A 72089-nucleotide genomic window follows, 5' to 3' on the forward strand; every position below is an offset into this window, starting at 1 on the left:
GCTGGTCTCTGGGTAACTGCACAATTAACCAGTTCATTGCACAAATCCCATAACATGTGGAGAGGGGCTAGGACCTCTCTGTTAATGAACATTCACTGAATATATGTAAGATTTGCTCCTTTAGATAGAACATATACAGGAAGTTGTATCCATGGTAATTATCTGTGGTCTCAGTGAAGTTGCCAAGAGCATGAGGTGTGACTGCCTATTTTTATATCTCTGTATTACAGCAGGGTCTTGGGTGAAACTGAATTCAGGGTTGCTGCATGCACCTTACTAGTGAGTGCATAGTGAAAACCAGCACCAGCGTGCAGGAGTTCACAACCAAAGGCAGGCAGAACTTGAGGGGAAAGACTACAGACTCTCAAGCAGAGGGATCAGGATGATGGCCATAAATCTTTTAGTGCCTTGATCTTTTTGTTAGGATTAAGGTTTAGTAAGGCAGTAGTTGGGTGAGTACTAAATGAGTGAAGAGAGACTCAGGATCCCTTATAGCTGAGCCAGTAGGGAGCCGCGCTCCCGAGCCACGCAGTGTGAACAGAGTGTGCAAACAGGGTGGGCTAGGGGCGGACTGTCCCCCCAGGCCAAGGAGCACCCCTGGGGCTAACCCTCAGGGAGCAGGCTCTGGCGGCACCGGATCCCCCCAGCAGGGGAGCGTAGGGGGTGGGACTGCCGGCAGGCACTTCCGGGTAGACCGGGAGCCTGATTGGCTGTTGGGGCAGGGGTGGGAAATTCAAACCGTAGGCTTTAAAAGCCACGGTGTGACGTAGTTCCCAGCACTCAGGAACCAGCAGCGGGAAGGAGAGGATCCAGGCACACGTGTGTCCCTCATGCATGTGTAGCCCCTTTACTTACTTACTGACCGGGGGCAGAAGCAACAGCAGCAGCAGCAGAGGAATCGGCAGCGGGGGCAGCAGCAGCTGATCCCCCGAAGGTAAGTGGGGCAGAGGGACCTGGCACAGCTGAGCTGGATCCGGAGGGGAAGCCCCCCAGGTCCCTTATAGCTGAGCCGGTAGGGAGCCACGCTCCCGAGCCGCGCAGCGCAAACAGAGCGTGCAAACAGGCATTTGCGCCAGCGTTTGCACCAGCGGGCAAGCAGGAAGGGCCAGGAGGGAGACTCCTATATGGGTAGAGTGTAGACACCACACAGATCTAACAAACAGCAGCTTATACAATGGTGTCGACGAGGAGTGCTGCTAGGGCCTCTGCCTGGGGGGCCATGCCTACCCAGGGCTGGTCTGAGGCCTTCAACCAGACTGAGCCCATGGGGGAGCTGGTGTCCTCCTGCCTCCTGGCCTGCAGGGGATCCCCAGCAGGGCCGGGGTGGGAAGAGATTGGGGGCCCCCACACCTGTCCGGCAGGTGCCTGTCTTAGGGCTCTGGAGGTGCAGGTGAGGGAGCTCCGGGAGGAGGTTAGCAGGCTGAGGGGTATCAGGGAGGCGGAGGATGAAATTAACAGTTATTTCCTTTCCCTGGAGGACCAGACACCTAAGGAAGAAGCACCCCGGGGAGTTCCCTCTACAGAAGAATGGCAGACAGTCACATCCAGGACTGGAACTGCTTGCAGTAAACCGTTACCAGTTCCTCCAGTCCGATTTGTGAACAGGTACGAGGCCCTGGCAACCCTGCAGGAGATGGAAGGAGAGGAGGAAACCTCTGGGCAGGAACCAACGCCACATTCTCCACGCTCCGAACAGGTCAAGAGATCCAAGCGGACCCAGAGGAGGAGGTGTCAAGTGATCGTCATAGGTGACTCCAACCTGAGAGGTACGGAAGGACCCATCTGTCGCCAGGACCCCTCAACACGAGAGGTCTACTGCCTGCCCGGAGCAAAGATTCGGGATGTGACAGGAATAATCCAAGCCAGGATTAAGCCCACCGATTACTACCCCATGGTCCTAGTCCATGTGGGTACTAATGATGCAGCCAGGAGAAGCCCCGATCACCTGATGACGGACTACCATGCTCTGGGCGGCATGCTGAGGGAGTTCAGTGCACAGGTGGTATTCTCTTCTGTCCTACCAGTTTGCAGACGCGGAAGATGGCACGAGAACTGCATTAGAGAGATCAATTGGCAGCTTCGGCAATGGTGTCTCGAAGCAGGCTTCGGCTTCCTGGACAATGACCTACACATCATGACGAGGGACATGCTCAGTTGGGATGGGCTTCACCTGTCCCCCAAAGGTAAGCGTGTGTTTTCTTCTAGGTTGGCGGATCTTCTCCGGCGGGCTTTAAACTAGGCTTGTTGGGGGGAGGGGAAGATGAGGGCGGGGGAAGCCGTGGACCACCAAACCATGTGGCACCCACAAGGACAGCCCAGCCTGAAGAAGGAGAACATCGGGAACCTGCAATCCATGGGGCGGCCAGCAATACAGCGCAGGTAAGCAGTAAGCAGGTAAGCAATAAGGGGCCCTTTGCGAATCAGAGCTGGGGGGCAAAAAAGGCACCAGTCACAGGGCTCAAGTGCCTATATACTAATGCTAGGAGCATGGGGGACAAGCAGGATGAACTAGCACTCCTGCTTGCAGAAAACACCTACGACTTAGTAGGGCTATCTGAAACCTGGTGGGATTCTTCCCACAACTGGGTGGTACATATTGAGGGTTATAGGCTGTACGGAAAGGACAGGGTGGGGAAGAAAGGGGGAGGGGTTGCGCTCTATGTCAATGAGCAATATACTTCTACCCTCAACAAGACTGAATCGAAGGATTAGAAAGTAGAAGGATTGTGGGTTAGGTTACATGGGGGGCAAGGAGAAAGGGATTTAGTGGTAGGGGTCTGCTACAGACCCCCACACCAAGGGGAAGAACTAGATTCAGGGCTCCTGAGGCAGCTCTCAGAGACCATAAAAACTAAGGAAGCAGTAGTCATGGGGGACCTAAACTACCCAGCCATCTGGTGGGAGAAAGACAGCAAAGTCCCACCATTCACGCAGGTTCCTATCCTGCGTATAGGACCTCCACCTGATGCAGGAGGTACACGGTCCCACTAGGGGGAATGCCTTACTGGACCTGGTATTGGCAATGGGAGATGATATGGTAGGGGACCCACAGATCGGTAGCCATGTGGGGGACAGTGATCACTAAATAATAGAATTCACCATAAGACATTGAGTGGGTAAGGTAACTAGTAGGGTGAAAGTGCTAGACTTTAGGAAAGCTGATTTCAATGAACTCAGGCAATTAGTCAAGGACGCACTGCAGAGTAGGAGTTTTGAAGAGATCGGAGCCCAGGAAGGGTGGCTGTGCCTTAAGGAAATGATCCTTTGGGCACAGAGGGAGATGATCCTGATGTGAGGAAAAAGAGGGAAAGGGGCCAGGAGGCTTCCTTGGCTGACCAGAGAAATCCAGGGCAGCCTGTGGACTAAAAGGGGGGCACATAAAAAGTGGAAACGGGGAGAGATTACCAAAGAAGAGTATACCTCCTCTGCTCACGCTTGTAGGGAGGCATTTAGACAGGCCAAAGCTACCATGGAGCTGAGGATGGCATCCCAAGTAAAGGACAACAAGAAATTGTTCTTTAGATATATAGGGAGTAAAAGGAAGGCCCAGGGTGGAATAGGACCCCTGCTAAATGGGCAGAAACAATTGGTGACGGACAGGGGGGACAAGGCTGAACTCCTCAATGAGTTCTTTGCCTCAGTGTTTCTAAGTGAGGGGCAAGACAAGTCTCTCACTGGGATTGTAGAGAGGCAGCAGCAAGGCACCAGACTGCCATGTGTAGACCCTGAGATGGTGCAGAGTCACTTGGAGGAACTGGATGCCTTTAAGTTGGCAGCCCCAGATGAGCTCCATCTGAGGGTACTGAAGGCACTGGCTGACGTCATTGCACAACCACTGGCGGTAATATTTGAACGCTTGTAGCTCACGGGCCAGGTCCCGGGGGACTGGAAAAGGGCTAACGTGGTCCCCATTTTCAAGAAGGGGAGGAAGGAGGACCCAGGCAACTATAGGCCAGTCAGTCTCACCTCCATCCTTGGCAAAGTCTTCGAAAAAATTATCAAGGCTCACATTTGCGAGAGCCCGGCAGGACAAATTATGGTGAGGGGAAACCAGCACGGGTTTGTAGCAGGTAGATCATGCCTGACTAATCTAGTGTCTTTTTATGACCAGGTTACAAAATGCCTGGACGCAGGAGTAGGGGTTGATGTCGTATACTTAGACTTCAGGAAGGCCTTCAATACGGTATCCCACCCCATACTGGTAAACAAGTTAAGAGGTTGTGACTTGGATGACTACACGGTCCGGTGGGTGGCGAATTGGCTAGAAGGTCGCACCCAGAGTCATAGTGGATGAGTCGGTATTGACCTGGAAGGGTGTGGGCAGTGGGGTCCCGCAGGGCTTGGTCCTTGGACCGATACTCTTCAATATCTTCATCAGCGACTTGGATGAGGGAGTGAAGTGTACTCTGTCCAAGTTTGTGGATGACACAAAACTGTGGGGAGAAGTGGACATGCCGGAGGGCAGGGAACAACTACAAGCAGACCTGGACAGGTTGGACATGTGGGCGGAAAACAACAGAATGCAATTCAACAAGGACAAATGCAAAGTGCTGCACCTAGAAAGGAAAAATGTTCAGCATACCTACTGCCTAGGGAATGACCTGCTTGGTGGAACGGAAGCAGAAAGGGATCTTGGAGTCCTAGTGGACTCCAAGATGAACATGAGTCGGCAGTGTGACGAAGTCATCAGAAAAGCTAATGGCACTTTACCGTGCATCAGCAGATGCATGACAAACAGATCCAAGGAGGTGATACTTCCCCTCTATCGGGCGCTGGTCAGACCGCAGTTGGAATACTGTGTGCAGTTTTGGGCACCACACTTCAAGAGGGATGTGGATAACCTGGAGAGGGTCCAGAGAAGGGCCACTCATATGGTTAAGGGCTTGCAGGCCAAGCCCTATGAGGAGAGACTGGGGCACCTGGACCTCTTCAGCCTCCGCAAGAGAAGGTTGAGAGGCGACCTTGTGGCTGCCTATAAGTTCATCACGGGGGCACAGAAGGGAATTGGTGAGGTTTTATTCACCAAGGCACTCCCGGGGGTTACAAAAAACAATGGCCACAAACTAGCAGAGAGCAGATTTAGATTGGACATTAGGAAGAACTTCTTCACAGTTCGAGTGGCCAAGGTCTGGAATGGGCTCCCAAGGGAGGTGGTACTCTCCCCTACCCTGGGGGTCTTCAAGAGGAGGTTAGATAAGCATCTAGCTGGAGTCATCTGAACCCAGCACTCTTTCCTGCCTATGCAGGGGGTCGGACTCGATTTATCTATTGAGGTCCCTTCCGACCCTAACGTCTATGAATCTATGAATCTATGAATGAATCTGGTGTGGAAGACAGTTTAAAGGACCCCTCAAGCCCCCCCTGGTCTCCTAAGTCAGCAGAGGATGTTTTACCAGACGTACATATGGTACGGGCGAGAAGGCAAGAGTGGTCTGTAGCCAGGTTTGGAGGCACGAGGTGCACTGAGGAGTTCCGTTTTGTAAATCTGGAGCGTGTGCCATTACATGCGGCATACAAAGCCATAAGCCGAGGAGTGGAAGAAATTGTAGCAGAACTCCGCCAGAGATTCATAGGCAATGACTATGCCCAGTTACGTATTCAGGCAGATAGCATGGCAAACTGTTTATACTCTCGAGCTATTAATTTAAACAAGATGACCCCAGAGCTGTTTTTAGAGTGGTTCAGTAATCAGTTACAAAGCCAGAGAGAAATATTGCTCGATTTGACATTTCGTCTGGTTGTGGCCATTGTGAGAGGCCGGGGAGGTGGGAGCCGTAGAGTTATAAGCTCTATCCCCTATTCCCAGATCATTGCTAAAAAGATGAAGTATTTAATCGACTTGAATACCTATGATACTAGCTTGTGCTTTGCAGGCAGTCTATTGGCTGTTACAAAACGTAGAGGGGCCAGAGATGTCGAACTGCTAGATGGTGCCAAAGAACTGCATAGGAAATTAGGCATGTCTATATATCAAAAGGTTATGCTCCATCAAGTACCTTTGTTTGAAGACCTTGAACAGGTTAACATTCACATAGTGATGCATAAGGAAAAAAATGTGTCGAGTTTATTTAAAACACAGGTTGCACCTAGATACCCCAACACCTGTTTTCTTCCACTGCATGGTGAACATTATTATGGTATTTTGGATGTGAAAAAGGTGTTTGGCATGAGAAATTATTGCGATCTTTGTAAGACGTTGTACAGCCATAGCCACAGGTGCAGGTTCTGATGTTGCCTTTGCCTGAGCCCAAACTGCGCTGAAAACGTGGGCAGGACACAGAGGTGCCCTAATTGTAAGCTGTTCTGTTGTTCCAAAGGGTGCTTAGAAAGGCATGTGGCCTTGGCCTCTGAAAATCGGATTGAATATCTGACTAGAACTCTGTGCGATGAGTGTAAATCTTACGGGGACAAAAAGCACAAGTGCAAGGGGAGGCAGTGCAAACAGTGTTATGGGAAAATTGCGGAGGTAAACAAGCACTGGCGCTTTATGCGTCAGATTAAAGAACGTGAAGAAGGAGAGGGGCACATATTTTATGATTTTGAATGTGTGCAGGAGACAGAGATACATGTGCCCAACTACATTTTTGCAATGTAGCTAAAGACAGGGAAAAAAAACCTCAGAAAGCCGCAGGCAAAACCCCCCAAAAGGCTTGTAAAACTAAGCCCAAAAAGCCAGAAAGCACTTGGAAGTTTAAGGGCGAAGAGTGTCTGTCTGATTTTATTAAGGTCTTTATGGATAAAAAGTTCAAGGACTACACCTTCATAGCTCACAATGCCAAAGGCTACGATGGTTACTTCGTTGTCAGCCAGTTATTGAAGGAAAAAATGGGTGTGAAATTAATCACTCAGGGTGGTAAACTCATGTGCATTGAAGTGACCAGGCTAGGCACCCGTTTCATAGATATTTTAAACTGTTTGCCAGTGAAACTTAGCAGACTTCCACAGGCAACGGGGTTTGAAGGACGCAAAGGTTATTTCCCACATTTTTTTAACACGGCAGAAAACCAAAATTCTGTGGGGCCTCTCCCAAAGATGGAGTACTACAGCACTGAAAATATGATGTCCGGTGAGAAAGGACAGTTTTTAGAATGGTATCAGAATAACCGCAATAAGCCCTTTGACATGCAAAAAGAGCTGGCCTATTATTGCCAGCAGGACGTAAACATTTTGAAAGAGGCCTGCTGCCTCTAAAGGGATGAGATTATGAAAATGTCACGGCAGGTAGACCGAGTGAAAGTAGATGGTGAACTCCAAAATGTAGTACACTGCATAGATCCTTTCCAATACATCACGCTGGCCTCCGTCTGCATGGCCATGTACAGGTTTGTTTTTGGAACCGCAGACCATAGCACTTCTCCCCCCAGACAACTATCACAGACAGAAAAGAGGTTTTCAACCCCATCTATTCAGTGGCTAATGTACATTTTGGAGAAAGAAAATATTCAAATTCGACATGCCTTACAGGGTGGGGAATTTCAGGTAGGCCCCTATTTTTTAGACGTCTCTGCCAGCATTGATGGGAACCTAGGGCGTTTGAATTTAACGGATGCTTTTTCCACAATTGTCACTTGCTACAATGAAAAAGACCAGAACCCATAGACGGAGACCACCTTCAGGTTTCTGAATTACCAGGCATTGCACAAGACCGATTATCTCAAGAGAGAGGGGTTTACCGTTAGGACCATTTGGGAGCACAGGTGGAGGGCTCTGTTAGATATGGATGGGGAGCTGGCAAATTTTTTAAACAGAACCCCACTGCCTTCTCCACTGGTGCCTAGGGATGCTCTTTTTGGGGGGCAGAACTAATGCCATCTGTCTATGTTACCAAACTAAACCTGGCGAACAAATACACTATTACGATTTTACCAGTCTTTACCCCTTTATAAACAAAACGAAGGAATACCCAACCGGACACCCTGAAATCATTCATGACAATTTCCAACCCCTGTCAAGCTATTTTGGAATAGCCAGGGTGAAACTGTACCCACCGTGATACCTTTTTTTTCCTGTGCTACCCCCCAGGGTGAACGGGAAACTTATGTTCACGCTGTGCCACCTCTGCGCGGAAACAAGACAGCAAAAGTGCGACCACACTGATGAAGAGAGGGCCCTTCTGGGCACGTGGTGCACACCAGAATTGAATAAAACTATTGCCAAGGGGTACAGAGTAGCTCAAATCTACGAAGTCTGGCATTTTGCCAAGAAGTTTAGCACCCTTTTTTCATGGTACATAAAAATGCACCTCCGACAGAAGCAGGAAGCCTCGGGCTACCCCACCTGGTGTACCGACCAAGAAAAGCAAGAGAGAAAGAGAGCTACGTGGCCTATTTCTTGCAAAAAGAAGGCATGACCTTATGCTCAGAGCATATCAAACCCAACCTTGCAAAGCGCCAAATAGCAAAATTGTTTCTAAATGCTTTGTGTGGCAAATTCGATCAGAGAACCAACTTGCCTAACACAAGCATTGTTAAAGACCCGGAAGAACTCTTTGGCTACCTCTTTTCTCCCACCTATGAAATTTCATCTTGCGACTTTATTGATGATGAGGCAGCCTGTGTGTCTTGGAAACACGCCAAAGAGCGTTACACAGTCTCTGGTAACACAAACATCTTTATAGCCTGTTTCACCACCGCTTATGCCCGCTTAGAGTTGTACAAGCTGTTAGACAACTTGCAAGAACGGTGTCTGTACCACGACACAGATTCTGTGATACTTGTGAGCCGCGATGGAGATTGGAACTCCTCGCTAGGCGACTATTTAGGCGAGCTCACCAGCTAAATCCCACCAGATGAACACATCACAGAGTTTGTGTTGGCTGGTCCGAAAACCTACAGGTACAAGTTGTCCGGGGGAAAGGTTTGCTTGAAGGTCAAAGGGATTACCCTGAATGTGGCCAACAGTGAAAAAGTCAACTTTGAAACCTTGAGAGATGTTGTTCTAGATTATGGGGCAAACCCCGCTGGGGACATCCCTAAAATAATTGTGATACTACAGTGCTCTTTCGTCAGGAACAAAAGCAAGTGGACGATAGAAACCAAAACCTTGAGAAAAATGCAGAAAGTCATTTATGACAAAAGGGTCCTCACAGAAAACTTTAACAGCCTCCCCTATGGTTTTTAAAGAAGGGTATGCGTTGGAAGCACCCCTTTTCTGTGATTTTGGCAGGCCCTAGCAACTGTGGTAAAAGTTACTTTATAAAAAACCTTTTGGATCACACTGATCAAATGTTGTCTGTTATGCCTGAGAATATCACGTGGTGCTATATAGTTCAAAATGTTTTCTGTCAAGGGAAAAGGAGCCACACCATTGCCCTTAACAGAAAAAACATGGTTTTGTTTAAAAACCCCAGGAATAAGCTACAGATAGTGTCCCTGGCACGGCAGATGTACCCGTGTAAGGCCCAGTTCTTTCTAGAAGCTTTTGAGGATGCCACTAAAACACCTTACAGGTATCTGATGGTTGATTTAAATGCTTCTACCCCAGACACTTTTAGGTTAAGAACCGGGCTTTTTCCTCCCACCCAACTGGCTGCTTACACTTTAAAAAAAACAACAGGTGGGAATAAAAAGAGATGATGTGGTGGCAGCCTCTTCTTAGCTCTTGAGACAGTGGAAGGGGAACAGGTCTAACTACGTAAAAAGAAATTTGGCTCTCTTAAAACTGTTTCTTCAATCCTCCCCACAGCAGAGAAAAGCTATACTCTGCTCAGCCTCTGATGATTTAGTAGCGGGCATTTCAGAAATTGCTCTGAACACCTTAAAAGGAAACATCCTTTTGACACCACATCAAATTTGCATGCTGAAAAAGAGATGCGGGATCATAAAAAACCTAAGTAACAGAAGATTGTCTCTTAAAAAAAAGAAACAGCTGGTGAAACAGTCTGGGGGATTTATTGGACCTCTGTTAAGTTTTGCTCTTCCTCTGATTACGGGGCTTTTGGCTAGTCGGTGATGGAGTATGCAGAAAAAATGTACCTGGTGCCCAAACATGAACTGAAACAATTAAGGGCTCCCCCACCACCTCAGGAAAATATCAGAACTGAGGCAACCGGCTTATTGGATGCTGAAATGAGGGCTATTCTCCAAAGACTGGGGTTAGCAGGATATGATGAAGCTAAACTGTATGCATCCGTGCTTCAGAAATACCTGATCTACGTAAAGCAGGGTGATCTGGACAGAGGGAAATTAACTCTGTTTCTGCCAGAACAGACCCCCCTAGAAGCCAGATACCCCCTAGAAACCCCCGCAAACCCCAACACAGCCGTTCAGGAAGTATTTGATAACGTGCATGCCCGATACAGGAAAAATGCTAAAGTACTGCTCACTAAACTGAGCCAGCACAAGGATATTTCTGCTTGGGATGATCAAGGGGGTTTGTCTACAAAGGGATGCTCCTCAAGGGTTCTAACATGCTCGACTTGGTCCAGAGAACCCTTCAGACTCATGCCGGGACTACTAAACGTCCGCCTAAAGGCTGGGACATCTTTTTGAAAGCCATGGCCGAGCTGAACGTACCATCTTCTGTTATGGGCAACGTCATGAATCGTGATCATCTGGAACGCCTGAAAGTATCTGCCTCAGACCAAGAAACACCAACAAAGCTGCCTAAGAAGCGAAAAACTGTCTCTAAAAGCCATTGGCTCTCCATGTAAAGTTTTACGCTTTGAAATAAACTATTCTATACTGCTATAAAGTTTTTGTTTACAGAGGATTTTTTGAATGAAAACACACACACACGCATTTAAACAACAACAGCTTTATTTACACAGCATCAGCCGAGTGTTTTATTTAGACAAAGCATTTGTGAAAGTCATAGCAAGAAATCCATGTCTGGGCATGTTGAAACATGTTTTGAGCAGGCCCGGCCACACGGAAATTTTTTATTTACCTTTTACAAAATGCATCACCACCCTATCATTTTGTACTAAATCATCGGAATAATACGATTTTAAAATCTGTTCAAACGATGGCCCCTTGCTGCGGTGGTGTAGGAAAAACACACAGTGGTATCCGCAGGCGACAGACTGGGGGTCTTGTAACTGTTTCATCTGAAAAACAGTGTCGGTGGCGTTCTTGTTTAAAAACAACATAATGCTTTGAGGAAAGAGAGTGCTGTTTGGGGGGTGACCATACGAGTAAAAAATTCTTCGCTTTTCCGATCCTCCAGGAAAACAGCCAACCAGTGCTCTCCGGGTTGATTATACGGGTGCATGTTGACCACCAAGCTCAGGGGCCTTTTAGACAGTCGAGTCTTAGGAAGCCAGTCGCGGGGGAAAAGGTCTAAGAAAGTTTCTTTAGCATAAGGGTCTGAGGATAAAACCCTGACGAACTGTTTGGTGTCCATCTTCACATGTAGTCAAACAGGACATTTCTCCTCTGATTTATTTCTATGACGTTGTCAAAGACCCCGTACACAATCATGTTAACCATGGTGGGCAAAGCCTCAGCAAAGCGTATTTCTGCTCTCAGGTTCCCGGTTTTAATCAGCAAATAATGATCAGCACACTGCTGGTCAGGAGACAGGTCAAAGGCAAATAAGGTGTACCCCAGAGCAAACTCCTCACGGTTGATTATCAGGGCCCGATCTTTTTTATGTTTACCAGCTGTCTGTACCAGCTGCATGTATTCTCTCATGCAGTTACCATTCTCCAAATCTGGTTGTAGGGGCTTTGTCGGGGTTTGTTCTCCATCAATGTAGAGGCCACAACATTAATATTGTAATGTTTAAAGTTAAAGGGGTTCTTAGCATAATTCCCGCTAAAGGCATCGTTATTCACGAACTCAATAACGATGAGTTTGGACAGCTGCCCCAGAAACAGATTCTCCTGGTTGCTGACTTGGCTGCCGGAAGGAATACTAAACACTTTCATACCCACGCAGTCTACAGGGTATTTAACATTGGCCGTAAGCAAGGCCTCTGCATGGCTCAGTCAGACGCCCGGGGCTACCTTCACTTTTTTCACAAAAAGTGAAGCAGATGTGATTTTTAGTTTACATGGGCCAGCTGCTGCTGTATCCATCAAGCAGAAGGCATCTTTTCTGCATGTCAGCTTAATTTTCACATCCACGCCATTCAGCAACAGTTTTTCTTGAAAAAACAAATTGCTATGGAGATGACCAAGCAGCTCTATCTTTTTGCTCTGGTCTGTCAGGTTTTTCTGTCTCTGAAACCACTGATTATTGCCATCCTGTGTGACCATTTCATGATGCCTGGGGGTATCTTTGTAAAACAGCCCAGCAGAAAATTGGGTGGTGAGGGTGTCATTGCTGTAGTTGAGAACCGATTCAATGAAGGCTCAATAGGGGTAACAGTTGTTGCTCTGGCTTATGAGACGGTCTCCCAGAGTGACATCCAGCTGACTGAAGACAGAGGCTAGCGGGTAATTCACCAAACCCACTGCTGCCCCAGCATCAAGATCAGTTGCATCGCCTTTTACAATCTTGTAGCAAAGGTACAGTAGCACAGTGTTCAAATCCATATAATCTTCACCATTCCCAGCTATGAAAAAAGTCAAGGGGGCTGGACTCGGTAATAGCCGAGAGTGGGGGATCTCAACATACAGGCTTTTCTCAATGCAGGTCTGCATAGGGGCTATTTGAAATGCATCCAGTTTAAATTTGGCACATTCTGCAGATCCGCAGTGAACAAATGCCATGGTGGTTAAAATATATTTCTGTTTCCTCCAGGAAAGCACCCCTTCTTTCTCCCAGGCTGCTTCTTGGTTTTTCGTGTCTGGCTGCCCCATCGACTTACCCTCTTCTTTTTAAGGGGTTGAGGAGGTCCTGCACATCTGGAGTCTGGTGCATCTCTTTTTCTTTTAAGGCTCTTCCTTCGAATATACATGAGGCCAGACCCCTCCTGCTTTGCCAGATTGACCACCTTATCTAGGACAGGTCGGGAGACGTGACCGATCACATCTTTGGCTATGTTTTGTTCCGCATTTTTAGCGTGGGGCTTAACAATCTCCAGACCCCTTCTCAAAAGCGGAACGGCTTTTCTAAAGAGGCTGAGAAATATGCCTCCCACACCAGCCCCGTACATCACGGCCATCCCCTGCTATCTGGGAAGACCATACCCACTGCAGCTGCCTGGATTCTGGTTTGGTGGAGCAGCTGGTGCTCCTGAAGTTAATTAATCCTTGCTAATTAACTCATTCACACCTAATTAACACCTACAAAACCACAGACTAAAGAGAGGAAATAATCAATAGACAATCAACTGACCCAAGACAGAGACAGTCAGTTGCACAAGCACCCACGTCACGAGTTTTGTCTGTCAGCAGCTAGATGTGCAGGGCCCCAGAACCCAGAAGCCCTGCACCAATCTCCTTGAAAGCTGGCAGGTGTCATGGCCATAGTAGGAGCTACCATCCCTACAGCTTTCATCCTGCTGCACCTTAACCCACACAGTGTCACCCATGTCACGAGTCTTACTTGTCCACAGCTTGAGGTGCAGTTTCCCCCAGGCCCCTGCACCTATCTTCTTGAAACTTTGCAGTCTTTGTAGCCTCAGCAGGGGACACCACCCCTGCAGTCTTCACCCCTCTGTGGTGTAACATATACACATGACATGAATTTTGCTTTTAGGCATTTGGGGTGCAGTTCCCCCCCAAACCTCTACACTGATCTTCTTGAAACTTGGCAGGCTTCATGCTCTCAGCAGTGGTTACCATCCCTGTAAGTTTCATCAAAAGGTCCCAGCTCCCTTAGACAGAACGGGGGTGAAAGAAGGCTGGGAGGAGGTTCTGGTCCTGCCATTGGGCAGGGGCTGTGTTTCAGAAGTAGATGCACCATCCTTTGGTGTAGCTGCAGTTGCCAGTGTTTTGGCCTCTCTCCCCAGTGGGCACTGGGTAGGTAAATGGGAGGGGTTGCCACACTGGAAGCACGTGGTCCCTCCCAGGGAAAGATAAAACACATACCTCCGCCTGTCGAGTCTGAAGCTCAAGGAGGGAAGCAGGGGCCGGGGGCCCACCTTGATATCATGAATACCTGCCTCTGAAAGGACAGGACATGCTGTAGTTTTGGATCTTTGCGTCCAATTGTCAACTGGCAACAGGGACTTGTAGAAACCCCATAGGGTTTGAGCCCCTTGACCAATTCTGAGTTGGACAGGTATGGAGGGCATTGCAAAAATCACCACCCTCACTGCCTGGGTGTCTAGGGATGTGTTGAGGTAGTGTACACCCACAATGTCCAGGCCCTCTGCACACACCCTGTTAACCAAGGTGGGAGCACCCAGATAGATCACTGGGACCACGTTAACATGAGCTGTGTAACATATGCTACGCCATCCCAGGAGATCAGCCAGGGCACCTGGGCAGACCTCAAACCCCAATATGGGGTGCGGTATGGACTCTCAAGTCATGGTTAAGGAGGAGGTCCTGAGAGGCATCCCCATACCAGACACCAGGTGTAGGAGTGGCCATCCTTGCTAAAACAGGGTTAATCCCAAAAGCTAAAGCTATCTCAAAAAAAAAAAAGAAAAAAAAAAGGGAGTGCTCAGATAGGAGGAGGGAGGAGGTAATTAAAGAGGCCATTCTCAACAGACCGACCGACAGCAACACCCTGAAGGATAGCCAGCACTGATTTGTTGTGGTTAGGTCTTACTTGACCAATCTTATCTCCTTTTACGACCAGGTGACCTATCATCTGGACAAGGGAGAGGAGATTGGTGTCATATATCTTGACTTCAAAAAAGGCTTTGTTTTGGTATCCCATAATCATCTCTTGGCAAAACTGGCCAACTGCGGCCTCGGGTCCACCATGATCCACTGGCTGGGGAATTGGCTCTTTGGTCGGACCCAGAGGGTGCTGGTTGACGGAAGTCAATCGTTATGATGCCCTGTGACCAGTGGGGTCCTCCAAGGCTCTGTCCTTGGACCTATGTTGTTCAACATCTTCTTTAATGATGTGGACATTGGAGTCAGAAGTGGACTGGCCAAGTTCGCCGATGACACCAAACTCTGGGGTAAAGCATCCACACCTGAGGACAGGAGGGCGATCCAGATTGACCTTGACAGGCTCAAGAAATGGGCAGATGAGAACCTGATGGTTTTTAACGCCTAAAAATTCAGGGTTCTCCACCTTGGGAGGAAAAACCTGCAGCATGGTTATAGGCTCAGCAAGGCCCCCAAGGTCTGGAATAGCCTGCTGCCGGAGGTGGTTCAAGGACCTACATTGAATGCCTTCAAGAGAAATTTGGATGCTTATCTTGCTGGGATCCTATGATCCCAACTGACTTCTTTCCCCTTGGGCAAGGGGCTGGACTCAATGATCTTCCGAGGTCCCTTCCAGCCCTAATGTCTATGAAATCTATGAAAACCCTCAGGTGCATCCTATCCAGCCCCATGGCCTTTTATATGTCCAGCTTTTCTATATAGTCCATAACCTGTTCTCCCACCACAGTGGGCTGGTCACCTCCCAAACTGTGCTGCCAGGTGCCATAGTCTGGGAGCTGACCTTATTTGTGAAGACGGAGGTGAAAAATGTATTTGGTACTTCAGCCTTTTCTGTATCCTCTGTCACTAGGTTGCCTTTCCTATTCAGTAAGGGACCTACACTTTCCCTGATCTGCCTCTAGTTGCTGGTATACTAGTAGAAACCCTTCACGTCCCTTGCTAGCTGCAACTCCAATTGTGCTTAGTTGTTTGTCCAAGTTTCCACTACTTATAAGCTTCCTTTCTGTGATTTAACTTACTGAAGAGTTGTCTCCTAAGCCAAGTCCTGCTGTTATACAGGTATTGAAACAATTCTGTGTACCTTAGACATTTACTCAGCAAATATCAGAACCTCTACAAAATTGCCCTTGTCCTAGTCTCTCCTGTCAGTAACATGTGTTCTAGACTCCGTGGCACCAGCTTTAACAATCAACTTTCTCAATCAGCTTTGTAAAGTCTAACCTCACAGGAACCTTGCCATCCCCACAGAGTCCCCTTTGTCGGAGCACACACCATTACATGCCTCTGACCCTTCAGCTTCTTGAAGGAGGAAGGACATCACTGATTCCCTTAGAACTGACAGCCTTTTATGACTCCATTCTAGAAGGATCCTGTTTGTTGATCTCTCCCATGCAGTAGTTGGAAAATTCTGGCTTTCTTGAGCTCTGCCTGACTATTAAGTAGCAGCAAACACACTGTAGTTTCTGAACATATATTATTTCATTGTATTTAACTGTCCACCCATCCTATAATTAAATTCCTTCTTAATTAGGTGGTGAAATTTTGCCATGTAATGTCATAGAACCTTAATTCCGCTTATTGTCTAATGTCATGACATGCAAATGTTAATGGGTAGCGTCAAAAACAATGATGTTGCAGCATTATTTTGAGATATTCATTGAGTGTCTTGGCATTCTCAGAAATAATATTTTATGCCATGATCAGGTCTAATTTGAAATCATAGCATCTTTAGTCACAAATTTCATGTGTGGAGCTTCATTCTCTTTACTTCAATTGTACTTTGGGAACTGAAATTTCTCATGCACACATAGACGTCATGCACTTGAACCCACAAACAACCCCCCCCCCCCCCACTGCAGAGTAAACAATAGTAGTTATAACCTAAAACACAACCTCGATTTGTTAAGAGCTAATGGGAAGGTGCTTTTGTGAAATTCAGTTTTTCAGGCTTCCAGGGCCTCTGAGGAGGTACTGAAAAGTGCACTTCAGACCAGATATATCTCTAAGCCATTATCAGCCACCTGATAAGAAGTTTGCAAGAACTGAGAGGGTTTGTGTTTAGAAGGCGAGGGAAAGAATAAGAATAATGGTAAATATGTTTGTTATGCCCTGGAACAGACGTCCTTCAACCTAGTGTGGGAGCAGGGTGAGCAACCAGCAGGGTGGGCCATACAGTAGATCCCACCTCTCTTGCTCTTGCCCTTTCCTCTCTCACTGAGCTGGTTATACAAGTAGTTGATGTGGTGCTGAGCAACATACCTTGGCTCTGCACTCACAGGATAAAGCTCTTGTGTTTCATACAAATGAATTCAGTTCCCAGGATCCCTTCACTACTTGTCTTCCAGTAAGTCAGGTAAACAGCACCATTTCTAGTAAAGAGAATGTGATGTTAATATCTGAACCTTGGGAACTGAACTGAGGTACCATCCCTAGGAGTTATGGATGTTTTCAGCCCTGGTTAACCCAGACAACAAATGGTCTTAGCAGTGCTAAGCAGATGGACTTTCAGACCTAGTACCCTGGCAGAAGGAAGAGATGAAAAGGCAGGAGAGAAGCCAGGAAGAGGTTCTTTGGACAATCAAAACTAGCCTATGTCTAGTAGTTTGTATCCTGTCCATGTTCCTACCTCTTTCTTCCAAAAAGAACAGTGTAGTTTCCACACTGAAATCTTAGTGCTTGCCCCTGGGGAGTTTGTCAGTTCTCATTTCATCACTGTCAGTGCTTCTCTTTGGAGGCCTATAAGCCCTGTATCAGAAGAATCTGTTTGTGACAGGAAGTGCTTGCCTGCTACATTTGCTCAGGATTGCTGAAAATTCCATTGTGTTTTTAATTTAGTCAGAATGATTTGACTATCTCTGATTTGGATTGAGGAATTGATGAGTAACATCAGATTTTAAAATGCAGCAATGGGAGTCTGAATTCATATCATGTCTCTGTGGCTACTCCAGCTCAAATTATAGCCCAGTTCTTCCCTTCTTTCAGTCTAGGCCTCAAATATGGTATCAGCACTTCAGTTGCATCACGTGTACTGTACAAATCCACTTACAGCTACTGCTCTTTGAATGCAATACAAGCAGTGGGTCCAGAAGTGGGGTTGCCACAGAAAGAGACCCATAGTGTAGCATGTAGGGTTCTCTAAGGAATAGTTTTGGTTTAGAAATGCAACAATGTTTTTGCTGTCTTTTCCGGGAGGAAATTGCACACTGTGCCCTACAAACTGGCAGTGGAGGGGAGTTGATGACACCTGTTACTACGTCCCCACATAAGAGGCTACATGGGAGCAGAGTCAGAGGTTTCGTACCTCACAGGATTCTGACCTTCTCCTGGTGAAAGATGAAGAAAAGCTGGTTACAACCCCTACAACTGCCTGACTTCTGTATAAACCATAGTGTAATTTCCAGAGCTGCCTACAAGGCAGCAAAAGAAATTGGGTTCTTCTCTCTCCACTGTTCTGATATCCCCAGAAGCTGGTACCAAAGACAGCTCCTTATAAACCTGCATAATCCTCTAACTTCAGTGAACGCCTGGCGCAAAATTCTGTTTCTGTATTGTGAGTGCACCTAAATGGCAGTTTTCTAGCCAGGTTCTTGGGCATTTTTGGCCCTGCGTCTTCCCTGTGGATTAGTAAGCATGTACATGTGGACTGAGCCAGCACAATAAGGAAATGCACTGGGCAAGTACATGCTCAATTACACATTCATGTAGCTGAGAGTAAGCATGGAAAAAAGAAAGAAACTTCTGTGTTCAAATGCCAAAAGTGGAGAGCTGAGGATACTTACCATGGTAGCTCTAAATCCCTCAGCCAGAGGTTTTGACCTTATAGCTCTATAACTTGATATAATCATGCTCTAACCACCATGCCATAGGCCAGGCAACAGTTAGGCTCTTCTGCAGCACTCCTCCTATAGCTGTGTCACTGCCCTTGTGCTGTTAAGAGTCACTGGATTTAACTGACTGGAGAGCAGAGCAGTTTAACATGGTCTACTCCCTTTGGAAGCTAGGTATCTCCCGCTCATGGCTGCCAGGGGAACCAACTTAAGGTAGAGAGCTAGAGAGAGCTCCAGGCAATACCACATGTGTGGTATAGTGTAAAGCTGTGCAAAGCTTCGGACTCTGCTTTGGATTTGGAGATGCTTCAAATGCTTCAGCATCTGAAGCAGCATGTCCGGATCCAAGTACTGGCTTCTTTAGGCTTTCTGACACGGTTCGGAGTTTCCAAACTGTTTCGGCGCTGCCTTGGAGATCCGGCCATAGGGTATAATGGGAAATCAATAAAATATCTATAACTTTGTTGTCTATAACTTTGTTGGGCCCCTGCCCACCCTGACTGCTGTGCCCAAGGTATCCGGGGTGGTCAGTCTCTGGTGTCAGGGCCCTGTCGGATGATGGAGCTCAGGCCTCCTCCCAGCCACCCTCCATTGCCACCCTGTCTGAGGTGGCAGTCCGGGAGCCATCCAATCCGTTCCCTATGAACAGGGAGCTGCCCACCACTTCTCAAAAGAACAAGAAGAACGAAGAGAGGAAATTAAAGGGGGTCTCTCAGAACACCCCACCCTTGCCGTGGCCCACCTTGGTCGGTGCTGGGGGGTTGCCGCTGGGGAGACTGACCCCACTCCAGCTCTCCTGCTGGTGACCCCAAGTGGTGCCGTGGAGGCAGTGCACGGGGGTGCACATGCACCCCCTGAGAGCTCTGTTCACCCTCTGACCAGCTGCACTCCCAGCTTAGGTGATGGCGGGGGGGAGCAGCAGGCGTGCCAGTGCCCTGCCCCCCCCCCCCCCATGAGCACTGGCTGGGGAGCAGAAGTGCCGTGGCCACTCCCAGAAGCCAGCGAGTGAGATCAGCTGTGGGGGGACCCTCTCCCCAGTCAATGCGATCAGCCACAGGGGGACTCCTCCTGGGCACTGACCACTCACTGGTGGGGCACGTGTCTTCCCTGAGTAAGGTGGCACCAGTCACCTATCATGACCCCACTGCATGTGGCTGCAGCTGGGGATGACTCGGTGGCATGGGAGGTGATGGTGGGGTTCACCAATGCCTTGCCCACCTCCTGGCTTCCAGAGCCAGGTGGCAGCGCAGATGATTTAGAATGCCTCTCTTCTGGGAGCCTGACCCAGGAGGTGGTGGAGGGATTTGTTGACCCCTTGGTCACCCCCCAGCCCAGCACATCAGATAGGGAGGATAGCGAGATGGAAATTCAGCTTTCCGAGTGTCGCAAGCAACCTCAAGAGCAGAATGACCCCTCTCCTCCCCAAGAAGGTGGGGATTGCTCTCTTGGAGCCAGTTCTCACCCCAGATGATGAGAGGAGGCTACTGTGCCTTGATATTGAGGGCATAGATGCCACACTCTCGAGCGAGCTCCCATCTGGAGTGTGGCCCCACAGCTCTTCTGTTGAGAACATCGAGCCCATGTTGGTGGCCCGACTCAGGGTAGCCCCCAACTATGGGGGTCTCCTGACATTCCTGAAGCAGACCAGAGGGCAGAAGAATGTAACGGGGCACATCACCCAGTGGTGTGTGGACCCTGAGCTTTCTGTCAAAGCTGTCAGGGCTGCGGCCAAACTTATGCAACAAGATTTAGGTACCCAGAAGATGGCTTAGTCTGGAGAAGCTGGCACAGTGGGTGAGAGACGTGTGGGGCCTGGGAGGGTCCCTGGAGTAGAGTAGGACATGATAGGCCTTCCCCAACCTGCCTGTGCTGTTTTGCTCTACCCTTGGGTGCTTTCTGTCTTACCCACACCTTCCCTCGCTCTTCCTTTTCTATACCCACACACATGGCAGTCATGACTATTGGCACTTTCAACACCAACAGGTGTTGAGATCCAGCGAAGCACTGCCCAAAGAGGTCAGTGTGAGCCAGCTGGACAGTATCCCTCTGTTAGGAGTTCTGGCCTCCTCTAGGACTTCCTTGCCCTGGGCCTTATCAGCTCTAATCATGATGCCTAGGTCTTATCAGCTTTAATTATGGCCTCCTACTGCCACATAGCCATATCCATGCCTTACAGATTTTTCTTTATGCCCTTCACTGGGCCTATGACCCCCTCTGAATCGCAGCACCCTGAGCCCCCCAATCTTTCTGGGCTGCTGCCCCAGTGCTGAACTCTTTGGCCTTGATCTATGCTCTGCACAAGCTCTTCCCTCTCTGAAGATCAGGGCCTGACTGCCCCTCTAGCTCTGGAGCTAGGCTTTGAGTATCCTGGCTGTACCCCTTTCTGGTCACTTAAATTCTGTCTGACTCAGGGCATTCTGCTCAGCCCATCACTTACTACGCTGTGCTCTACTGCAGTCTGCCCAGCTGTCTTTCATCTGCTCCTTACTTAGCTGTCTGCTTGTAGGCCAGCCCTTGAGCGTTGCCTTGTAGGCTGGCATCTTGCCTCAGCTGCCTACAGCTCTTCTTAATATCTGTCCCACTGTTGTTTACTACACTGCAGCTAGACCCTGCTCAGCTGCCTGCACCACAACACAGCCCTGTAATGCCATCCTCCAAGTCTCTAAGTAGCAGGGGTTAGGGGACCCTGCTAGAGCAGGGATTTCATAGCAGTCTTCCAATAACTAAAGGCCTTGGTGGCATGTTTTGAGGAGGCATGTTGGGGCATGTGCCTCCCCAGATTTCTGTGATGACGGTGGTGTGCAGGGCATGAGGCTGCAGCCTGGCAGGAGCCAGGGCCTGGCAGCATTGAGGGTGGCAGCAGCAGCAGCAGCAGCGCGATTACTGTGCCAATGGTGGGGTGTAGGGCTGCAACCCAGCTAGACCCAACACTCAGGAGCAGAGGCAGCAGCACGCAGTTGTGTCCCCCTTAGTGGCAACACATATGCATCATCTATGCCTGAAGGATGATTATGGAAAGGATGGAGGTGTATTTTTTTTCTCTGTGGCTGTAAAGGACAGGACTAGAGACAATGGCCTCAAACTTCAGCTAGGGAAATTAAGGCTGGAGGTTAGAAGGAACTTTCTGACAATGAGAGTGGTCAAGCATTGGAACAGGTGACCTAGAGAAGTTGTGGAATTTCCATGCTTGGAAACTTTCAAAAGCAGGTTAGACAGACACTCAGAGGGGATGATTTAGTCAGAGTTGATCCTTCCTTGAGAAGGGGTGGACTAGATGACCTTGTGAGGTCCCTCCCGGTCCTTCTTTGCTATGCCTCTACGATCACCCACCCCTGGTTTCATTGCATTTCACAGTCAAACTCAAGGACTTCCTATTCCCCAGACAGGAGCTTTCATAGAAATAGTAAATAATATTTTTATTTGTAAAAGCCTGCACCGCTACAATTATACAGCATATAAAATACAAGAAATACAGATAAAACAACATATATCTATTTACAGGATTATAAAACGAATCCAATGCAAAATTATACACAAATATGCTAAGAAACTAAACTCTACATTTAATGCCTACCCCATTTCCGTCCATTCTGCCCTAGTGTCTACACAGCCATTTTGTTTTGTAGATGAGTCCCCAGGTAGATCATTGAGGTGGAAAATTCCAGAGATGAGGCCCCTTCACATTGAATGTTCAGTCCCCCCATGAAGAGATCAGAAATTGTCATCTCAGGTGTGCTAATCTATCCCTAACACTGGGGTCAAACAGGAGGAATCTATACAGCCCAAACCACCTAATCCTTGTTCAAGTAGCTCCAACACCCTAGGCCAGTGGTCACCAATCAGTGGATTTTGATCTACCGGTAGATCTCAGAGCCTCCTGGAGTTGATCTGAGGCTGGGGTGGGGGGCTGAGTGCCCGCATACATGCACGTGTGCACCCCACCCCCAGCCCAGCCTGGGGCAAGGGCCAGATTGAGCCCCCCATGGTGAGGGAGGAAGGGGGCTAGGGCTGGGGCCTCCATCTGCCCTGCCCCTTCCCCCACAGACTTGCCTGCTGCGGAGGCGTACCCCTAAATATTTTTTTTTCCTCAGCCTCTATCTGCCCCCCCCCCCTTCCCTCCCCAAAGACTTACCTGCTGGCTGGTGGGGGGGGGAGGAAGTGGGAAGGAGATGGGGTGGTGGAAGTGAACAGCAGATCTTTGGTTGCTTTTAAATGCCAAAGGTGATTTCCTATTTAAAAGGGTTGGAGACCACTGCCCTAGGCTGAGTCTGGAAATATGCAAGACCTGTGAAGCACAGAAGGAATAACCCTGGTACAGTCCAAAAACAAGTGTGAATGATCAGGTATCTTCTTCATCACCTGATAGCTGTGAGTGATTTCAAGAATAGTCCTAGGCACAGACCATTGCAGAAATCCTTTTATTCTTCTTGTTTTAATTTGCATAAATAAAACAGAATTTGGTCCTACGGTTCTCTAGTCCATTTAAAAATGCAGGTTCCCTGTCTGAGTGCCAAAGGTTTTCTATAGAACACATTCAGAATGTCTTCTGAATTGCCTTTACACTATAACAGGTAGTGGATATCTAATGAGAAATTAATATATATAATTTTCATGCTTTCCTTCCAACAAAATGATTAAAAAAGAGAAGTAACTTCAGGAAAGATTTAAACATCAAGCTTTGCATAATTTGACTCCATGAGGATGGATTCGTAAGTGATATTGGTGAGTGTAAGTAGTGAAGAGGTGGAGAGTTTGCTTAGGATTGTGTGAGGGTGTGCGCAGTATGTTAAATACCTGTGCAGAAGCAAAAAGGTTAGTTCAGTGACTGGGAAATGATTTGTAGCAGATCGTTTACCAGGACTATGGAGCAGACTTCAGAACTGGGGTGGCCAAAGTCTCCTCACTTGAGTTTCATAAAGTTGCCTTATATATTATCTCCAGGAAATAGGCCATAGGAAACAATTGTAGTGAGGTGTTTTTTTTTTGTGATGAGCAAGCTAAGACTTCATAGTTCTTTAAATATCCAAATTACATCAGTCCATGACTTCTCCATAGGGTCACCATATGTTCTGTTTTAACTGGGACAGTCTCAGGTTTCTGAAGCTGGTCTTGGCTGGCAGTTGGAAATTATAATGGGTGTCCTGGAAACACAGGGACATGGGGCACAGTCTGGTCATGAGTCAGAGTAGTGTGGAATGCCTTGCACTGCCGCCTGCCTGGCATGCATCCCTGCCCCTGCTTACTTTTGAGAGCACCCGGGGGATTGGGAGCAGAGGGAAGTGTCCCATTTTACCCAGATGATGTCCTGGATTCCTGGGATTTCCATATGGTCAGCCTACTTCTGTGGCATTTGCAATTTCAGTTTGACAGCTGTTAATCATTACAGATGTGGACTAACAAGTCTAGCACATTCTCTATGGGGTTATATATATTCCATGCTGTGTCGGCTCCTTCAGGAATGTGATTATCAGATAGAATCCAACAATGACAACAGATATACCAAGAGTGACTCATTCAACACAGATTTTGAAAGCTTTTCAGTTATAAAAGTAAACCAGCATAAGACAGAGTGCGCTGCTTTGCTAATAAATAATAATTTCAGCAAGAAATCCATCTTCTAAGTGCTAGTTGTCTGTTAGCTATAGCAGGATAAATGTCCAATGTAGAGAGGATGTTGCAATCACCAATAAATAATCATTAGTACACTGAAAATTAATCTTCCTTATGATGGCTATCTGTTAGATTCAGCTGGAAGACTGCCTTCTCACAGATCCAGTTACATTTGGTTTCACATTTACTGTAATCAATATACCATGAAGCAAAATATGCACATGGATAGTACCTGTAAGGACCAAACCCAGAGAACAAAGTATTATTTCATTACATCATGACACCCTGCTCTGACACATAGGCTGCAAACAGATGTCACCCTTGCCACACCAGAAAAGTTATATAGCAGTACAAAACCCAAGGAAACAGATGGCCCTGCCCCTCGTTGTCTCCTATATGCCCCCAAATTGTGCCGTGAAGATTCCTAGTAAGAGTTTAAGCCAGGGGTAGACAACATTTTTGGCCAGTGTTGAAAATACCTCAATGTCTACCTTGCAAGGTACCAGAGTTTCAGCATGCCAGAAAAACAAAACTGGGGCAGGGGGTATATGGCAAGATGCACTGGATATTAATATAGTTAATAATCATAAATGTGGGGTGGGGGTTATGGTAAATACCAGGTTTTCTAAACATTCTAAACCTGGTGACAATAAAGAAAACTTCATACACTGCTTTTGTCCCTGTGTATTCTTTTTTGTTAAGCATGTTGTGATGAGAGAGAGAGGAGGAACGAGGGAAGAGAGACAGGAGGGAAAAGAGAAGAGGGAGGGAAGAGAGAGAGAGAGAGAGAGAGAGAGAGGAGGGAGGGAAGGAAGGAGAGAAGCAGGCATGGGGGAGGTGTGGACAGGCTGGCCCTGCCTGGCTGGGCCCTTGGGAAGGCAGCAGATGGAGAAAAGTGGGGGCTGCCCTGGGGCTCTGCAGACTTGGGCTGCAGCAGGATTACCTGCACAGCTCTGCAAGGATGGGGTGCAGTCACCTGCCTGTAAGAGGATGCTGCCTGGTTGAGACAGGATGCTGGGATCGGGGAGCTCCAGGCTTGGCCTCTGTGCACGCTGGGCACAGCATGAGTGGGGCGGAGCCCGCCAGGCTGTGGCAGGAACCTCCTGGGCTCTGGGAACAGCCACCACAGGTGGTGCTTATAGCCGAGCCATCCAGGAGCCCGCAGCACAGCAGCCCTGCACAGTGCCTGTCCTGGCCCCAGCTGCTGTTCCTGGGAACTCTCGCATTTGGGCCCTTGCATCAAGGATGGCTCCACCCTGCTCACGCTGTGCCCAGTACACAGGAAGGCCGAGCCTAGAGCCAGAAACCCTCTGAGCCTGGTTTCCTGTCCCAGCCTGGCAGTGTCCCTTCATGGGCAAGGCAGCTGTGGCCCATCCCTGCAGAGATGTGTGGAGTGAGCCAGGCCCCATCTTGGGTGCCACTGAACACTGACACCCACCCACCACAGCCCAAGACTGCAGGGCCCTAGGGAAACCCCTGCTTCCTGCCCAGCCCCCACCTTCATACAGGCCCAGCCAGGCCAGCCTGCCTGCAATGCCTCCCCATGCACTGCCCAGTCCCAGCACTCAGCATCCCAGTGCTACCCCTGCCCGGGTGGGATAGGGCACAGGCCTATGCTTCACCCACCTCCTGGGCCCAGGCAGACAGACTAATTGAGTCTGCTGGAGCATGGAAATTTTCATGCTCCAGCAGACTTCAATTAGACAAGCATTAATTAAAGCACCCCCACCACCATTTTTCAGTATGGGGTCACTGATACACATGGTGCATTGGGCACTTTAATTAGAACAGTTCTCAGAGCTGCTCTAAGTAAAGCGCCCCTCCCGCACCACTCCTGGAGCATGTCTATAAATGTCCTTAGCGCCTGGCTCCGTGGACTTCTATTCCAAGAGTCCTAACTAAAATATGATTATGGCACCTGTCAGCTGCAAGAGGTGGAAGTCAAGGATGGAATAAGTCAGGCTTATACCCTTGGAAACAGAGAGCACCAGCTTCCAACTGCTTGGATCCAGTCCCTGTTTTCTGAGCAAGTACCAGATGTAAAAGCAGAGAGAGACTGGGGCCACAGGAACAGCCTCATGGGAAGCTGGATGATATGCACAACATTAATGCTGCAAGCAAGAAGGGCCTTAAAGGAGCCATGCCGTTTCCCAGCTTAATCAGAGAAGGGTCTGTAGGAGTGTTTGGCAGGTGAAAGGATGGTTAGATTGTGCTGGAGGTTGTTTCTAACTGGTGGTGGTAGGGGTTGTGGAATGGCTTAGTAAACCAGCCCCTCTTGCAGTGGTATCTGCTGATGCTCAAGTCTCAGCCCAACTGTAGGAGATCCCAGGTGAAAAAGGTCACTTGTTAAACTTACTTTTGTGGGTGCAGGTTTATAAAAGTTACATTGTCCTCCCAAAACCAGCCATTCCTCTGTTCCTTATATGATAATCCAATCCAATAATTGAGTTTTGGAAACTGATTTTTTAGAAATTCCTATGAGGAAACAAAAGCATTAGGAAAATATAAGTTCCTTTATCTGATAAATGGGTAGGCTCAAAAACACTGTTGGAAATCACTGGAAGAGGAAAAGGTCCATAGCACAGAGGTGTGAACAAATGTTCACTTGGAGTAATTTAAAAAAAAAGAGAGTTTATATCTGGGGTAGTTTAGCTTTCCTGCATCACTACAGCATCATGCACACACATGTAACAGAGCTTAACAGTTACTGCACACTCCCAAGGAGCGGCTTCCCCTCCCATCTTGAAGCTACTCCAAGTATATGCTTGTCCACACCCAGGGTGGTGCTTACTAGGGCTGTGCGAAAAAGCACCGTTTCGTTTTGAATTCCATTTCGCCATTTCAAAAGGGACAGTGTTTTGTTACATTGTTTTGTTTCGAAGCACTGTTCTGTTTTCTTTCGTCAAAACTGTTTTGCTGTTTTGACGCATTTTGATGTTTTGCCCATAGGCTATAATGGGGAATCCTGAAAATACCTAAAACTTTGTCATTTCTTGCCTGATTCCGATGAAAAGCACAGGGATGGTAGCTCCTTCTGAGGGCATGAAGATGCCATGTTTCAAGGAGATAAATGAAGTGGTTTCTGAAAAACTGCACCTCAAACTGTTCAAAGCACAACTCATGACAGTTGCCGGCAGTGGCAGCCTCCTGTCATCTTGTGTGCAGATCCGGGGCCCCGCACCCCCAGGAGGGATGCGGGGCTGTGCTGGACTCCTCCCAGGGGTGCAGGCCCCCGGATCTGTGCACCGGATGACAGCAGGCTGCCACTGCTGGCTGGGAATGACACTGAAGCCAAGTACACCCAGCTTCAAAACTCGAAACATTTTGAAACTTTCAAAACGTTTCGAGTGCCCTCGTTTCATTTTGAAGCCGTTTCAAAGGCTTTTGTTTTGTTTTGATTTCGCTGCTCAAAAAGCATCGAAACAGCTTTGGTGGGAACAAAAACAAAACACAACCTAGTCCATAGAGACTTTCTTATACCCTGAGTGACAGATCCCAAGCCCTCTGGGCGAGGGGCTGAATCAACCCATCTCTCCTCTTTTCTATATCTTTTTGCTTTTCCTTTTGTACAATCACTCTTGTTTCCTTTCAGGAAAGTGCCAGAACACATTTCAAGAGCAGATGAGGAGACCTGAGAACTCACTTTTCCTGAACTAGGATGGTGGATGCTATGTGGTATATCTCCTACTTCCAAATGCTCCCTGCAGTGTGAGGAAGCATAACATATTTGTAACAACATACATTTTGTGTTTTGCATGTGCAAGCAGCAACTGTAAAATGGGCATTTTTACTGGGGTAGATAAAGAAATGAAACCAAGACCCTTGACCAAAAAAACCACAAATAACTACAAAGGAGGGAGCAAATAGAATGAAAAAAAAAAAGAATCATGAACTGTAAGTGATGATAACCTCCACATCCAGTTCAGCCATTATGACACATATACTTTGCCAGCATGCAATGGCCTCCAGACCCAGGCTGCTCATAGCAGGCAGCATGGAGGCTGCAAGCAGCTACACCAGGGTCCATAAAGCCTAGCTATTAGGTACTTGTGCTTCCTCCTCCTCCGCTGCCTCCCCTACCAATTAATCATTTAACTGCTGTAATTACAACAGATTAAACGAGGGGTGGGCAAAATATGACCCACGGGTTGGATCTGGCCCTCCAACTGATTGAATCTGGCCTGCAGGCAGATGCCCACAAATTAATTGTGTCCAGCCTGCAGTCCTCCACATGAGGCCAAGCCCTGCCTGCTCCAATCTGGGGCAACCCATGCCCTGCTCCCACCCACTGTGGCCCCACCCCCAGCCAGCATGCACAGCTTCTTGGCTGGGCTACTCCTAGTGCAGCTGTAGCCACCTGGGTACTGTGTAGCTCCCTTCCCTGCGCCGCCCGCCCTCCCCCCCTTCCCCGCCTTGCTTCTGCATGTGCCACCTGCGTCTCTCTTCGCCTACCCACAACTGGTTCCCAGGACTTGAGCTATCATGCAATTGCTTCTATATACCCTACACACAAAGGGCACATCTACACATGACATTACATCACTGCAGCAACGTGCTACAGTGACGTAGCATCCTAGGGCATCTACACGTAACCAGCAGCTACATCACCAAAGCGATGTACTCCCCTGGTATAGCACACTGCTATAGCGAAGTAGCTGCAAAAAATAACCATGCACTGCGCACATGGGGCAGTACAGGCTGTTACTGTGCCATGATTTAGTACTTCCAAAAGGAAGTACTAAATCATGGCACAGTAATGTTGCCATAGCGACACATGTAGACACACCCAATGAAACATAAATCAGGACTCTAAAAAAAAAAAATATATATATATATATAAAAACACAAAAATCAAACATTTACTGTATGATTTGTTTTCATCTATAATTTATTAAACCAATAATTTCTGAAAGATTTTGTGTGTGCAGCCCTGGGCACGTCACTAAAACTCATTCAGTGGCCCTCCGACCAACATAATTGACCACCTCTTGAGTTAAACAGATATTTTAAATAGGTATTTACAACCCCTAATACCCATCTAGATCTCTCAAGCAGGCATGAGAAAAAGACAGATGCTTCCCTTAGAGCACTCCTTAGCACTCTTAACACAAAGAGAGAATTGGTAAGCACACTCCACAATTCAGGAGAATTACAAATCCCATGGTCCTCACTTACATGCTATGGCTGATGGGACACTGTTTAGTTAAGGCTATAAACTGAAGTCAACAAATGAAACAAAATCAGCTGTGCCAGGATGTGCCCTGGCACAGCTGTTCCACTTCACTGAGTGAAGCAGACTTTGCTTGGGAGTGGCAGGCACCCAATCCTGTGGGACAACACTCAGGGCACACCTCTGCAAGCAAAGAAATCCAGGTTTCTGTGCTCACGGATGCATACCCCAAGTCAGAAATGCTGAGTGTGCCTGTGCAATCAGGAAAACCCGGGCAAGTGCTCCCAGGGTTTCTGCAAGGGTATTTCCAGGGCAACAGGGCTGGCCCCCTGAACACCTGGGAGCACCTCCTGAGGTAGCTGGAGGGTGTGCTCTCCACCTTAAGAGAAATCGATGTTTGCCTCAAAATAACACCATGAATTAATACCTTTGATTGCTGCCACAAATTTGGGCGCTTGTAGCAGACCAGAGGGTGTGGGTGTTTGTTTTCTCTTTGTGCCGCCAAAGCTGAGAGTGTTAGCCACTAAATCATACAAAGGGTGTTTTGGTACTTACATGTTGGCTGCAATTCTATTACTACTGGCTGTGCATTTTTAAAGTGTGTGCACAAAGAGTGAGCAAGCTCAGTAGGCAATGCACTCTCAAGGACAAGTGCACTGCTACGTGCATGTGCCCATTGTAAACATATGTCTATGTCCAAGTGACAGAAACCAGGAAGCAAGAAACCCAGGACAAAGGTGCGGAGGAAAGGAGGGTGCTGCAATGCTTTAGACCCAAGAGTTAAGTGATTAATGCACTTGCCCTAAAAGTAAGAGAACCAGGCTCTAGTCCCTGCCCCAAATGAGGTTAGACCTTGCATCTCTGACATTCCTGCATAGTGTAGCAGCCACCATGACACAAATCAGAATTACCTGGAGCCCTCTCCAGCAGTCCTTATGAAACAGGCTCCCTGGGCAGCCATGAGAGTGAGATATGTAGAGTCAGAGGGGATGCAGCAAATCAAAGGGTCTGTGGATTTTCTACACTACTCCCCATTCAGTTTTATTCAGTGACTATGAAATGCAAGGGGCAGTGGATTGGCTTCCAAAGGAATGATGCATAACAGCTTAACTAGTGCTTCACCTATGGCATGGGCATCAAAGTAATGACCTGCTGAGCTCTACCATCCAACCACTGGTGCTGCCCATGGGGTTCAGAGTTGAGATCTGGCCACTCTTGGACTGCACCGCACATGGAGCTCACTCCAGTACTTGCCCCAAAACAGCAGAGTAACCGCTGCATGCAGCATGGCCTCAGAGTGCCTGTGAGCTGTTCCACCACTCTGGGGCCACGCTGCCCTCAGCACCTGATCCAGCACATGGCATTCACTCTGGCTGCTCTGGGATGTGCTGGATCTGGCATGTAGGGCTGATCTCTGGGTCTGATCTATCTGCCCCAAAGACCGGCTTGCAGGGCTGCATGAGTTTGACACCCTTGACCTATGGTACTGTGGTTAGAGTAGTATTATAGGAAGTTAGAGAGTTGTTACAAGTTCAAAACCACTTTAGTTAAGAGGGGAATCTAGAGTTTTCTGGGCCCTAAGCAGTCAACAACTTTCTATGAATTGGGAGTAAGATTTGGATGGCTCCTCCTCCTTCTCCAGACTTACCACTCATGTACATGTGCATGTAGCAGAGTGTGTATCTACCCCCCCCCCCCTGCTCTCCATCCCCTCCCCAGTGCATTTTTTTACTGTGTACATGCTTACCTATCCACACTGCAGAAGCAGGACCAGAAATGCCTGGGTATATGGCTAGAAAACTGCCACTTAGGCACACAAAGGCAATTAGAAATTTGCTCCAAATATTCCCTATAGCAGAAGTTGTCAACCAGGGATACACATACCCCTGGGAGTATGTGGGAAGGCCCTAGGGGGTACACCTGGGTGGGCAGGGGTGGAGTGTGGGCTGATGTGGCCAACTGGATGCAGGGGGAGGTGGGAAAGCTCACATTCATTGGCTTCCACTGCCACTCAGCATCCCATGCTGCTGCCACTCTGCATCTGGCCGCTCACCACCCCCTGCCACGGGGGTACACTTATTAAAAAGGGGACTGCTGGGGGTACATTTATTAAAACAGGTTGAAAACCCCTGCCCTACAGTATGGGGATCTATGCAGGTCTACAAGGACCTGCCCCTGGTATTAGACTCTGGGGATATGAGATCAGTGGAGAGACAGGAACCAAAATGCATTTGCCGTCTTGTGGGCAATTCTGATAGTTACACTAAATTTTCTTTAAAAAAAAAAATCAAGGTAGCTGTATGTCATACCTCCTTTGCCTTATCTTTCACCAGGACAAGGGTGGAATTCCACATGGAGCACGACTTCTGACTCTCACCCCATGTGACCTGGTTTGTAGAAACATAGTAACAGGAATTTCCTCCTCTCCACTGCCAGTGTGCAGGGCACAGTGGGCAGCTGACTCCTGGAGAAGAGAAAGAAAACAGCTTTTTGTCTGTAAATCCAGAAGTGTGCATTACAGAGCACAGTGAACTATACAGGCCAGTTCCCAATCTCTTTTTTTGTGGTAACTTCACTTCTGGATTCACCTCCCTCATTCCATGTAGACGACGACTAAAGTATTGTGATCCCATTTGGGTCCAGACTCAGATATGGGGAGGAGCTGGGCTACAGTCTTTAGCTTGAGGTTGATTAGTAGATGCAGTTGGCATTCATTCTGCCTGAAGGCATTGCAGAGATGAACCCTATAGACTAACTGAATCAGAGGGGCATAAGCTTTCATGAGCATATTCTCATTTCATAATTGTTTCCCAGTTTTGGGGGGTTTTTTTGTTCTTGTTTGTTTTGTTTGTTTGTTTTATTTTGGGGGGAGCGGTTTGGAAGACATAATAATCAGGGTTGTTTTACTTGTCAGAGGGGAGCTAACCAAGGCTTTGAGGCTCTGCTGTGTTTGGGTTGACCAATAAAGTTCTTTTTTGGCCCTTTTTTCAGCTTTGGTGTGTGTGATTTTGGGTGCAGTTCAGCTCTCTGAAGAGATAAGTCCCTCTCTAGAAGTTAGGACAGAAATCAGCTCTCTGCAGTATGCAAACATAAAACCAAAGGGGATGTGGGCCAAAAATTTGGATCTTGGGCTGCATCCAGATGAGTGTGAATATTTGGTTCCCTGGGGACAAGTAGTAGTGACATACCTTGTGCCTTGTCCCTGGGGAACACCTATGCTATGTGTACTCTGGAACATGGCAGTTTACCCCGGGTGGGGTAGAGGAAGCTGGGGCCAGCAACTTTCCTGGCCCCAACAGCCTTACCTGGGTTATTACTGGGAGCCTGGCCAGCAGCTGGAGCATGGCTCCAGCCAGCCAGGCTCTGGTTTTGGGCAGTGCATGCTGCCACCACATGCACTGCCCCATTTTTTTCTGTGCAAGGTAGCAATGCAGCAAATGCCTGAGTGTGTGGCACCACAGACTGCGGCTCCACATATAGCATGGCTGTGCTTCTGGACACGGCCTTGGAGTGCAAGAAGCCAATGTCTCAACCATGCTGGGGTTGGCTTCAGGGCTACTCCAAGACACTGTGTAAGGCTGGTGATCCCCTGGGAAATCTGTGACACAAGTGCAAAACTGCTCCATTTACCATTATTTTTCTTCTCCTTTTCCCCTTCCAGACACAAACTCTTTCTTATTTCTTGCAACTTTGAGAAATTTGTTTGCAGAACTTCCTTCATTTGCTTGACTTCTTCAGCTTCTCTCTCTTTATCCTTGGTAGCCTGGAAAACTGCAATTCACAAATCATGTTCCAATATAATCTTTTCCAAACCCAAGGGAAGGGGACACAGAAGACAGCATTTCATTATTTGGTTGGCTACTAGAACAAATTTAATTTGTAACACTGAATTCTGCTCCTGCCTTGAAATTTCTTTTTTCTTGCTTGCTTTCACTAAGGGTATTATTCAGCTATAGTATTATTAGCCTGACAAAAACATTTGTATAGGCTACTTTTTATTACTTGAATATAAATCAATTATGAACGTGTTCCTTTCCTTTACCCTTTCCTTCTGTTATGGACCATTTGATTTCCTTGGTACATATATCTGTGTTTCTCAGATATGATAGTAAAGACCTCAAGGTTTTAGAGTTATTCTTTACTTAAATAAACAAGGGGGACACAACACGGAGGTGCCACCTTCGCAGCACTGATTTTTATCCAGCAGTCATATCCAAGTCTTTTTTTTTTTTTTTTAACAACTCTATGCAGTGAAACAGATGTGAATCCAGGTCTTAATGGGACAGTATGTCACAGCACAAAAAAAATCACTTCCCTGACTTGCATAAAAGTTCTCACCTTGGGCAGATTAAGAGTCCAAGCAGTAAAAGAGCTTTGGAGACTAAACTCTTTTGTAGCAGTGGCACTCCTGGAACAGGACCACAGAACAGCTGTGCTGGAACAGTTGAAACAGTGGTGTGGGAAGCTGGCATTGCCACAGTCCAAGAACTGCCTACTCTCTGACTAAACCAAGCATTTCAGCCCAGAGGGGATGCCAGCCTGGACTTTTCCATGGCCTCTGCAATGAACAAATACGTGAAAATGTGTAGGTACTTACACAGGACCGCCAGGGCTGCCAGCCCTACCAGCAATAGCAGGCACAGGGTGATTGAAGTCAATGCAGCCACACGCCATTTGGAGGATAAATTGGGACATGCTGAAAGAAAGCCAACAATGAGAGACAAACACAGGTGTAGCTTGGAAAGCCCTTACTCTGTGCCCATGCTGTTTCCCACTCTTTTGTTTTCCTTCTCAGTTCCCATGTGCCTGCAAAGCCACAAATCCAGGTTCTGACAGTGCAGCATCTGGTACAGGAATCCCACTGGGCAGTGGTCTATACACAAGGTGCCCACTGCCTGCCTTCCATGATAAGGAGTTGCAAATGATCAGCTTAGACCTCTGTGTGGCTGACACCCCCATTGCACTCTGTCCGCACAGTTCTCTCGGACCTGGCATTAAAGATGCCATTATCTGACTCCCCTCCCACAAAAACATTTCCCAGGTCAGAGAAGTAGGCTTGGCGGTGAAGGGAGATATTACTTCCATTCCCTGTAAATGTAGGAATACCATTCCCCCTAACAATTACACTGTGACAGGCCACACTTAATGGCATGCATTGTATCTCCTCCTTGTTGACCAGCCTCCTGGCAATTGAGGAAACAACAGCACTGAACTCCTCCTCCATGCCCTTCCCCACTATCAGCTACTCCCTCTTCCTTCACTAGTCACCACCCACTCTACCTTAAATGGTGTTTGTTCTTCCTACCTGAAGGGGTGTATATACCTTTCTGGGCCCTGCAGGCAGGCACCTCTCTCCCCTCAGGCTTTTCTACAGCCCTGTCCTGAAGGTTCCCCTACCATTGATTCCAAAATAGAAAAAGGCATTACACTTTCTGGACAGTGCCCCATCCATTAGGCTATAGGTGTTTTGTGGTGTCTGAGGGAGAGGCTGTTCCCACCCCATCTGGTTGCATCTCCCACTGTGCAGAAAAAAAAACCAAGATTCCTTGGTCAGGCAAGAGAGAAGGAAGAAGTGAGCATGACTCTCTTGCTTAGCAGCAAAGATGCTCTACAGACCAAGACCTAGGGCTCATCCCTTGCTCCAAAGACAGTTTGTGCATTTTATACTAAATGGTCACTGAACACAAAGCCTAAGCACAGCCCTACTAACCACAAGTCCCAGTGTTGTTTGTTATACCTTTATGATTCCAGAGTGCCGGGGGGTAGGGAGGATAGAGTGTCCCAGATCAGAGAGCACAGCACTACTGTAACCCTTCTGCGAGGCACTGGACAGCAGTAGCAAGACCCAGGCTCAAATTCAGGGCTTTTATGCAGACTTCTAGTTTGACTCAAGCTCTCTCCAGAAACCTGGTAAAATAAAATTTAACTGTGTTCCAAAGGGAATGCACACCCCCACTCACAAGCACTAGTCAGCTATTGGTTTCTAAGAGGGGAACATACAAAAATACTATCCTAAAAATACCTTTTTCAGATCAGTATTACCTGAAGCTACAAACAGTTAACACTCTGAGGCTGTGTGTAGACAAAACAAGTGGTGTGTGTACATAACACTTTAAAATGGGCTAAATGCTTTTGCACTGCTTTAATGGTGCCGGTGTTTGCACGCATTGGCAGTGTATTGTCCATTAATTCCAGCCGCTGTAGGAAATTCAGCAGTGTAATGTGCCTTAAATGACTTGGGATGCAGCAAACTGAAACTCCTTTGAAACACCAGCCTCCGTGCAGCTCCTTGGCTCTGCAGGAAGCCCTGCAGATGGCCTGGCAGCAGCCCAGGAAACCAGGATCTACGCAAAAGAAGCGTCAGGCCTGATCCCCGCTTCCCCCCTGCCTGCCTGAGTTGTGTGGGGGCCCGGTGCTTCCCTCTGTGGCTGCAGTGCCCCCCAGGACTGCCCAAGCCGGGTGCCTGAGGGCAGGTGCCACCTGTGGGGGTGCCACTGCTGCCATGGAGGGAAGAACCAGCCCCACACCTGCAGCCCAGGGATCACTCAATTCACCCGCAGCTTGCCCTTCCCTCCCCACTAGAGAGGCAGGTAAGTCAGCAGGGTGTGTGCACAACACAGGCTTTAAATCAGCCCTAAATTTAAGCAGTGTTTTTTAAAACCCACTGCTTCAATTTAGGGCCCCTGTTTCATCTACACACACTCTGAGTCATCACCAGTATAATCCAGGGGCACTACCACTTAACCCAGGGCACGTGTATAGATGCCCTATGACTGCTCTGATACATTCTAATGCATCCTATGTGCTTGAGCGTGCTAACTAGAATGCTCCAGTAGCCTCAAGTTCACTTGTATTCAGCATCCCCACCTTTCAAAATAGTGGCAGGGCACTTTAAACCCTATCAAACAACCTGCTGCCATTTTGAAGTTCAGGATGCTGAATACGAGACACTGCAGGCGTTTTACTTAGAGCAGCTCCTGAAAGCCGCTTGAATTAAAACACTCCCACCCCCCAACCCTGGAGCACATGTAACCAGCCAAAGCTGCTGGGAGGGCCCTACCTTTGTGGCCACCTGGATGTCCATGGGCAGAGACTGCATCTGAGGCCTGAAAATTTAAAGTGGCGTAGCCTTCCTCATCCTGCATCTCCAGACCTCTGTGCTGCCTTGCAGAACTGTTAGCTGCTGAGGGTTGAAGACACTCTAAGTAGCCTGCAACACCAGGAAGTGATTAATGCTTCCACATTTCAGCCAAACCCACACAGTCAACTCAAGCCAGATTTGAAATAAGCTTCAGTAGTAAATATAAGATGGTCTGGGTTAGGGTTTTGTTTTTCTCTTTCTTTTTATTGAAATTGATGCAGTTTTGGAAGGTGAAATTAAAAGAACCATCAACTAAAGGTTTCAAAAGGACCATCAATCAGATTTTTCAGTTTTCTGACACTGCAGTTCCAAAAGTCCTTGAGAAGTATGAGACAGGGCCCCATTTTGGGGGTGAGGAAACTGCTCAGATTGAACACACTAGGACACCTACCTGGCACTTACACAGTTTCGGGGGCATCCAATTCACTAAGCCTATCCACCCTTTTGGAATCCCAGAAAAATTGCATACAGGTCCTTTTTTATCAGGCCCTCCTCAAAGCCTGAAGGACATCAATCCAACTCCAGCTTTAGAGGTGTGAGTTGTGCTTACGCCCTCAGTGGAGCAGTAGCCACCCTGCTGTCCTCTATCAAGTGTATCCTATGTCTATAATTAAACCATTCATTTGAGGAAAGACTAGGGAATCTTTTCACATCACTGACCCACACTGCCTTGGTCTCGCTGTATTTTTGGCCCCATATATCCTCCCCTTCTGGTTGCCCAGGGGGCTAGCCTCAAGTGGAGGGTTGGTGAGTGTCCTGAGCAATGCCTAGTCCATGAGCAGCTACTTAAAGAACTTTGCTGAGAACTCCTAGGGTACTTGTCCACATTACACCACTCCTGTTACCACGTTCCACTTTTCCTATTTCCATGTGACAAAAATTGCCATTAAGCTAGCTAAATAGCATCTGTGTATCCACGATGTCAGTTGATTTGATCATTTTAGATTTTTTTCATGGTAATGTAAAACCTTTGACATGTTTTATTTTTAGTTCCTGAATTTCTTCCATGAGGGTTTTTGTTTGTTTGTTTGTTTTTTGTTTTAAGCCCATGCAACTCCAGGCTCTAGTGCCTCCAAGATCCTCCATCTGCCATCTGTACACTTAGCTGCTCAGCTTCATGGCAGAGGGGGGTTGGAAAGAACCCAAGCTGCCGCCTGCAGCTCAGAGCTTTGATCCCTCTGAGACCCACTGCACACCACTCCTGGGAAGGTAAGGGGGCTGCGAATCAGGAGTGAAAGGCACAGGCAGTGCATGTTGTGGGCTGTGCTAAACTGTTATATGTGGACATACACCCCCAGAGCTGGGTGCAATCTCAGCCCTCCCCATGCACTGTTATATGCTGGGCACATATCTGTCATTCCCATGCACTCTTATATGCAGCTATTACACCCCAGGGCTACCCCATGCCATGCCGCACTGGGGGACTCTCTTGGATACCCTTTCCATATGGGCTGGACCAGGGAGAATTTCCAGCTGTAATTCCAGCCAAAAAAAACCCAGCCCAGTTCCAGGAAAACCAGAAAGCTAGAAAAACCAGAGAGACATGGCATGGGGTAGCCCAAGAAAGATTTCCTCCTCTAATCCCAGCCCAAAAGAAATTCCATTTTTGAGCCCATATACGTAGTACAGTGGGTATGGGGGGAATCTCACAAACCATGCTTTGGGCTGGGCAAGACTCTGGCCAGAGATATCCAGGAGGTTTCCCCAGTCCCACAGAGGTATACTGTGTGGTAGCCCAAGAATGATTTCTAGCCATACTCCCAGCCCCCAAATCCAGTTCCTTATTCGCACAAACCACGCTTTGGACTGGGCAGGACTGTGGTCAGGGTTCTTTACTTAGCACCGTGGCTGGGATGCTGCCAGTTGGCAGCCTGGCATGGCCGTGCTTTTGTTTGGGCCAGGCAAGACTCTGTTCAGGAATGTCCAAGAGAGGTGGCATGCTGCCATGGTTTCAGATGGCCCAGAAAGGATTTCAATTTGTAATCTCAGCCCAAAAGCCAGTTTCTTACTCGAGCCCATATACTTAGTACAGTGGACATGGTGGGGCACTGTCAGTTGGCAGCCTGGCATGTACAAACCATGCTTTGGACTGGGCAGGACTGAGATCAGGGTTCTTTGGGAGAGGCCTACAGTGGCAAGGACAAGAAGTTATGGGTGCACCCTATCCTGACTGGCCACCAAACCATTGCCAAGCCTGGTCTTTCTTCTCTCCCCCCCGCCCCCATCCCGCTTTTTGACAACGCCTATTTTAAAGCCAAAAAAATGGGGTACAATCTGAGTTATAGGCACTCTTTCTCCCTCACAGACTTTGCGAATGAATGGAGTCGCCAGCATTTCTGGGTGACAGAGACGCTGCCCATGCCAGCGCTGCCCCCGCACCCTTTGCCCCACTTTGGCACCATGCAGCCCATCCGGCTTTCCAACGGGGATGCGCACCAGGGGCTTCATGCCTCATCGGTTAGCTTTGCATGGGTGCTGGTTTTAGGGTGACCCCACTAGTCACCCAGGCAGTTCCCTTATTGCTAGGACAGCTTCCCCTGACACTGACCACAGCACCGATATTTGGGTTGTCTCTCAGCCCTCCCCATACACTGCTATATGTAGCAGTTACACCCCAGAGCTGGGTGCATCTCTGCCCTCCTGACTGATACGTAGCCATTACATCCCAGAGGTAAGGCCACCGCATGCCATGCCTCTCACACTGGGCACTCTCCGGGACACCCTTGACCATATGGGCTTGCCCAGAAAAGATTTCCAGCTGTCATCCCAGCCCAAAAATCAGTTCCTCATTCAAGCCCATATACTTAGTATAGTATGCATGGGAGGCTGTGAATTGGCACCCTGGCATAAACAAACAGCAAAACTCTAGTCAGGCAAGACTCTAGTCAGAGATGTCTGAAAGAATACCCCAGTGGCACAAAGTCATGGTATAGGGGTCTAAGAAGGATTTCCATCTCTAATCCCAGCCCAAAATAGATTCCTTATTCGAGCCCATATACTTATTATAGTGTACATGGGGGGCTGACAATCAGGCCACACTTTGGGCAGTGCAAGACTCTGGTCAGAGGTATCCAGGAGAGTCCCCTGGTGGTACACAGGCATGGTGGATGCAGAATATTAATTTACATATTATTTGGTAAATATGCATAGCTAATGAAATTCTCTCTTTAGAATGTGTAATACATTAATAAGAAGTTTTTATTGGGTCTAGATTAGCTTTGAAAAAGGAACTGGAAACCAGGAATAAGGACCTGGGACTTAAAGGAACACGAACCTCATGAACTATAGCATGTGGCCTTGGTGTTGGCCACCCCCAAACAGTGGATGATGAGAACAGTCACTGCCAGCCAGGGTTCCCTGTCCTACATCACCAAGGGGTGGGGGCTGTGTGGTGCAGATGTTCCTTGACCTTCAGTAGAGGCAGGCAGTTAGAAATTCAGGAAGCAAACCCTAGCATGTGGCCTAGGGTGCCCCAAAACAGTGGATAGTGACAGCAGGCCACTCACTGTGTGCAGGGGTCCTCCACAGCCCCAGGCCCGGGGAAAGAGGGGACTGGCAGGGAAGTTTGCAAGTGAAGTGTTCCTGGGACCTAAGACATTTGGTGTGTGGCTGGCTGATGAACAGAGAAACTAGAGTGCATGGCTGTTCAAGTACAAGTCACTGCTTAGCAGGCTTTTGCCAAATCTGGGAGAGAACCCTAACATGCATCTTTGAGTGCATGTAGTATGGGCCAGGTAGAAATGGGCAGATGAGAACCTGGTCACATTCACCACCAAATAATGCAAGGTTCTCCACCTTGGGAGGAAAAACCCGCAGCATGCTTATAGGCTTGGCAGTGCTGCACTGGCTAGCACTTTGGACGAAAAGGACTTGGGGGTCATGATTGACCACAAGATGAACATGAGCCTTCAGTGTGATGCTGCAGCTAGTAAAGCAAGCAAGGCACTGGCTTGCATCCATAGATGCTTCTAGAGCAAAGCCCAGGATGTCATTCTCCCGTTGTATTTAGCCTTGGTGAGGCCACAGCTGGAGTACTGTGTCCAGTTTTGGACTCCACAATTCAAAAGAGACGTGGAGAAGCTTGAGAGAGTGCAGAGAAGAGCCACGCATATGATCAGAGGTCAGGAAAACATACCTTATGATGAGAGGCTGAGAGCTATGGGACTCTTCAACCTGGAGAAGTGGTGGGTGATCTGGTGGCCACCTATAAGTTTTTCAGGGGTGCTCATCAGGATCTGGGGGAACATTTGTTCACCAGAGCACCCCAAAGGATGACAAGATCGAATGGTCACAAACTCCTGCATGACCATTTCAGGCTGGACATAAGAAAGAACTTCTTTACTGTCCGAGCCCCCAAGGTTTGGAACAGACTGCCACCAGAGGTGGTTCAAGAACCTACTTTGAACGCCTTCAAGAGACATTTGGATGTCTATCTTGCTGGGATCCTATGACCCCTACTGACTTCCTGCCCTTTGGGCAAGGGGCTGGAATCAATGATCTCCTGAGGTCCCTTCCAGCCCTAATGTCTATGAAATTTATGAAATCTATGAATAGGCCTTTGGCATACCGGAAGGTAATGCAGGAATTGGGATTTGTCTCTGTGAAGTGCTTGCTAGGGCATGGCTTCCTTTATACCTAATGGGGCAAGTGACAAGAAAGCAATAATATTGCTGGCCCTAGAACAGTCACATCTATAGGAAACTGTATGGTTTATTGAATCAGGCTGGTGTCTGTTCAAACTCCTGGAAAAACAGGTTTGGAGGTCTGCCTCAAGGCACAGACTGATGAGACCTGTAATCTGAGCTGCGGGGGAAACCAGAATTGATATGCAAATAGGGTTACTATGAAATGCTGATGGGACAATGCACTCTCAGATTTCAAGTCTCCCCACAAAAAGCAGACTTGGGGTCTGGACTCTGCAGCATAACATGACAAAAAAAACCATGTCTGACTCTATGAAAATAAAAAAAAATAAAATTGTTCAATCAAAAAGAGCGTGGCAACTATTTTTTCTTGCTTTGGGGTGCCTCTCACTTCCAATCCGCAGTCTCTGCCCCTCCTAGCGCTGCCACTGCCCTTCACTACCAACCCTCAGCCTCTACACCCCAGCCCTGCCAGTACCCTCACCCAGGGCCCAAGGGCGCCAGCCAAAAAGCAGCTTCGCTAGAGCACTGTTAATGCAGACAAAGCAATTCAAAGGGGGTCTGGGTTTTTGGTTGTAGCCGTGTTGGTCTGAGGACATAGGAAGGCAGGCAAGGTTCTTTGAGTAGATGTGATATCTTTTATTAGACCAACCGAGTAGTTGGGGAAACGTTCTTGGCACTGTTTTGGGTGCAGCCACCCTTCTTCAGACACAGGCAGTCTCTGCTGTTAAATTAAAGAAGAAATTAAAGAAGCTAAAAGTGTGGCAGGATGTTAGTGAAAAGGTAGATAGGGTTGGCACTCCAGGATTTGGCCAGAGTCACTCAACTGGTTTTACAGGTTCTGCTGAGGAATCTTAAGGTAATGGTCTGAGTGGGGATGGAAATGGTCCTCTCCAGTCCTACAGAAGGCACAATATACAAAAATAACACAGAAAACATGATCATGCTTTACAGCCAAGCCATTGTCCCCCAGCCCTGCTGGTTCCCCTCACCTCTCCTCACTCTTGCTGGGGTGGCCCTAGCTCTGAGGTGTAATGGCCACATATAACAGTGCATGGGGAGGGCTGAGATACACCCCAGAACTGGGTGCAATGGCCACATACAACAGTTTAGCACATCCCACACCATACACTGTTATATGTGGCCATTACAACCCAGAGCTGAGTGCATCACAGCACCCAAGCCTCTCCAAAAGCACATGACTCTCCTCTCCCTGCAGTGGCCTGAGGGTTGTGGCACGAGCACATGGGGGGCTGGTGGTTGGCTTGGGCCTGCAGCCCCCCTGCCCTTCCAGCCTCATCCCCCCTGCAAACCCTGACAGTGCACCTCACTCCCTACCTGCAGCCCTGCCCCTTCAGCCCAGCTTGTTCCCCTCACTCCTGACTTGCAGCACCCTTCACTCCCAGAAAGAGGCAGCAGTATGACTGTCAGGCAGAGCAATGGCAAGCAGAGGGTGGTCAAAGGGGGACAGGGACATGGTGCTGGAGATAAAAATAGGCTCAGAATGAACAGGAGTACCTGAGAAGAGGGGCAAGCCTGGAGGGGTAGAGGGCAGGAGGGGGAATAAGTATGTACGCTGCGGGGATATGACTAAAGATGATGATCTGCTAATGCAGCAGTTAAAAATGTGACATGCAAATAGACTAAGTGATAAAAATATTCCTCTCATTGAGCCTGGGCTCTTTCTTTTTTCACCTCAACCCATGCCATGTCCCTGCCATGCTGGGGGTGGGGGTGTTAGCTCATGCTGGCCACTGTGTGGTGACTGGGGCAGGGAGAGGGAGTTGAAGTAGGCTGATCACGCCCCTCCCCCCAGTCTCACTTTGGGGGAAGCTGTCCTGGTCACAGGGATCCCTGGTAGCCAAGGAATCTTAATCAACCTCGATAAGAACCCCAGCCCACCCCCATGCCGTTCTCAGCTTTGGAAAAAGTCCCGTTTTTTGACATGAGGATACAAAAGACAGATAGGAGTCACAGGATTCTTTCTGTTTTACATAAAATTCCTGTAGTAATGTTTCAATTCAGGCTTTAGCCTGGGTAGCCTGGGTACATGATACCAACATACAGGCAGGCAGCGGGGCTGGGGGAAAACAGCCAGACCCTTTGTGTACCCTTGCTTAGCCCTAAGCTTACCCAACACCCAGCGCCCAGTGCAGCAAGTGTGCAGAAAAAACGAGGGGGCAGAACTGCTTTGGGATCAGGCTTGGGTAGGGGGAGCAGCCCTTTCAGGAGGCCTGCAGTACAGATCTCCAATGCCAATCCAGACTTGTGAGGGGAGGCAGGCAGGCTCACTCTTGCAGACCTTTTAAAAAAAAAGATTTTCTGCCCCAACCAGCAGTGCCCCATGTAACAAGCAACAAGTGCCCAGAAAAAAAGCAGGAGGCTTTGCAGGGGAGGTGAGCAGCACTGCCTATTGAACTAACCCTCCCCCCCCCCCAAAAAAAAATTTGCGTCTCTCAAGCAAAACCACCAACAATTCCCCCCAAAAGCAACCCAGCACAACCCAAGAAAATAAACCAACCAAAATATCAAATCTTGTCTTAAAACGTCACTGTAACAGGCCACCCTCCCCAGCGCCTTCTTCTCTGGCAATCCGTGCCTTACCTGGGGCACCCTTGGAGTCTTCTTTGAAGTTTTTATGTCCCGCCCTATACTTGTCTGCCACGTCTTCATGGAAATTATTATGATGATATTCTTGCGAGCGGGAGACTGCCTATTGTATTTTGTATATTGGGGCCTTTCGCTTATGTGGGCCTGATACCTGTATTTCTCTAGCTAGGCCTCCCCATCTTAACCCACCAAACAGGGTTTGACTCCAAGGCTCTAGCCTTTTCCAGTGTCTTGAGACTCATGGCCCCTTTTCCTGCTCCAATCTGGAGCCTGGCCCCCATGGCTCAGAGGCCCGGGCACTGGGCCTACAGCCAGGGTATCACCAGTTCAAAACCAGCAGATAACCCTGGACTTGCACCCTCTCAGTCCAAAAAAACCAACCAAACCAAAATAAAGTTGTACCTCAGGTGCATCAGACCTCCGTGGCCTTGTTAAGATCGCGCCTTCAGGTGCTGGGGTCAGTGCACCGCAAAATCTTGCACCCCCACTGGCACTGGGGTCTATGTGCCCCCCAAATCCACACCCTCCCAGGTGCTGGGGTAGGTGCCCCAAAAGCTGCACCCTCACTGGCACTGGGGTCTGTGCCCCCCCAAAAGCAATGCCCTCACTGGCACCAGGTCCCCACTCCGTAGTGGGCCCCAAAATGAAGCTGCCTCCTTCCCCTAATAGCCTCACCTAAACCACTGGTGTTATTCAATAACCAAAAGAAAAAAAATAAGCAGTTCCATCCGTGGGCAATAACTGCCACCAAAAAAATGTGATTAAGGAAAGCAGCATGTCAGCTTACATTTGCAGGGTTCATGCTTCGGCTCCCCACTGTCAGCTACAGTCCTTGCTGTGGTGTGGCTGCCATCTCTCCAGGGCTTCCGTAGTTCCCCTCTTCTCACCTTTGGACCATTCACCAAACCTCTCCATGGAGCTCTGGGATGCACTCCTTCCCTTTGGCTGCTGGCCTCCCATTGCCGCTCTGCCCAGGGTTTTTATAGTCCTGGTCTGCCCCTTCCAGTCAGCTGACTAGCTTGCCAGGCTCAGCTGTCAACCCCTTCCTCACCAGCACTCCATGCCCAGAAAGATCTGACCTTAAAGGGGCAGACCTGTCTTCTGGTGACAGGGCTTGGGTTCCCTGTTACAGTCACCTAGCAGTAAAGTAGTCCTGAAAGGGCAGGAGGGTAAAATTATTTTGATGAGCCCCCTAGTTCATTTTACTAGCTATAGCATAATAAGCTATTGCATGGTAAATCACGCCCACGTTACTTATTTATCCATCTTAAACTAAGAAATAAAAATTAAACCAGGAACATTTTTAGCAACTAAATGCCAAGTATGCAGACAAGGGCCTCTAGATACAGGCTGAAACCTCCCCTGTGTGAGGAGGGTCTGAAGTGTGAGTCCTTCCACTTCTTGGACGAATGCCTTGGCTCCTGAGGCAAAAAGGGGTGGGGTTGTCTCCTTGCTGTGGCTTTCTACGACTTCATAGATTTCATATACATTAGGGCTGGAAGGGACCTCGAACATCATCAAGTCCAGCCCCCTGCCAAGTCCAGCCCCTGTGGCCAATATCTTTTGTTGCTTGCATCTACTATTCTAAGAAACTGCTGTAGGAGTGGATGGCAGGCTAGATGACTAGAGTCTGCTCTGCCAACAAGACTCAGAAAACACAATGCCATATCCCTTGTGTATATCGGATTCTGGTTTTAACTTTTTGTTCTCAGTTAAAAAGTTCTGCAATCTGCCTGTCTGTCTATATATACTGTATTTACTTGCAAGATTACCCTGAACATAAGATGAGCCACCAATAATTAGAATCTACAAATTACAATTCTATAAATTGATTATAATTTTCCATGTATGTATTCCAATTATTGGAGGATCATTTTAAATCCGTGCCCCTACCTCCCACTACTGTAGGTGGTGAAGGGAGATTTGATGAAGGCAGTGATGGGGCAGGCAGTGGGGGACAGACAGTAGGGGGGCACATGACAGGGCAGGTGTTAGGGGAGAGTAGTGTGGAGGTGGTGGAACAGGCAGTAAAAGAGGCAGGCAGCTTTCCCCCTGCTACCTGATTCCACGCCCTCACTTTACTCCCCATTGTGCTTGCCCCATCTGTCCAGCCTCAGGCTGTCCTGATTCCCTATTCCCTTGCTCCAATATCCACCCCTCAAGACTCAGGTCCCTGCCCCCACTTCCTCCCATCTCCCCCACCTGCCCCTCCGCTGTTGCTGAGTCTCCTGGCATGAAGGAAAGGTAAGGAGTACAGCAGAGGGGAGAGAGATGGAAACAGTGTGGGCAGGATGTAGGAGAGACTAGGGGCTGCAGGGGAGGAGTGGCGGGATGTGCAGAGGCAGTGTTGGGAAGGGCAGGCAGCAGCGGCGGCTCCAGATCCAGATCCAACCCCAACCCTGGGATGGGGCCAGGCCACAGCAGATGCCTGCCTCCCTGCTGCCTTGTGTTGACTGGAAGACAAGGGGCTTTTTCCCTCATGTTAAATAGGGAGGGAAAACTTCATCTTCTAATCAAGTAAATAGGGGTGTGTGTGTGTATAGAATATGTATAAATATGAATATCTATATCTCTGTCAGTATCTCTAAAATGCTCTGAAGGCTCTCCATGGAGAGAATGGGAGAGGAGCTGTGGGCAGAACATAATTTATCTTCTGAGGTGACACACAAACGTCTTTTGCTAAGGAGCCATATAACCTTAGGCATGTAGTAGGTAGAATAGAAACCAGGTCTTTGTTTTAACATTTTCAAAATTAAGTTTTCTGTCTTTTTGCTTCAAAATGGCATTTTTATTTTTAAAAAATGACCTACATTTTAAAACAAACAAACAAACAAACAAACAAAAATGAAACAAAATCCCAAAGAAATAAACTAATGCAAAAGCAAAACACTTTGGGACAGAAAAAACTTTTCAGCTTCGCCCCAAATGACTCTTTTTTCCCCCATTCCGTTGCATTTTTAAAAAAAATCTATTTGATGTGATCTGAACTAAACTTTTTCCCCAGCTGTTCACTTTAGCCACTGAACTGAAATATCCAGTGGTCACCTAGCTCTCCTCCATCTAGCTAGTATAACAACCTGGCTTAGGAAAATAAGGTACAGCTGTGGCTACCATGAACTCTGGGGTCATATATTTCAGAGATTTCATATACACGAGGGCTGGAAGGGACCCCGGAGGATCATCAAGTCCAGCCATCTGCCCCAGGGGCAGGAAGTCAGCAGGGGTCATAGGATCCCAGCAAGATATACATCCAAATGTCTCTTGAAGGCATTCAAAGTGTGTGCTTGAACCACCTCCGGCAGCAGGCTATTCCAGACCTTGAGGGCTCCGACAGTAAAGAAGTTCTTTCTTATGTCCAGCCTGAAATGGTCATGGAGGAGTTTGTGACCGTTTGACCTTGTCATCCCTTGGGGCACTCTGGCGAACAAATATTCCCCCAGATCCTGGTGAGCACCCCCGATAATCTTGTAGGTGACCACCAGAACACCCCTGAGCCTGTGCTTCTCCATGCTGAAGAGTCCCATGGCTCTCAGCCTCTCATCATAAGGTCTGTTTTCCTGACCTCTGATCATGCGCATGGCTCTTCTCTGCACTCTCTCAAGCTTCTCCACATCCTTCTTGAATTGTGGAGCCCAAAACTGGACGCAGTACTCTAGCTGCGGCCTTACCAAAGCTGAGTACAACAGGAAAATGAGGTCCCAGGATTTGCTTGAGAAGCATCTATGTGTTTTGCTTGCTTTACTAGCCGCAGGTTTTTCCTCCCAAGGTGGAGAACCTTGCATTTTTTGGCATTAAACACCATCAGGTTCTCATCTGCCCATTTCATGAGCCTGTCAAAATCTGCCTGGATCACCCTTCTGTCCTCAGGTGTGGATGCTTTACCCCAGTGTTTGGTGTCATCAGGGAACTTGGCCAGTCCGCTTCTGACACCAATGTCCACATCATTGATAAAGATGTTAAACATTATAGGCCCAAGGACAGAGTCTTGAGGGACCCCACTGGTGACTGCACACCAAGATGATTGACTTTCATCAACCACCACCCTCTGGGTCCTACAGTGGAGCCTTTTCCCCAGCCAGCGGATCGTGGTGAGGTCGAGGCCACATTTGGCCAGTTTTGCCAAGAGGTGATCATGGGATACCAGATCGAAGCCTTTTTTAAAGTTGAGTTATATGGCATCAGTTTCTTCCCCCTTCTCCAGGTGATAGGTCACCTGGTTGTAAAAGGAAATGAGATTGGTCAAGCAAGACCTACCCACAACAAACCCGCACTGGCTATCCCTCAGGATGTTGCCATGAGATAGTCTGTTAAGGATGACTTCCTTTATAATCTTTTCCAAGACCTTCCCCAGGATAGAGGTCAGGCTGATGGGCCTGTAGTTTGCCAGATTCACTTTCCTCCCTTTCTTGAAGACAGGCACCACATTGGCCTTCTTCTAATCGCTGGGCATTTCACCAGAGCACCAGGACCAGGAGTTCTCAAAAATCCTTGCCAGGGGCTGAGCTATGATGCTTGCCAGCTCCTTGAGTACCCTGGGGTGTTAACCATCAGGGCGGGCTACTTGGTTCTCAGCTGTATTGATATCACAGGGTAAGTAGCAGCTAGACCAGTTTGCAGTAGCTTTCAGATCTCTCTAGTTTATATCAGGAGGCTGGCTGAGTATATAAATGGTTGAGAATCAGGAGTAACACAAAGATGGCATAAAGCCACGTTTGCTCATTGCCCTCCTGAACTGTATTGCTTTATGAAAGCTGGGTTCATCACCTGTAGCACACAGATGAATTCTTAAAACCCCTAAAAGCAATAGGGCTCCCAAATAAACTGTGATGTATACAGGCTGAAAGACAAAATAACTGTTCTGTGCCCAACCAAGGCAAAACCACAAGCTGGAGCTTGAAAGGGTAGTGTTTCATAGATCTTGAGACAGTTCTATGAAAAGAGGGAAGTCATTTTCAGACTGAAATATCTGGAGTTTCCTAAATACAGACAGAGTCTCTTACAACATACAAAATGGGCTTTGGAGTCAGAACTCATTATGAGTCTAGAACAGGCAGTAGTCATAGCTGTCACTGTTTTATTTAAAAAAATCTCTCACTAATTTTTTCAAGGAAAGGCCCCATTAACTGGATCATTCTCTCTCAAGGGCCAGGTACAAACATTACACTTTCATGCTATAAGTAATCGGAAGATGGTCTATACACATAACAACAGAAGTTCAGCACACACCGATTTGTTTAAAAATGGCAGAACCAGTCTAAGATTTGCCAGATCTCTTCCCCCTCCCCACAATCATCACCACCATCAAAGGACAAATGTGTGTTTTGTTCACTACTGATCTAATCTTTACTGCTTACAGAAAACCATGTAACAGATCAATTACACCACAGACTTTTTGAATGTCTGTACCTAGCCTAAAAGTTTTTTTCCAGAAGAGGCTTTGGCTTTGTCTTGACCTTCACAAGTAGGCATCAGAAACCTTCATATGTAGGAATCAGACCACTGAAGTCAGGTTTGTCCAAAATACAGCCCGCGGGCCGCCATGTGGCCCACCAAGCCATTTTATCTGGCCCAAGGTGCCTGCTCCACGCTCCACGGCAGAGGCGGGGCAACAGCGAGGTGAAGTGGGCAGGGCCGGCCCGTGGGCCCCAGCCAGCAGAGAGGGGAGGGGAGCTGCTTACCCCCGCGGGGCCGGGCTCATCCGTGAGCCAGGTCCCGCTGCCACTGCCCCGAGGGCTGTGCGGCGCGGGGCTGCCCCAGCTGCACCTGATTGAACAAGCTGGGGACAGTAAGTGCAACTTCTCCTCTGGCTCCGCCCCTTGCCTCCAGTGTGTGGCCGGGGAAGCTGCAGCATGGCCCTCACCCTGCCCGCATGTGTGGTGGACGGAGGCATGGGGTAAGTTCCCACACGGAGTTGGGGGTGCCTCGGGACCGGGCCGGGGCTGCGGGACACACAATTGCCGGAGCCAGGCTGGGCGGGAGGCAGGAGGAGCCCGGCCCAGAGGCTGCATTTGTCCCTCAGACTGGGACATCCAGGATAGAGAGATACAAGGGAGGGCACACATGCACACACACATGCACATACATACACACATGCACGCACACTGAAGTGTGTGGCAGTGAGCAGAGCCAGAACAGCTGTTAGGAGCACAGTGCCTTTCTCACCACAGCCAGGGCTGCAGACTGGGGCGCTGGCCAGACTGGGGGTTCTGCATGGGTTCTGTCTGACTCACACCTCTGGCCCTGGCCCTGTCTCCATCCTGACACCTGCAGCTGCATCCTGGCCATGAGTTCCTGGCTGGGCAGGGGCAGCCAGCCCCAGCCTCACACTCCCCTCTCCGCTTAGGGCAGGATGTAGCCAGGCCAGACTGGGCTCTCCACATGGGGCTGCAATGCGGCTGACTTTGACTTAGCCCAGCAGCACACAGCCAGGATGCAGCAGCAGGTGCCAGAATGGGGCCAGAGCCATGAGTCAGAGCAGGGCAGACAGAGCACATGCAGCATCCCCAGCCTGGTCAGCACCCCAGCCCACAGCCCTTGCTCCAGTGACAAAAGTACCATGCTTCCCAGCACATCCCAATAGCTGCTTTGGCTCTGTCTGCTGCAACACACATGTGCTTGGAAGCACACACACATGCACATGCATGCATGCACGCACGCGCACACACACACACACACACACACACAGCCCCAACCCCGCAGCTCCCAGATTCTACCAATCTGATACTTTTGCTTAAATTTTCTCCAGTGGCTGGGACACTAAGACAGCCTATAAAATCTGGGACTGTCTCAGCCAGTCCAGGATATATGGTCACCTTCTGTATAAATAGTCTATATTATTCTAAAAAGTGCCCATATTTTGTTGCTTTGATTAGTTTCCACTCTGACTGATATCTTTTCCATATTTGATCTGTCGACTTACATTATGCTTCTTTCATTCGTTGAGAAGTGAGTAGAAGTGGAAGTATTTATTTTAGTCAAGTGTTTGGTATTATTTCAGTCTTGCTTTTATATTGTTTTTATTTTGGATTTTAAACCACATTTCCAGACCCATTTCATTGTCACTTCCTGCAACTTCATTGGTATCAAAGGTCATGTGACATCACTCACTGATGTGCTACCACTTCCTGTGAGGTCTTTGAATATGGCTCGCTGGCCCACTGGGTGATAAAAAGTTTGTGATCCAGCCCCACATTCAAAAAGGTTGGACACCCCTGACCAAAGTGGTGTATCATTCTTCACCAAATGCCATGGCCTCATAAGATGAAAATACAACTTGAAAGAGAACTGAGATGCTCTTTTTTTCAGAAAGTATAGTTCAGTGGTGTGAATTCTAATCTAGGGCAGGACCAGGCTACCAATGATTAAGCAGAAATTGCTATGATTTCACTTTGAACTCTCCATTAATCGATGGCTGGCTATCTCCTTCAGAGTGTAAAATTCTGCTTTAGAATCTGATCCTGTAAGCACTGGTTATCTGGCATGCTGGTTCCTCCCCTAAGTATCCCCATCCAAATCAGCAGTCAGGTGTCAAGAAACAATCACTCGGAAAAATTAATCTGAATTAACTAATGGTGTGAATTTAAAAGTGGGTGAACTGAACTACTCTACAGCTATTTGCATGCATAATTAAAGAGGCCTTCATTCAATTTAAAGCTTTGGAAGTTAAAAGCAGGTTAAAATGATACTGGAAATTTGAATTCTTATCTACACAGGAGGCTAATGCTATTTATTTTAATCCATTTTAACCACCATTTTAACTACTCTGTCCCCACATAGACAAGCCCTACCCACAACAGAAGAATTTTCAGGATTAGACTGCTATATTGTAAAGTCCTTGTGGTAAAGCTACTAACTTCTTCCTTTCTTTAAACAGAATAGTTAATAATGACAATAACACAACAGAACAAGATTCAAACCTGATATAACTCTAGCATAAGTGACAAAGATACACTGAGTCCCACCCTGCCTAAGCTTAAATTGAAAGCATTCCCCATCCCATCTAATTTAATCAGGATAAATAAATAGCAACGGAAAACGATCCATAGACACTGTACCTTCTTTCTCTGTATATTCAGGCTCTGTGATATTTTCCAGAGGGTAAGGCTCTTGAAATTTCAGATCTGCATATGTTATTTCCTCTGTCATGTCTGGTGTCGAGGGAAGCTTATGTTTCAATACAGAATGTAGAATGTAGAGTTTCTGAAGCTGATTAGGAAGAAACTTCTGAGCGCAGGTTCCTTTTAATGCATTGGTATATATCTAGTACAAATGAACTCGGATGTCAGAACAGTCTAGCCAAAGGCTTCCACTCACACAGGGTTACAAAGGAGAAAAATCTTCTCCCTTATCATTGCACTCTTACCCCTTCCTGTCCCCTCTGCTGTCTTTTGACCATTGAATCCTTTCTTTTGTTCTGTCTGCCACTGCTGAGGAAAGTACAGACTAGCTTCTGTAACTTCTGCAGTTAGTTTGCTAAAGAGGAAGCTATCAATCCTGAGTTGCAGATTCAGGGCTCACGCACAGAGTGGTATGCAAGCTTTAGGCAGCATCATAGTCATGCTTCATTGTTGGCAGCTGCAGGTCAGGATTCAGGTGATGCTCTGCTCCTTTGCTTTTATCAATAGCCACAGTCTGGTGTGGCGGTTTTGGGGCACAGTTGCAAGCAAAGAGCAAATGAGACAGTCCTACAGATTCCCCTGGGGAGGTGGCCAAGGTCCAATGGCAGGAGAGATTCCAGCACAGGCTGCACTGGACAAGGGGCCAGAGGTCATACTGGGCAGACCAAGGGTCATTTAAGTTCCTGTTGGTTACGATCCTGTGACACCCTCCTAGAACCACAGACCATAGCTCAGAGTGGTGAAACCACGCAGTGCTTGACGAAGGCAAGGATGTGTCCTGTTTCTTGTGCAACTGAGTTATTATGAAATGAAAGAAAGGCCGCACTGTGGGCAAGGTTATACCTAACTATTGCTGCCTAAACGGTTAATGGTAACAAGCGCAATCAAGTCCCCTTTCTGCCATATCAGACATGCTAAGAGTAATGAGTGTTAAAGCAAATGTGAATGAAATGTTTGCCCCCATCCAGGAGTAAAAATTGACCTGAGTGCCATTAAGAACCAGGCACTTTTTAAATTCATTGACAAGTAATATAAATATTGCCATTTATAATGGTGCATCCTGGCAACAGTCATCATAAACCATGGGCATAAGACAGTTCTTATAATAGCTTGAATTTTAATCATTTCAGATGCCAGCAACACAGGGAAGGAAATTTTAATTTACACGTAGCCAAATGGCAACTGGCCTTTCCAGGGAACCCAAACCTGTTAACATTCAACACCAGCTTCTCTTTACTGACTTTATTCAGTCAGTCAGTCAATTTATATACTGTTCTTCTCAACAAAAGCTCAGGGCAGTTTACAGTAAGAGGACAGAATAACGTATAAAACAGGAGAATGAACAAGAGAACAGAATAACTTAAAAAGGGAACTAGAGCATCAACATAAATTAGAACTCCCTAACATCCCTAAATATTATTCCAGCCTAGCTCTGTTTGTTAAATGTCTGCCTAGATGGTAAGTTCTTACCGTGTTTCCACAGCTAATTTGTGTTATGAATGTGCTGAAGTATTCAGATACCTAGGAACAACATGATCACTAAAATGTATTGATTAGAAAAGAAAAAACCATCACTACAGTTAGTGACTAAAACTAAAAATCGACCAATCCTTCATTTTTAAAATTAAAAAAAATTAATTATGTTTTTCCTAAAGGGAAACTATTTTGTGCCTTTAAAAATATTTATTCGGAGAATATCCTCGGTAAAAATATCAATGTCAAATTCTTTATGGGTGGTAGTGCCATGTGCATGTTTCCAAACTCAGTGGGATTTACTCTCCTAAATCATTTAGACACTTTTGAAAATCCTGCTGTAAATCAGTATTTTGGCACCAGTGTGAAAGTAGCATGATTGCCAAAGGTGCTGAATACCCACAACTGTCACTGACTTTAGCAGAAAGTGCAATTACTTGGAGCTTCTAAATTCAGGCTGATTTTACCTCTACACTTGTAGGTACCTGTGCATTTACTCAAATACAAGATGAGGTCCCCTGCCCCAAACAGCATGTGGGAAAAAAGCCCCTTGTCTTACATTTATAAACAAGAAAACTTCACTAAATACATTGTCTATCATTAAACTGCTGCCAAAAGCAGCATGTGCTCAGTACATGGTAAATCTACACAGTAAATTATGAACTACATGGTAAATTAGTCCTTTTGGCTTTGGACTAATACAATATATAATTTGTACCTTATATAAGCAGGTACCAAAGTGCTGCTTAAAAATGTGCTTATGGGGTACCTGTACTAAAACTTGCAACATTTAAAAAAAAAGTATGTTGTATCATTTCTGCCTGAATTAAGACTTTGGGTGCTATATGCAAATTACTACAGGTCTCTTTATTGTGTGGGTAGTGTTTTGAAATTTGATTTTCATTTCAATGTTCTTTGGGAGAGGAGGGTCTGACAGTAAGGGGGGAGCAGGGAAGGGGTTGCAGGGGGAAGAAATTGGAGAGCGTAGAAAGCAAGCAGGGCTGTCAACCCAAGATTTCTGGATCTCCCAGAATTATTTTCCCTGCTGTAGCAGTAGAATGGGGAAAAATTAAAGGCAAACCTCCAATAATTATATTCTATACTTCCCATAATTATATTCTATACCTGGAAAATTACAACACATTTATTAATTTTCCATCTATAGGGTACATCTACACATGCACAGTTATTGCACAGTAATTTAGGTTACTGCTCAGTAACCAAAAATTACTTGGCAGCACGGGTGCACATCTACACGTGTGCCCATACTCCACAGTAATTATGACAACTTACACTGACTTGGGCATAAATTTGCTATCTGAATGATGCAGGTAGTATATTTATGCCTGAGTACATACTGCATAGTAAGACACATGTAGACATCTTACTGCGCAGTAACCCTGTGTGTGTGGACTGACTTGGGACTAACTTTACTCCCAGGTCAGCCCACACAGAGCGTTATTGCACTCTAATGCCTGCCCGTGTAGACACCAGTGCCAAAACCATTTTCTGCACAGTAAATTACTGTGCAGTAAATGCATGTGTAGACATGGCCATAAGGTCTAATTATTATAGGGTTGTCTTATATTCTAGTAAATATGGTAACTCCTGGTTTTTTTTCAAAAAAGAAAAATATGAACATAAACAAAATGCTATATGTCATTTTCAGAATGAAGGAAACAATAACATTCTCAGTCAGGTCAGCCTACTCAATGTTAGTCTGACAACATATTTTTCAAATGTGGTGCTATTTCACTTCCTTCCTTTTAGGGAATCCTCATGTCACTTGCACTGTTCCTATCAGTTGAGAAAAACCATTTCTCCATTTTGTGTCTTACCCAACCATAGCGTATAAAGGGGAAGCTTCAGCCTCTATTAGGTCACTATGCTGGATTGCTAACTGTCCAAAAATTTCCAAACAGTCTGGAAAAGATAGGGCAAAAATGCTTGTCTGTAAAGGCTGTAAAAAAACCTGAAGTAGCTGGTAAAAACACTAAGCAACCAGAGTTTGACAGAAAAACAGAGCACTTGGTGTCTGAATTGGAGCATGGTACCCTGTCAGGAGCTTGTCAGGGCTTTGTTGCTCACAAAGATGTAGGCCCCTCCCTAACCGTATGCTGCCACTTTGTCCTTTTGGCCATTCCCTGCCTCTAACAACTACTTGCCTTGAAAGTGTAGGGAAGGAGTAGTACAACCCGGACTGAGCTGCTGGCTGGGAGGGAGAAAGGCAATGGTGGGGGTTCATGCTGGTATGAGGGGAGCAAGGCCAGCAGGGGAAAGACTGAGGGGTTGGCTGGATTGGGGGCAGCACCATGTGAAATGTGGTCATGGATGTCAGAGTATGGGGGTTAGTAGGGGACCCCTGAGGGCGTGTGGAAGAAGAGTATAAAACGATTGTTGCAAACAACCAAGGCTGCCAACCCAAGCTTTAGGGGTTTTTTTGCAAACCTTTTATGAACGACCAAACTTTTTTTTCTTATGTTTGGTGTTAAATCCCTAAACTTGAAACCTGTCCTGTTCACTGCCGTCCAGGGCCTGGCAAAAAGGGGAGCATTTATATTGTTTAAACATATATTAATAAAAACATATGTCAGTAAAAAAAGTTTGCCTGTCAGTAAAACATTTGCAGTGTTAGTCAAAAGAAAATTATTTGGTTGGCAATCCTTGTCACCATGGATCTTCAGATCTTTCATTGGTCTAAACTGGCAAATTCCAACTTCTTTTTGAGCCACTTTTTCATCCCTGTTGCACTGGTAAAGAGGCATATAGAAGCTAGTTGGGGGAAAGGAGTAAGGGCTTCAGGCCCTAGCTTCTAATTTGGTGGATTCTTGTTGCCATACTGTATCTCAAGAATAACAATGATCAGAGTGTGTTTTGAAGGTCTTTCTTACAACTAACCTCTTTTGCCAATTTTCACTTCTGCTAATTAAGACTAGGAAGACGTTCAGGGGTGAATGCAGAAAATCAGAATCCTTCCTTGGCTTGTTCTAGACATATGAGGCCTGACAGGCTTACAACTCCTTCTCCTGAAAAAAAGCATTGAGGTCTGGCATAATAAAAATGGGAAGAGATTCAGTAGCAGAAAATGAAAAGTTACAGTCTTAAGGACCAAACACAAGGATATCTGCAAAGTAGGAACTTACCAGTTGAAATGATTGAAGAGAAGGACCAGGATATACAAGACCATCACAGAATGACCATGAATCATCACAGTGATACAACCATGAAAAAGGCAAGTACCATATTTCAATGTGTCAGCTGAAATTTTTTCCAGTAGAAGCAGGGAAGTATAAAAACCACTATGAAATGCCATAAGGACACTTCATGTGGGAAATTCCTTATAGCTCTAAGTGTACAAGTATTCAAACTGGAACAGATGCAAACTGGGTCCATCAAAGAATAGAGAAAGTCATTCAAGAAAGGGCTAATAGAGCTTGGTGTACTTATTCTAGGAAACCTATCTATACAGGTAAGAATGGTAAACACCAGGGAGGAGAAAGATCTATTCTAGATACAAGACAACACTAGCACAAGAGCAAATGAATGTAAAATTAATAGTGGTATGGAAATAAGAAGGCTTCTAACTGTCAGAGTTACATGACATAGTGCCTGGAGACTGGTCTTGATGACACAGGAAGTCTCTTCTAGGCCTCTTTCATAGAATCAAAGAAAATTACAGTTTGAAGGGACCTCACGATGTCATGTAGTCCAACCCCCTGCCTAAAGCAGGACCATCCCCAACTAGATCATTCCAGCCAAAGCTTTATCTAGCTGGGTCTTAAAAACCTCCAAGGATTCATAGATTTCATAAATTTCTAGAGTCGGAAGGGACCTATTAGATCATCAAGTCCAACCCCCTGCTCTGGGCAGGAAAGAGCTTTGAGGTCAAGTAACCTCAGACAGGTGTACTTGTCTAATCTCCTTTTAAACACCTCCAAGGCAGGGGAAAGCACCACCTCCCTTGGAAGCCCATTCCATATTTTGGCATCCCTCACTGTAAATAATTTCTTCCTGATGTCCAATCTAAATCTGCTCTCCTTCAGTTTATGACTGTTGTTTCTAGTAACCCTGAGGGGCACCCTGGATGGAGAGTCCACAACCTCTCTGGGTAACCTGTTCCAGTGCTTTACTACCCTTCTACTGAGAAAATTCTTCCTAATATCAAACCTAAACTTCCCTTGCTGCAACTTGAGACTATTGCTCCTTGTTCTGTCATCTGCCACCACTGAGAACAGTCTAGCTCCATCCTCTTTCAAACCAACCTTCAGGCAGTTGCAGGCTGCTATTAAATCTCCTCTCGGTCTTCTCTTCTCTAGACTAAATAAGCCCAGTTCCCTCAGCCTCTCATCATAAGTCATGTGCCCTAGCCCCCTCACCATTTTCATTGCCCTCCACTAGACTCTCTCCAATTTGTTCATATACTTTCTGTAGTGGGGGGGCCCAAAACTGAACACAGTACTCCAGATCTGGCCTTACCATTGCTGAATAGAGGGGAATAATCACTTCCTTTGACCTACTGGCAACACACCTACCAAGGCAACCCAGTATGCCATTAGCCTTCTTTCTAACAAGGGCACACTGTTGGCTCATACTGTCCACTGTAACCCCCAGTTAATTTTCGGTAGAGCTGCTGACCAGACAATCAGTCCCCAGGCTATAGCAGTGCATGGGATCCTTCCATCCTAAGTGCAGGACTTTGTACTTGTCCTTGTTGAGCCTCATGGGATTTCTTTTGGCCCAATCCTCCAATTTGTCAAGGTCACTCTGAATCCTAGCTTTACCCTCTAGTGTATCTACAAACCTGCTGAGGGTGCACTCAGTGTCATCTTCCAGGTTGTTGATGAACATGTTGAACAAAACCAATCCCAGGGCTGATCCCAGGAGCATTCCACTTGATACTGGCTGCGAACTAGACATTGAGCTACTGATTGAGCTTGATGCACCAGCCAGTTTTCTAAACACCTTACAGGCCATTCATCCAGCCTGCACTTCCTTAGCTTGCCTATAAAAATGTTGTGGGACACCGTATCAAAAGCCTTGCTAAAATCAAGGTATACCATATCCACTGCTCTCCCTGCATCTGCAGAGTTCGTATCTCATCATAGAAGGCAATCAGGATGGTCAGGTATAACTTGCCCTTGGTGAATCCATACTGACTGCACCTAACCACCTTCTTCTTCTCCAAGTGCTTAGAAATAGATTCTTTGATGATCTGCTCCATGATTTTCCAAGGTCTGAGGTGAGGCAGACTGGTCAGAAGTTCCCTGGATCCTCCTTCTTCCCTTTCTTAAATATGGGCACTATGTTTGCCCTTTTCCAATTGTCTGTGACCTCTTCTGATCTCCATGAGTTTTCAGAGATGATGGCTAGTGGCTCTGCAATCACATCAGCCAACTCCCTCAGAACCCTGGGGTACAGTCCATCTAGCCCCATGGACTTGTATACCTCCAGCTTTCTTAAGTAGTCCCTAACCTGTTCTTTTGCCACTGTTGGCTGCTCACCTCCTCCCCGAACTGTGCTGCCAAGTACAGTAGTCTGGGAGTTGACCTTGCCTGTGATGACTAAGGTGAAAAAGGCATTGACTACTTCAGTTCCTAATCTCCTAACTGGAAACAGATGTGCAGAATAACTTTTCAGAGTCTCAAGATGTATTTGGTAAATGAATTTGATCACAGTGCCAGTAAGGACTTATCTGTACTGTCTACTGGGGTGAGATTTTACAACCTTCTTTAAGGCTGAAAACCTATAGAATCCCATGGGCATTTATACACCTGATGACTTTAGTTATTTAAAGTGGACTAAAGCCATTTAGCCATTTAATATATGTGGGTGACTTTAGAATGTTTTTGAAATGGCAGAAATTGCCTTAATTAAACATGGTTGTATGTATTTAAATGTAAGGCAAAATGCAGTAGTGCGTGTAAAACTACCTAGTTTGACTTTATTGAACATGTATTTAACTGGGGCTTTCTAAAGTGGTAATTACTAAGTGCTACTACCAGGTGTAGCTAGCTCTGGAGTCTAGTATCAGTGTGCTTCAAAGCATTTTCCTTCCTTTGTGTAATTAAAAAAAATTACAAGCAAAAATAAAAATTATCATCTTTTTCTGCATCATTTTTCTTATTTAATCAACACATACCTAGGGAGAAGGGGATGCAAAATGGGGAACCGGGCCACTGATCTCCCATCCGCACCCACAGGCACAGATAGGCAAGACCCTTTCTTTGCCCCCTGTCAGCTCCGCAAGATCACCACGCAAAAAGAAGCCACTCAAGACCCACTGCAGCCCCCCAAAACCCAGCAGACCCCACCCCAGCTCACCTGAATGTTGGAGGAGAGTAGGCAATACACCTGCCCTTCCCTATTGCTGCAGAGCCACCTCACACCCCCAAAAGGAGCAAACCCCACTTGAGGCCCCCTGCAGCCCCTGAGACCTGTAGCAAACCCAACTTGCGTTCCAAAGCATACTGGGGAGCAGCAGCAAATACACCTCCCCCCCATAGCTTCATGGCCACCTCACACCCCCATAAAGAGGAAACTCCCTCAAGACCCCCTGCAGTACCCCAAAACTACAGCAACCCCCCAAGATCCACATGGGGAATCCCTGGTAGCCCCGCCCCCTGCATCCCAGGACACATGTCCGGGCTCTGCCAGTACTGGGCATTTAGGGAGCCCATCATCCCTGCCAGACAGCCTGGGGCTCAAACTTGGTCCCAATTGCTCATCCTGCATGGGTTTACACAGCACATAGCAGAGGGAGAGAAGCCATTCCTCCCTCCACTCCAGCTGCAGCCCTAGCCCCAACCCACCCCCACATTGCTGTACTGTCACTCCTGAGACTGGATGCAGCCCTCACGACCCAGGCCAGGGCCAGATTAACCCTTTAGAGGGCCCTAGGCAAACAAACTTGTGGGCCTCGGGCTGGTCTAGAACTTGCTCTCCATCCCAGCGCTGCTGCCTGTGGGGAGCAGGGCTCGGAGCCACTGCTAGGAAGCAGCCACTGCAGTGGGAAGGCCAGAGGAGAGGGGGAAAAGGGAAGAGATGGGTGGTGGAGGGGGCCATTCATACTGCTAACATAGAGGGAAGGACCATGCCCCCTGTAGTTCAGGGCCCTAGGTATGTGCCCAGTTTGCCTATGCATTAATTCAGCCCTGACCCCAGCCACCCCTGGCACACTCCCCCCCCCCAAACCCCGGCAGATACAGGATCCCACACAACAGCACTGGCAGGGAACCCCTTTCCCCCCACACCCCTCCTGATTGCTGTGCTGCCACTCCTGAGACCCACTTTAGCCCTCCAGAACCCTGGCATCCCCAGTACCTCCCAAAACCCTGGCAGCCCTGCCCCCTGTGTCTTGGGACATTTGTCTTGGCGCTGCCAGTACCGGGCACTCAGGGAGATGGGGGCAGGAATGCCTAAGTCCTGCATCCCAGAGATGCACTGTATGGAGGGGGGGTGTGTGAAAAGGTGCACCCTCCCTCCTCTCATGCCCATGCACAGTAGCATGAGGGTAGGGAAGTGCTCCCCCGCCCCCCTCCCCTTCCAGACTCTCCAGGGCTTGAATCTGGTAATGGCTACTTCTAACATGCTCCCACACAGCAGCACTGGAATGGAAAGCCCTTTCCCCACCAACACCCCCGCACACCCCCAATCACTGTGCTGCCATCCCCGAGACCCCCGGTAGCCCCCCAGAATCCCAGCAGCCCTGCCTCCTTCATCTCAGGACACGTCCAGGCTTGGCCAGTACTGGGCATTCAGGGAGCCAGGGGCAGGGGTGCCTATGTCCTGCACCCCCAGGGACCCATTGCATGGGAAAGGGCAAGTGCAAGCTGCCCCCTGCCAATGCACAGCAGAGTGATGGCAGAGAAGCCCTCCCCCACCAACTGCCCTCAAACTTGGTCCCAGCTGTTCATCCTGCATGGTCTTAAACAGCAGTGAAGGCAAGGAAGCCCCTTTCCCCCAACACCCTGTCCCCGCCCATCACTGGTGTGCTACCAGCCCTAAGATCCCAAAAATACCAGAAGCCCCCCCAAATCCACAGGGGAATCTGGGAACCCCCATAGATACTTGTTGGATGCAGATATCTCTGTGCTTAAGGTTCATTGTATAAGGAAACCCCCATAGTTTGGCCTGCTTTAGCTCATTAATACCTAGATAATGGAGTGTGAATGGAGCACAATACAGTACGCAGGGTTCTCACTCCCTTCAGAGTTGGAACAGCCAAATGGTATCTGAATGCAGTATCACTTATGCTTAAAAATTATAGCACCTTAAAATTACGTTTAGGGGGCGGGGGAAAGGGTTTCTCAGCCGTGCACCTGAGGGGAGGCTTCCCAGGTCAGTTCCCTGGTCCCTGACCTGTCCTCTGACCAAAAGAGTGCCAACCTGCCCCCACACCTTGCCACCACCCTGATCACCCCGAAAAGGGGCCAGGCACCTGAGACCCCATGCAGTTCCCCAAGACTGACCCCTGGCATGCAGGAGGTGAGTGGGAAATAGCCTAGGCCCTCTGCATGACATCACACCCTGCCAAAAAGCCCTGACCAATCCCCAAGACCCTTCCTGCCCCACAAGAACCACCCCCCCTCCACATCACTGGGCAGCCACCATGCTTCCCCCCCCCCCGCCGCCTCCAACAGAGCTCACAATTAATTATGGTCACAGGGATGATCCTGCACATTGATCAGCTGCCACTGCAAACTCCCTGATTTCTTGTTGGTTTTTTTCCACAGACCACAGTGATTAGGGTTAGTGGAAGAAGTGGAGTAGTTGCGGCACAGATGTTTTGTCAACTGACAATGTTTCAAAATGTATTGGTGCAATGAATGTTTTTATGTAATGAGGGAAGAGGTTTCGGTGGTGGTCAATACAGTTCAAGTCCCCATGTCCCCAGCAATGAAAACTATTCAATCCTAGGTGGGTGCTAAGCTAGGATTCCTCCCCCCGCCCCCACTATAGTGCTTGTCTTGGTGAAGGGTGCCATCCTTCCCCCACCCTTGGCCCCCCTCCTCCCCTTCTGCACTGCTGTGGGACCAGGACAGGGGTGGGGGCAGTAGCTCTGGAGCAATGACTGCCAGACAGCACTCTCAGCCCTTGTAGGACTGGGAATGATGGAACGGAGCCCCAAGCTTTCCTGAACTGCTCCCAGTGCTGCAGTGGACTTAGTGACCAGCTCCAAGCATCAGCTGACTACATCTGATGCCCTGTTGTAGGCAGCCACCAGTGTTTCCATGTTAGCCTCCTGCCTTTCCCACATTGCTAAACTGTTTCCCCATACTTTCTCATGCCAGGCATCCTCTGCCCATGTCCTGCATTCATCTGCGGCTACTAGAAACTGCAGCATATCCTCTTTAGATTACCTTAGCCTTCTATGATGATTTTGCATTTGCTAGACTTATGACCGGGCAACTGGCCATGGTCCAGCACCAGACCCATGCTGAGCTGTCCTCCCATGCACAGATGCAGTGCGTGCTGTTGTGTCCCTATGACGCTATAATAGGTCTTATACCAGGCAAGGAGACTAAGACACAGCTGTCCTAAACTTAAAGCAAGTTTATTGAACCCTAACAGATACATTTCTAATTAAAATTGAAGTAGCAGTAGCAGTTTAAAAATGTTAGGTGTGTAGCTAGTCAAAGCCGATTCTCAGCATCCTGAAATGTTGTAAACACAACTTCACTGGTTGATCTGGCTGTGAAGTCTTGTCTGGAGCTCCGGGCTCTTACATCTGCTGTCAAGACAGGATCTTGGATCAATGACAGGATCTCGTTAGGCTTTCTTCAGGAGTATTTAGAAGAGTACACTCTCTCACCTTTCTTTATATACCATATAGCTTGCATTTCTTAATACATAAAATGAACTTAAGCCTTCCTCCTAATGTATATTAACAATCTTGCTTCTGTTTGCCAAATATGGTTACCTTTAATTGGAATTTTCTATTCTGAGGTAATCTTTTCATTCTTAGGTGGGGGTAAGTTTCGCTCTGACTGTTCCTCTTTTGCCCAAGTTATATTTATTCTATTTAGTTAGCCAACTTCCTGATTCCACTAAGTCGGGGATGGTATTTTTCCATCTGTTCCTTTCACTGGGTGCAGGTCTAGACCACAGATCAAGCTAAGCATGCACCGGCGGCAGTGTCTGTGGGTGGTCGCTGATTGCCACTGGCCCCTGCTAATGCTACTGGGGGTGTCTGTGGGTGGTCGCTAACTGCCAGTCAGTGCTCACCACTCCCCCTCCTCTACTGCTGACACCACCGACACCACTGTGGCCACCTGCAGGAGTTCCCCACTTGCCGCTGCCACACCCCTGCCACTGCCACCTGCAGGCAGTCACCATGCCCTCCCCCCCAGACTCTGGGGGCACACATCATTCATGCATATACATGTGTGTGGATGTGCAGATGCACATGGTGCTCCCTGTCTCCAATTGCTTTCCCCTTACTCCCACCAGTGAAGCAAAGCAAAATCACAGATAATGGTTCAGGTTTCAAAAAACCAGCTGGAAGGAGATCAGAGGATTCAAAAAGAGGACATGTCCAGGAAAACCCAGATGTATGGTAACCCTAATCCTTATCCTCATGGTGATCCCATGCCTCCTGCTCCCCCAGAGTGCCAAGCATTTTGTTTGCCTTGTCACTGGTGACATGTGCACCTGCTGACCTTGGAAGTGCACCCCCTGCAAAAAGTGCCGCTGATGCTGCCAGCAGCACCTGCAGATGGTGACTGCTCACCAACCCCCACCCCCTGTCCCCTACCGACACCTCCAGCGGCATCTGCAGGTGGTCCCCAATCACTGCTGGCCACCGCCAATGCTCCCCGCAGCATTCGCCACATCCCCCCGCCCCCAACACTGCCATAGCCACCTGCGGAATCTCCCCACTCACCGCTGCTGCACCCCTGCCACTGACACCACTGCGGCTGCTGCCTGCGGGCAGTCACTGTGCTCCCCCAGCCTCTAGGGGCATGCGATATTCATGTGCCTGGTACACCTTCTCCTCCAACAGTATTTGTGACAGCTCTTCATAAAATGCACACATTTAGTTTTTCATTCCAGACCTGCTATTGGTATCTTTGGCTTGGTAAAAGTCACTCTTCAGTACCTTGATCCTGCAGTGGCATTGTTTAAAGCAGGCTTGTCCAATATATGGCCCGTGGGCCGCTATATGGCTCGCCAAGCCATTTTCTCTGGTCCGAGGTTCCTCACTCGGGACAGGCAAGGAGTCCTGGAGCCTGCTCCATGCTCCACAGTGGTGGCGGAGGGGCAGCAGTGAGGTAAGGTGGGCAGGGCCAGCCCACGGGCCCCAGCTGGCAGCAAGGGGAGGGGAGCTGCTTACCCCCATGGGGCTGGGCTCATCACGTGAGCCAGGTCCCACTGCTGCTGCCCCGAGGGCTGCGCAGCATGGGGCTGCCCCAGCCATGCTTAACTGGATGAGCAGGGGACAGCACCTGCAACTTCTCCTCTGGCTCCTCCCCTTGCCCCCGGCACGCAGCCAGGGGAGCTGCATCATGGCCCGCGCACTGCCTGCATGTGTGGTGGATGGAGGCACCGGGTAAGGCCCCGCACAGAGTTGGGGCTGCCTTGGGGCCAGGCCAGGGCTTTGGGGCACGCGGCTGCCGGAGCCAGGCTCGGAGGGAGGCAGGAGGAGCCTGGCCCGGAGGTGCTCTATGAAGGGGGCGGCACAGCATTACCTGGCTCCTGGCTGCAGAAGGGCCGGCCGGCGCTAGCATCGGAATGCGGGGCAGCAGCTGCATTGCCTGCTGCCATTGCTGGAGAAGAGCCGGGGGGGAAGAGCCTGGCACTGCAAAGCCCAGGCAGGACCTGCCGCCGCTTCCTCCAGCAGCCTCACCTCAGCCCGGAGCAGGAGTTGCCTGCTGCAGGTGGGGCTGGGGGCCCTGGAACTGCCGCACTCCTGCCCTGCCCTGCTCTGCCCTGCCCCGCCAGCTGCTTCCAGTCCTGGCTGCTCCTTGCAGCCATGAGGCCAAAAGCGCTGTGTGCCACTGAAAGGCCCCGGGCGGCTGGGCTTCAGCTAACAGCCCCCGGCCCTGGAGCCTGCCAGCTGGCACTGGTCAAGGGCCACCTGAGCCAGGCTTGTATCCAGGAAGAGAAAACCAAACCCCTCCAGCTGCCCCCAAGTAGACAGCTCTGCCCACAAAGGGCTGCGGGCTGCCCTGCACCAACCCAGCTGCCTTGCAGCTGCACCCCTGGCCCAGAGCCACCAAATACCATGGGTGGAGGCCATCTCTCTCCCAGCCTGTATGGGCATGGCTGAGGGGGCACAGGGGCCCAAAAAGTAAAACATAAAAATAAATACAAGGTTGCACTAGAGAGGGCTCAGCTGGAGGAGGCTAGAGAACATGCAGGGAAGCCAAGGGCATCCCTGACCTTTCTCCTCCCCCTCCAAGGCAATGTCCACAGCCACCAGGGCAACAGAACGGGTACCCTTCTGTCTCCGATGCCTTGTGTGGGCAAGAGGTCTCAGCCACCTCCACCTTTAAAAAATAATAATAGGATGCAAAACTCTGAGGAACTCAGGCCAAGGCAGCCAGAAGGGGGTTAGGTATGGCCTGCTGAGTCCCTGATTCCAGCCTGTTTCTTTCCAAGCAGTGAGTGTCTGGGAGGATGGGTTTGGGCAAAATGTGGCCGGGGCACCAAGCAGCACCCAACGCCTGGCCCCTTTCCCTGCAAAGCTGCCAGGCCAACAAGGGAGGAATGCCAAAATAGCTTGCTGCTGTAACCTAAGTGTTTATTTTAGTCAAGTGTTTGGTATTATTTCATTGTTGCTTTTACATTGTTTTTAATTTGGATTTTAAACCACATTTCCAGACCCATTTCTTTGTCACTTCTTGCAACTTTATTGGTGTCAAAGGTCACGTGACATCACTTCCTGATGTGATACCGCTTCCTGTGAGGTCTTTGAATATGGCTTGCTGGCCCACTGGGTGATAAAAAGTTCATGATCCAGCCCCACATTCAAAATGGTTGGGCACCCCTGGCTTAAAGTCTCTTCTGTGGAGGGAGATATTGCTTTCTGGCACCTAATGCAGCATGGGCCTGACCCTGAGCAGATTGGTGAAACTGTCATCTTGGGGGATGGGTGGTGGCCAGGTGCATATTCAGGGGGGGTGCAACTCTAGCACAAACAGTTCCCCCCACCATGGAGGTGGCAGGGGCTTCACCAGACTCATGCTGCTGTGCATGGCAAAGGAAGAGTGGGGGTGCTGGTTCTATTCCCTGCTGTCCCCCTACCTGCATGGGAACTAAGTGGGCTGCCAGGTTTCTGGGGGCTGCACGGGGTCCTGGAGGATGGCAGAGCAGTGATCAGCTTAGGCACCCCTGCTGCCAGCACTCTACAGTGCCCGGTGCTGGGCAGAGCCAGGACATGTGTACCCATTCTGCCTCCCCTCCTATCCTGGTCACTGCCTCTGCCCAAAATCATTATAAAGTACTATAGTACAAAGAGGAGATATACTTTCAACCTTTTAAATGTAATTTTTAGGTGATATAATTTTTTAAAATAAGCAGTGCTCCATTCAGACTGCATTCAGAAGGTTCCTACTCTGAATGAAGCAAGAACACTAAAGCAGTGCTCCCTTTACACTCCCTTAAGGAGGTGTTAATGAGTTGAAGCAAGTCAGTCTATTAGGACATCCACATACAATCCTCACTTTTACAGAATAAGGCTGAAGTTCTGTTTTAAGAGGGGTAGTGCATTGGGGCATGCAAACTAGGAGGGAAGAAACATACATGAACCTTTGTCAGCAGCTTACATTGCCTCTTTCCAGAACAAAAGGTGTGCATCTTTCTGAGAACTGTGTGTTTTCAAATCCTCAGCTCTAGTAGGACTCTGAAAGGATCAATGACAACATTCAATTCTGGATCTGAGCCTCCCCAAAGTCTGGGGTTATTCAGGTTTGGTGCTTGAGCTTTGGCCTGTCTCTAATTCATTCTGTTGTATACGTTCTCTTTTATACTATATCTTCTCTTCTAAATAATGCTAGTTAACTGCCCAGCCTTAGTCAGCCCTGCCCTTTTTCCCAGGTCTCAAATCCTCCTCCTCTTTCCCTTTACATATCTCTCTCTATCTTTTGGTCTTTAAAAGATGCTATGTATTTTTTATATATATCAGATAGACATAAGAGTGTCATATGGACTATAATAGAGCTATTAAAATGTTTAGGATGTAGAATAAATATTACCCCCCCAAAAAAAATCCCTAGAGAGAGGGAAAAAACAGCTTTCAAAAATTATATCTGGAATTTAGAAAATGCTAAAAATGGTCTTTTGTGGTCAATAGTGAGGCCTGCCTGAATGAAGCCTTGGAGATGGAGCCAAACTTCTTTAAAAAGTTAAGTGCATGTGGATTTAGTGCTCTGATTTAGGTTCTTACAGTGTTTGCACAACTACTAGACATATTGTATAACCTCTTATAATTATCAGACAATAAAAAGGGAAATACATACACAAAGGCATGGCATTTAAGTTGTTTTTATTAGACTACACTGGTGGATTTGAAAAGAGCCTTCAACTTGCAATCAAGTTAATCTTGTTTATTTTGGGTTGAGGACTGTCTTTCTGTGTTACTCTCACTTGATGGTGAGAGCAGCATGGGTGGTTCTTCCCCTGCCGCATCTTCAGCCAATCTTCTTGGAAGCCTGTTTTTGGGTGGGTTTCTTCCTTGAGAGACAGTGACATGTCCCAGCATGTTCTTGAGCTTCCTATCACTTTGAGTGGCCAGCTGCAAGTGCTGCTGGGAAAGTCAGCGTTTCTTGCTGCATTTGGACCTAGACTGTTCTCAGTGGTGGCAGATGTCAGAACAAGGAGCAACAATTTCAAGTTGCAGCAGGGGAAGTGTAGGTTGAATATCAGGAAGAATTATCTCACTAGGAGGGTAGTAAAGCACTGGAACAGGTTACCTGGAGGGGTGGTGGGATCTTCATCCTTGGAGGTTTTTCAGACCCAGCTAGACAAAGCTTTGGCTGGGATGATGTAGTCGGGGATGGTCCTGCTTTGAGCAGGGGCTTGGACTAGATGTGACCTCCTGAGGTCCTTTCCAAACCTCATTTTCTATGATTCTGTGATTTGGTAACTTCTGCAGCACTATCCATGATCTCATCAGTCAGATATTGAAACACAGTGACCATATACACTGGGGCTCCAGCTCCAATGTGCTCTGCAATCTGCCCTTTGTTCAGTAGCCTGTCTACATGGCTGACGGGGAATAACAGCCCAGCCCAGGAAGAGTGGGAGATTGGCTTTCATCTTCTTGGCTTGAGAGCTATTACCAAAATACTCAAAGTCAGTGTCTGTCTCAGCCACAGTGCAAACGTCTACTGTTCCACCGCTTTGTCTGGATTTTCTGTGCTGTAGCTGAGCTTGCCTTAATCTTTCCTTACTTATCTTGATTGGCTTTGTAGTTTTTCTTGTTAGGTTCTGGTTACCTGGTCATTCTTTCTTTCTTTGTCTCTTTTCTTGTGATCTGATCTGGTAACATGTGGCTTCTCTCAGCCACTTACTAAAGTGTGGACAGAGTTTTACACTAGCTTTGTCTGAGCATAGGATTTTTTTATATTTGGTATGGGGAACAATCTTCTTTTTTGATTGGTCCAATATGAACCAATGAGAAGCTGCATCCTTTGTTATCCGAGCATCACAGTAGCCCTCTCCTTTTATTACATCATTCTCATTAACCATCTCTTTGTGATGTGATTTTTCCTGTCACAGCTGCTTCTTCACCAATTAAGTTGTAATATACCTTAACGTCCTGTTTTAAGACATTTCAGGTATTAAACAGAACACAAGAAAGAATCAATATTTCTCTATAACCTAGTGGTTATGGTGCTATCTTCTGAGACAGGAGACCTGAGTTTTTCACCTTGCCACTAGGTATCCATTTTATATTAGACACTGGTTAAAAAATAGAAACAACCTGGGCAGTGTGGACCAGACTCTAGGTCTCTCTTCTCAGCAGTGCCCTAACCAATAGATTAAAGTCAGACTCACTCTAGCTTGTTCTCCTTGTAGCCCTACCATGAGTCTTACACTCCTTCTTGCCCAATGGTCCAACTTTAACTGGAGAGGTAGAAAAACCTTTTACTAAACCTATTCTATAGCTGGTGATTAGGAAACTCATCTGGGATGTAGTTAAAATCACCTGAGGGCAAGAGGGCCTAGAATCCAGGTTTTCCATATCCTGGGTGAATTCTGGGCAAAAAGGTGGGCCCTATCACTGGGCTTGAGCTGAAAGATTGGTGTTTTAGAATAGCCAAACACTCCAGCTATCCATGCTCAAAAGCTATGTGCCAAGAAGTTTCGGAGGCTTTATGATACATTACAACCTGCCTGACATCTAATTCCCCAGGTACCTGCCTGACCTGACCTATTACATTCTTCTCCTCCCCCACCTTTTCTCCCCCTTCCCCACCCCTACTTTTCTGCCCTTTGTCCTACTGATTTCCAACTATTTCCTTCTTCACTGAGAGCCTCTTTACTACCTTGTATTATTACCACTGTAGTGTTTCCCTTTGGCCATTTTTTCCCCTGCCTTCTTCCCCCTCCCTTCCTTACTTAACCTTTTGTTTTTTCTAATTTCTACCTATTTATATTTTCACTGACATCCTGTCACACTTTTAGCTTCTCTCATTCCTGTTTTCCTGATCTCCAGCTATTTCCTTTTTCACAGTCAGTCTCTTTTCTACCTTGTATTCTATCACTGTAATGTCTCCCTTTGGCCTCCCCCCACGCCCCTTTGCTTTCATTCCCCTTCTTTACCTACTTTATCTTTTGTCTTTCTAATTTCTACCAATTTACAGTCTCACTGACATCATGCCACATTTTTTGCTTCTCTCATTCCTTGGAGTCTCAGACCAGCAGAGACTCCCTATGCTTGAAGAAGGGTGACTGCACCCGGAAGCTTGCCAAGAACGTTTTTCCAACTACTTATTTGGTCTTATAAAAGATATCACATCTACTCAAACAACCTTGCCTCCTATATCCTTAGACCAATATGGCTACAAACAAAAACCCAGAAGTTTCTGAGACACACAGGCAGCTTCTTCAGCTCCAGGCAAAAGAGGGATTAAGTCTACTTTTTAAGCTTGTGGGCATCTTAATTACACCACAACTGTTATACAGCTCAATAAAAGTGATCTGGTATCCAAAATGCTGAGCATTCCAAACACCTTGTGAAGTCAGCAGCAGCTGTCACAGCTTGGCTCCACTTCAGATCAAGTGACTTAAGTCAAGACTCCCAAAATCCAAACTTTTTCCATAACATATTCCATTCTGCGCAGGCTCTGCGCCTGAAAAATCTTCTTCATGAATGAACCCTGTGCTCTCGTCCATAGTCCCATTGGAGATACATTGCTTTTCTGTGAAATAACTCAGAATTTGGCCCCTGCTTATAGTCTTAGATTAGTTTATAACTGGGGCTGTGGCGAGGACTCTAAAATACACAATATCAGAGTCTTGTACGTATCACCATTTCCCAGAAGTATTAACAAAACTTCATAGGGGCGGAGTGATTTGGTATTCAATGCTGCGGTTCCAACTTCAGTTGGAAATGGTCCTACACAATGAAATCCAGCAATTTTCCTGAGAGTATTACAGTAGAAAGATGTGATGAGATGTCTGGAAGGATGGTAACCCTAACCCTAACCCAGAGCCTTACAGACTGGGAGACAGAAAGGTGGAGGCAGAGGTGGTGCCTGCCATGGCTGCTCTCCATGCCACACCTCATGGCTACGCACCCTGCCCCCCACCCCCACATGCCAACCCCCTCCCCCCCCCCACCCTGCACACTCTGTGCAACACCCCAGGGCTGCTCCCCACACTGTGGCCCCTCCTAGCACCATACCCCATGGCCATGCAACACCCCCCACACAGCCGCGTGTCATCCCCACCGCGATCCCTGCACAACACCCCAGAGCTGCTCCCCACACCATATGGCTGCAACTCGCAGGTGCTCCCCCTGCCATAGCTGCTCCCCATCTCACACCCCATGGCCGCGCACCCCCCCATGTGCCACCCCCACTTCTGTGCACTCTGTGCCACACTCCAGGGCTGCTCCCCATGCCATGGCCACTCCTGGTGCCATGCCCTGCTGTCATGTGACATTCCATCCCCGCATAGCCATATGCCAAACACCCCTGCATGCCCTGCGCCACACCCCGGGGCTGTTCCCCACACCACGCGGCTGCAGCCAGCAGGTGCTCCCCCTGCCATGGCTGCTCCCCACACCATGCGCCATCGCTGTGCGCATCCCCCTGAACAGCAACTCACCACCCCCCATGCAGTGTTGGGGCTGATCCCCATGCCACGCAGCCACAGCTGGCAGGCACTCCCCATGCCATGGCTGCTCGCCACACCATGCTCCTTCCCATGGCTGCATGTCGCACCCCCAATGCATGCCCTGAACCACACCCCAGGGCAGCTCCCTGGGCCACACAGCCATCAAGCACTCCCCACACTGTGGCCACTCCCCATGCTGCACCACACCTTGGGCTGCATGCTGGGCATTTTCCTAGTTACTATAATAAAAGCAGAAAGAAGGGGATGGATTCCAGGTTGTTTAGAGGGAATTTGAAATATTAGCAATAAGACTAAAGTCATTTCTCTTTTATCTGGTGATCTGATTAGCTATTCCAAAGATTACAAAATGGGAAACTAACCTAATTTTTCAACCACAGTTTTTTTCTAAGACAAGAACTCAGTTATAAACACCACCAGGTAAAGGGAGAGTCAATGAACCTATGCAGTAATAAAAGGATGGCCAGCCTCCCCAGGGTAGGTAACAAAGGATGTGATTTCCCATTGGTTCACACCCA

The 72089-nt window shown here is 47.9% G+C and overlaps 1 protein-coding gene across 1 annotated transcript; it reads right to left on the bottom strand.

The window, feature by feature from the left end:
- Positions 1–21894: 21894 nt before the first annotated feature.
- LOC109283800 (C-type lectin domain family 12 member B) lies at positions 21895–52219 on the bottom strand. Its single transcript, XM_019490288.2, has 6 exons — positions 51733–52219; positions 33882–33980; positions 32915–33055; positions 31594–31748; positions 26471–26589; positions 21895–24346 (listed from the first exon to the last, which is right to left on the bottom strand). Exons 1-6 carry the CDS (start codon positions 51821–51823, stop codon positions 24217–24219), a joined length of 735 nt encoding a protein of 244 aa, XP_019345833.1. The 5' UTR covers positions 51824–52219; the 3' UTR covers positions 21895–24216.
- Between the last annotated feature and the right edge of the window lie 19870 nt (positions 52220–72089).

Source organism: Alligator mississippiensis, chromosome 4, assembly GCF_030867095.1.
Source record: "Alligator mississippiensis isolate rAllMis1 chromosome 4, rAllMis1, whole genome shotgun sequence".
Lineage (NCBI taxonomy): Eukaryota > Metazoa > Chordata > Crocodylia > Alligatoridae > Alligator > Alligator mississippiensis.

What these genes read in the sequence shown, in the direction of transcription:
- LOC109283800 (XM_019490288.2), bottom strand. Translation starts at nt 51,823, where the DNA reads ATGACAGAGGAAATAACATATGCAGATCTGAAATTTCAAGAGCCTTAC. An exon ending in GGCAGCCCTGGCGGTCCTGT is followed by an intron (nt 33,056 to 33,881) that starts GTAAGTACCTAC and finishes TGTGAATTGCAG; the next exon opens with TTTTCCAGGCTACCAAGGAT. An exon ending in AAAGGAGAAGAAAAATAATG is followed by an intron (nt 31,749 to 32,914) that starts GTAAATGGAGCA and finishes TCTCTTCTCCAG; the next exon opens with GAGTCAGCTGCCCACTGTGC.